This window comes from Magnolia sinica, chromosome 8 (genome assembly GCF_029962835.1).
Source record: "Magnolia sinica isolate HGM2019 chromosome 8, MsV1, whole genome shotgun sequence".
Classification (NCBI taxonomy): Eukaryota; Viridiplantae; Streptophyta; class Magnoliopsida; order Magnoliales; family Magnoliaceae; genus Magnolia; species Magnolia sinica.
The window spans coordinates 52,565,416-52,637,504 of record NC_080580.1 but is presented as its reverse complement, the minus strand read 5'-3'; the positions used below and the strand labels follow the sequence as shown (position 1 = coordinate 52,637,504).

General features: G+C 41.5%; 1 protein-coding gene across 2 annotated transcripts; it reads left to right on the top strand.

Annotated features, from left to right (window-relative positions):
- Positions 1–20,299: 20,299 nt before the first annotated feature.
- Positions 20,300–61,263, top strand: LOC131253315 (omega-3 fatty acid desaturase, chloroplastic-like). Of its 2 annotated transcripts, XM_058254275.1 has the most exons (9): positions 20,300–20,393; positions 57,850–58,215; positions 58,298–58,387; positions 59,315–59,381; positions 59,491–59,583; positions 59,703–59,888; positions 60,007–60,087; positions 60,337–60,474; positions 60,583–61,263. In XM_058254275.1, the coding sequence occupies exons 1-9, from the start codon at positions 20,377–20,379 to the stop codon at positions 60,772–60,774; spliced, it is 1,230 nt and encodes a 409-aa protein (XP_058110258.1). In that variant the 5' UTR covers positions 20,300–20,376; the 3' UTR covers positions 60,775–61,263. The 2 variants fall into 2 exon arrangements, with proteins under 2 accessions (XP_058110258.1, XP_058110257.1); XM_058254274.1 differs by lacking the exon at positions 20,300–20,393 and having other exon boundaries at positions 57,435–58,215.
- Positions 61,264–72,089: the final 10,826 nt, after the last annotated feature.

Here is a 72,089-nt window from a genome sequence, read left to right as displayed (position 1 = left end):
CAATTCCCTTCATTTCAAGGTCAATTCCATGCATTTCACGGTCAATCCCGGCGATTCCCCTTCACTTCACGGTCAATTCCATGCATATCAGGGTCAATTCCCTTTTCTTCATGGTCAATTCCGTGCATTTCACAGTCAATTCCCTTCATTTCATGATCAATTCTATGCATTTCACGGTCAATCCCTACCATTCCTCTTCATTTCACGGTCAATTCCATGCATTTCAAGGTCAATTCCCTTAACTTCACGGTCAATTTCATGCATTTCGCGGTCAATTCCACGCATTTCACGGTCAATTCCCTTTACTTCGCGATTAATTCAATGCATTTCACAGTTAATTCCATGCATTTTACGGTCAATTCAATGCATTTCACAGTCATTTCCCTTCATTTCATGGCCAATTCCATGCATTTCACGGTCAATTCCGAAATAGACCATGAAGTAAAGGGAATTGACCGTGAAATGCATTGAATTGATCGTGAAGTAAAGGGAATTGATCGTGAAGTGAAGGGGAATCGCCGGAATTGACCATGAAATAAAGGGAATTGACCGTGAAATGCATTGAATTGACCATGAAGTTAAGGGAATTGACTGCGAAATGCATGGAATTGACCGTGAAGTGAAGGCAAATTACTAGAATTGACCATGAAATGCATGGAATTGACTGTAAATTGAAGGGAATTGACCGTGAAATGCATGAAATGACCATGAAGTAATGGGAATTGACTGTGAAGTGCAAGGAAATTGCCAGAATTGACCATGAAACGGATGGAATTGACCGTGAAATGAAGGGAATTGACCATGAAATGCACGAAATTAACCATAAAGTAAAGGGAATTGACCGTGAAATACATGGAATTGACCGTGAAGTAAAGGAGAATCGCCGGAATTGACCGTGAAATGCATGGAATTGACCGTGAAATGAAGGGAATTGACTGTGAAATGCACGGAATTGACCACAAAATGCATGGAATTAACGGTGAAGGGAAGGGGAATCGCCAAGATTGACCGTGAAATGTATGGAATTGACCGTGAAATGGAGGGAATTGAACAAGAAATGCATTGAATTGATTGTGAAATAAAGGGAATTGACCGTGAAATGCATGGAATTGACCGTGAAGTGAAGGGGAATCACTGGGATTGACCATGAAATGCCTGGAATTAACCGTGAAATGAAGGGAATTGATCGTGAAATGCATTGAATTAACCGTGAAGTAAAGGGAATTGACCGAGAAATGCATGGAATTGACCATGAAGTGAAGGGGAATCACCGGCATTGAACGTGAAATGCATGGAATTCATCGTAAAATGAAGGGAATTGACCGTGAAATGAAGGGAATTGACCGTGAAGTGAAGGGAATTGAATGTGAAATGAATGGAATGACTGTGAAGTAAGGTAATTGACCGTGAAATGCATGGAATTAATCGTGAAGTGAAAGGGAATCGTCGGAGTTGAACGTCAAATGCATGGAATTGACCATGAAATGAAGTGAATTGACCGTGATATGCATGGAATTGACCGTGAAGTAAAGGGGAATCACCGGAATTGATAGTGAAATACATGGAATTGACCGTGAAATGAAGGGAATTGAGCGTGAAATGCACGAAATTGATCGGGAAGCAAAGGGAATTGACCGTGAAATGCATGGAATTGACCATGAAGTGAAGGGGAATCACCAGGATTGACCGTCAAATGAAGGGAATTGACCGTGAAATGCATTGAATTGATCGTGAAGTAAATGGAATTGACCGTGAAATGCATGGAATTGACTATGAAGTGAAGGGGAATCGCTGGGATTGACTGTGAAATGCATGGAATTGACCTTGAAATGAAGGGAATTGACCGTGAAATGCATTGAATTGACCGTGAAGTAAAGGCAATTAACCGTGAAATGCATGGAATTGACCGTGAAGTAAAGGGGAATCGTCGGGATTAACCGTGAAATGCATGGAATTGACGGTGAAATGCATTGAATTGACAGTGAAGTAAAGGGAATTGACCGCGAAATGCATGGAATTGACCGTGAAGTGAAGGGGAATCACTGGAATTGACTGTGAAATGCATGGAATTGACTGTGAAATGAAGGGAATTGACCATGAAGTGAAGGGAATTGACTGTGAAATGCATGGAATGACCGTGAAGTAAAGGTAATTGACCATGAAATGCATGGAATAGACGATGAAGTGGAGGGGAATCGCCGGAATTGACCATGAAATGAAGGGAATTGACCGTGAAATGCACGGAATTGACCGTGAAGTAAAGGGAATTGAATGTGAAATGCATGGAATTGACCGTGAAGTAAAGGTGAATCACTGGAATTGATCGGGAAATGCATGGAATTGACCATGAAATGAAGGGAATTGACCGTTAAATGCACGGAATTGACCGCGAAGTAAAGGGAATGGACCGTGAAATGCATGAAATTGACCGTGAAGTGAAGGGGAATCGCCAGGATTGACCGTGAAATGCCTAGAATTGACTGTGAAATTAAGGGAATTGACTGTGAAATGCATTGAATTGACCGTGAAATGCATGGAATTGACCGTGAAGTGAAGGGGAATCGTCGGGACTGACCGTGAAATGCATGGAATTGACCGTGAAATGAAGGGAATTGACCGTGAAATGCATTAAATTTACCGTGAAGTAAAGGGAATTGACCGTGAAATGCATGGAATTGACAGTGAAGTGAAAGGGAATCGTCGAGATTGATCATGAAATGCATGGAATTGACCATGAAATGAAGGGAATTAACCGTGAAATGCACGGAATTGACCGTGAAATGCATGGAATTGACCGTGAAGTAAAGGGGATTCGACCGAGAAATGCATGGACATGACCGTGAAGTAAAGGGATTTGACCGTGAAGTGCATGGAAATGACCGTGATTCTGAACGGAATCGCCAAAAATGACCGTGAAATGATGGAAATGACCGTGAAGTCAAGCGAATTGACCGTGACATGCGTGAAAATGGCTGTGAAGTGAAGGGAATTGACCGTGAAGTGCATGGAAATGACCGTGAAATGCATGGAAATGACCGTGAAGTCAAGCAAATTTACCGTGAAATGCGTGGAAATGACCGTGAAGTGAAGGGAATTGACCGTGAAGTGCATGGAAATGTCCGTGAATCTAAACGAAATCACCGAAAATGAATGTGAAATGACCCTAAAGTGAAGCGAATTGATCGTGAAATGCTTGGAAATGACCGTGAAGTGAAGGGAATTGACTGTGAAGTGCATGGAAATGACCGTGAATCTAAACGGAATCGCCGAAAATGACCGTGAAATGCATGGAAATGACCCTGAAGTGAAGCAAATTGACCGTGAAATGCATGGAAATGACCGTGAAGTGAATGGAATTGACCGTGAAGTGCATGGAAATGACTGTGAATCTAAACAAAATCACCGGAAATGACTGTGAAATGCATGGAAATGACCGTGCAGTGAAGCGAATTGACCGTGAAATGCATGAAAATGACCGTGAAGTGAAGGGAATTGTCCGTGAAATACATGGAAATGACTGTGAAGTGAAGTGAATTGACTGTGAAATGCATGAAAATGACCATGAAGTGAAGGGAATTGACCGTGAAGTGCATGGAAATGACCGTGAATCTAAACGGAATCATCAGAAATGACCGTGAAATGCATGGAAATGACCGTGAAGTCAAGTGAATTGACCATAAAATGCGAGGAAATGACCGTGAAGTGAAGGGAATTGACCATGAAGTGCATGGAAATGACCATGAATCTAAACGGAATCGCCGAAAATGACCATGAAATGCATGGAATTGACCCTGAAATGCATGGAATTGATCGCGAAGTAAATGAAATTGACCGCAAACTGATTGAAATTGTCCGCGAAGTGAATGAAATGGATTTTCGACCATCGACCTGATGGAATCTTGGAAAATAACAAGGTTAGTTGGCTAAAGTAGCTTCTCCTACCCCAAAATCATATACGGTATGTCAAGTAACTAATTTTGGTTTGGTTTAGAAGATATTCTTGTTAAATGAATAAAGAAAGAAATGAAAAAAAAGAGAGAATTTTTTTTTATATGCTTATATATACATATTTATATAAATATGTATTAGAGAAAATTGTAGGTGGAATAAAGTTCTCCATGTTTAAAAAATAAAAAAAATAAAATAAAATAAAAGTTGCATAGACTTTTACAGCCTACAGTTATGGCTACGTCTATAATCCGTAGCCATAGCTTCGATACATATCAATATAGATCGAATACACTTCGATATGTATCGAAAATTGCAGGATTTTTGAGGCAAACTCGCTGGATAGTTCTGGACCTTTTTCGATCATATCGAAAGACCTTCAATACATATCGAAGTACATATCAAAAGACCTTTGATACATAGCAAAGGACATATCAAAAAAGCATGGGTTGCGGTTATGGCTACGGTTATAATCCGTAGCCATAGGTTCCGGGCTTTTTTTTTTTTCATAATCCTCACCGCTTTTTGTGGGTCCTTTTATGAGGTATGTGTTATATCCAAACTGTCCATCTATTTGACGAACTCGTATTAAGTCTTGAGACAAAAAAATAAGACTGATTTAGCTATCCAATGGACCACACTTTAAAAGGCGGTGGAGGATTGAACGTCTACCATTGAAACCCTTTTATGGGTTGCAGAAGTTTTGGATCATTATGAAATTTATTTTTCCTTTTCATCCATATCTTCGTGACCTTATGAATAGATTGGATGAAAAATAAATGTTATGGTTGCCGTACAAAATTCTTAACAGTGAAAATCAATTTTGCCGCTGCTCTTTGTGGTGTGCTCCAGTTGATCTTTGGGTATGATTTTATTTATTTTTTGATAATGCTCCGAAATGATCTCGAAATATTGATGAACGTTGCGGATATAATAAATACATAACTGTGGGGCCCATGTAACTTTAATATCTTTTGAACCGTTCGTACAACTCCGAGTTTGAGTAGCGTCAGCGCTCGTCTTCGAGCACCAGCCGATCCTCTTGTGGAAGGAAAAGCAGGGTCATTTTTGACCTTTGCGAAGCCGTCCGTACGTATGGGGCTTGTTCTTGAGAGGTAAAAAGAGGTGGGCTTACAAATGTAAATGGGTAATAAATGGGTCGAACAGTTGTAAATTTTTCTAAGAAGATTCAAATCTCGAGTATACCATACCATTATAAATAGCGACGAATGACCATTAAAAAAAAATTTGAGTTAAAAGGGTTATGGATCAAACCATTCTTTTTGTTTTTTTCCCTTCATCCAAGTCTTCTTAACATTATCAACAAGTTGGATAGGAAATAAACATTACGAAAACCTTACCATGGCCCTTTGGAATTTTTAATGGTAAGACACTCAATCACCACTGTTTCCTGTGGCGTGGTCCACTTGAAATTGGGATCTGCTTAAATTTTTTGTACCACGGCCTAAAATGGGTTGCAAAACCGGATGGACGGCATGGATATATAAAAAATCATCGCGGTGGGCCCCACGGTAAGGGTAACGCCTATTCCACTCCGGATCAGCTGACCTGGATCTCTCTGCCCTCTTCTCCTTCATCAATTGCCATAACGGCCGGAAAACAATTTATTACCGCTTGACTGGGTAGGCAGGAGTTACTTTCACTGACACTGGAGAAACGACTTAAATGAAATCATAAATATCCATCACGTGCTCCACCCCTCGTCGAACCTTGATACAAAAAAATTAAGAAAATACCAAAAACAATGAGCCACACAAAAATAAGTAAACCTTTCATGGCTTATTTGAGTTTTAAAATACTATAATTTTTTTAAAATAATATTTTCATCCTGGTTTGGATGGCATATAAACAACAATGGGCCCTTTACAAAATTAATAGTGGGTGTCCCATCTCAACTAGACTGGGATTCACTAGTGATCTCTATAAATGAGTACTAGTCGGTACTGTGGGCCCCACGATGATGTATACCATTTATATATGTTGTCCTTCCATATTGCCTGTTCATTATCTAAAAAATGAAGCAGATCTAAATCTCAAGTGGACTTCACCACTTGGAAATAGTGGTTATTGAATGCTCACTGTTATGGGAAGATCCGAGCCACTTACAATTCCGAGGACCGACATCCCATTGATCTAATCAGACTCACGAGAGTCAATCCGATACGATACGAAGGGGAAGGAAGATTCGTGGCTAGGTTATAGTGGCGCTCCCACTTCGAGGCTGACAGTCGGCTCGAAGTGATCTAAGACTAGAATAGTCGGTGTGGAGCTCATACCAGATACTCCAGACCGTTCCTCTAGCGCCCGACCAGAAACGAATAATTCGACTACTTAGACAAATCCACCGACCCGCCTTGGAACTCGAAGGGAAGATCTCTAGAATGCATGCTCGACAGATAAAGCTAAGTTCGCATTCCGTCCAGATCGGTGCTTGGCTCAGACCGGCACTCGGTTCGGACTTACGACACAATCCACGTTTAACAGGACCTCTTCAGCCAGAAGTCCTGAGCCGAGGCCAGGAAGTAATGCGGATGCTCCATATACTAAAACTAGAAACTACCTTAAGCAGACATGACCAATTACCTCGCCCGCAGATACACACGATACGCTACACGATCCCTGGATTTTGGACAATATCCCCACGATCCGAAAATCCAACTGATTGAGCGAATCATGCCGAGAGTAGCGAACCCAGTCCGTCTGATGATCAAATATAAATACAATGAGGACCCCATCGCTACAGGTACGCAACATCTCACACCCTCTCTACAATCAACTTAGACCCAGATTCCCTTGACCTGACTTAGGCATAGGAGGGTCCCCCGGCTTAGCCAGGGTCTCCTTTGCTAACTCCTTTGTGCAGGACCAAGGTTTCTTGGAGATACGCCGTGCGGAGTGGAGGGTGGTCCAGATTTTGTCATCAATATTTTTGGCGCCATCTGTGGGAATCTGATACAAAAGGTTAGGTTTCTATTCTTAAGTATAAGACGAGAGGAAAAAAGAAAGTAGTAGCTATGGAACCAGAGCAAAATGAGCAGACTCGTTCATCTTCACTACTTCATGCTGAATTAGCCCTAGGGCCTTCCCAGCATTCTCGCAATTGGGCGAGTAGGTATCGAGCCATGCAAAGCGAGATACAGACCCTGCGGGACGAGGTCAACCAGATGAAGCAACGACAGGAGCCATAACTACGTCCTGCTCAGGAAAACCCCGTTCCTGAGCCGATTAGTTTGGTCGTAGAAGCTCACTCCGCACCGAGGAGTATGAGGCCCAAGAGAGCTCAACGCCTCCGGGTGCCAGTTTCTGTTCAGAATCCTCCCCCGACCCAAATCTGAGTCTCGGCTTGGAACACAACTACTCTAGCTTCGACAAATGCCTCGGTCACATTGGCCCTGACACCTACGGATCTCCACCACGAGCTGGATCGAAGGAGGGGAAGGAAGACTCCCGAAATAGAAAACACTCAGGAGATAGTTGCTGAGAACAAAGATCCTTGGGAAACACGGTTCGCGGAGCTCAACAGCAAGATTCTGACACTGGACAAGAAGTAGCAACCTTCGTCAGTTCCCGCCATTGTTCAGGCAATCATGGAAGAGACCGAGCCTCCTTTCACCTCGACAATCATAAACGAGAAAATGCCACAGAGGTTCCAGATACCTCCCGTCATCCAATACTCCGGGTCCGGTGACCTGTCCGAGCACGTGGAAGCTTATCGTTCGTGGATGCAGATCCAGACAACAACGGACGCGATGATGTGCAGGGGGTTATCAATTACACTCACAGGATCCGCTCGGAATTGGTACCGTCAACTCAAGCCTAATTCCATTAGTTCCTTCGCAAAGCTTAGTTGATTGTTCTTTACTCAGTTCATAAGTGGTAAGAAAAGTCGAAAGCCGAACACTCACTTCTTCACCATCAAACAAGAGCCTAAGGAGTCGTTAAAGGACTACATTGCCTGCTTCAATGAAGAAGCGTTGCAAGTAGAAGACTACGATGACAAGATGACACTCTCCACCATGTTCGATGGTCTGAAAGAGGGAAGGTTCACCTTCTTTATTGGGAAGAATCTGCCGAAAACGTTAACCGACCTCATCGCTAGAGCTCAAAAGTATACTAACGCCGAGAAATTTTTCAATGCCCATAAAAATGTTAAAGTGATAAATCCGACTAGCAAGGGGAAGAGGCTTAGGAACGAAGAATCCCAGCTGACCAGTAAGGGACCAGATGATCACGCCCCCCACGATCGTCGCCCGAGCAAAAAATCGGAGGAAAAATTTCGTTCCTAGACCCCCCTTAACATGACCACCGAGCAGATTTTACTGGACATCTGAGGAGAAAAGCTCCTGAACTGGCCTGTCTGTATGAAGGCTGATCTAGATCATTGAGACAAACGCAAGTATTGCCGTTTTCATCGGGATCACGGCCATAACACAATCGACTGCATGGACTTCAAGGATGAGATTGAGACCCTTATTTGTAAAGGACATCTGCGCCGATATGCCAAGGGAGAAAGAACCACTCTGAAAGTAAAGCAAGAGCGAGAATAGCCGAATAACGCCACGGAAGAGCCGGCCGAAATCCGCACCATCTTAGGGGGCTCATCCGGTGGAGGAGATTCAAACCGGGCCCGAAAAGCACACTTTAGGAAGTTCGATCCAAAGCATTACGTCCACTTGACCGAGCGGCCCAACAAGGAACTCCGGGTCAGCCCGTGCAGTTTGACCTTCATGGAAGAAGATGCACGCGGAATGCAGCATCCACACGATGATGCCCTGTAGTTACTATGACCATAACGAACCATAAGGTGTATCGCATTCTGGTCGACACCGGAAGCTCGACCGACGTAATCTATTCCGAAACCTTTGAAACAATGGGGATCCCAAGATCGCATCTCAGACCTGTGAAGACCCCCCTGCACGGATTTGCCGGAGAAAGAGTAGTATCCGAAGGAGCCATCTCCCTCCCCGTGACCGCGGGAGAAGGACAACATCAAGCCACCCTCATGGTGGACTTCCTTGTTGTCAATGTACCATCCGTACAAAACGTTATTCTGGGCAGACCTTCTCTCAATACAATGAGGGCGGTCGTTTCTACCTATCATTTGAAGATGAAGTTTCCCGCCGAGGGTGAAACAGGATACCTCTTAGGCGATCAACGCGGGCTTGGAGATGCTATGCTATAGCAGTCAAGAAAGGGTCGGTTAAGCAAGCACTCACCGTCAACATGCTAGAACCCAAAGGACTTGTGGAGGGTTCATCTGTGGAAGACCTGGAGAAAGTATTGCTCGACGAGGCAAACCCGAGTAGAACTGTTCAGCTCGGAACATCGTTGAACCCTGAACAGTGGTCCAAAGTGTTAGCCTTCCTGCGACAGCATAGAGATGTCTTCGCATGGTCGCATGAAGATATGCCCAGAATCTCTCTGAATGTCATGGTTCACAGGTTGAATGTAGACCCAGATCACAAACCTATGAAGCAAAAGAGGAGACCGTTCGACACCGAGCGGTATGAAGCCATAGCGGACGAAGTCTCTATTCTAATAGATGTCGGTTTCATAAAGGAGGTACACTACCCCAAGTGGATTGCGAATGTAGTCCTCGTCAAGAAAGCCAACGGGAAATGGTAGGTTTGCGTAGATTACTCAGATCTAAATAAGGTGTGTTCGAAGGATAGCTTCCCGTTGTCTCGAATTGATCAGCTGGTGGACAGTACAACAGGACACGAACTACTTTCTTTCCTGGATGCTTACTCCGGGTATGACCAGATCGTAATGCACCCCCAAGATAGGCAACAGACTACCTTCGTCACGGACAAGGGACTTTACTGTTACCGGGTCATGCCGTTTGGCCTGAAAAACGCTGGGGCCACGTACCAAAGGCTGGTGAATTAAATATTCGCCGAGAAGATCAGACATACGATGGAAGTGTACGTCGATGACATGCTAGTAAAGAGCGTCAAGGCGTCCGACCACCTGACAGATCTCGGAGAAACTTTCACCACCCTCCGAGAATATCAAATGAAGTTGAATCCCGTGAAGTGCGCCTTCGGAGTCAGCTTCGGTAAATTCGTCAGGTTTCAGGTTAGCCAGAGGGGCATTGAAGCAAATCTCGACAAGATCAAAGCACTCCTCGACATGATTTCACCTCGGACTGTCAAGGAAATATAGTGCCTCATAGGGCGAGTAGCCAGACTTGGGTGTTTCATATCCAGAGCCACAGATAAATGTCTCCCCTTCTTTCAACATTTGAAGGGTCATAAGAAGGTAGAATGGATGACGGAATGTGTACAAGCCTTCCAGCAATTGAAACAGTATTTAGGCTCACCACCCTTGTTGTCCAAGCCCGAAGAAGGTGAGCCCCTGTTCCCGTACTTGGCAGTCTCGACCTCTGTTCACTCCCCAAGTATAGGGTTGTGATGTAGTAATAAACTCGGTAAGACTGAGGTCGAATCCACAGGGACTGATACTTGTACGTTTCCTGAAACTAAATAGAAATAGAACTAGTCTAGGATGCGATCTAAACCAAATAGGATTTAAGAAATAATTGTGGAATAATTATCTAAAACTTAAGGAATTCAGAGAAGGGAAACTAGGGATTCAGAGGATCCACTTGTAGGGATCAGGGAGATCTTTTGCCTGCATCAGGAATCATGGAAATCAAACTGAACTTACTTGATCTGGTTTTCAAGAGATGAAAGGTATATGAATTAGAATGGATTCCATCATCTAACCATGCCCAGGAGACAAAGCAAATAACAGGATTAAACTAATTTTCAACCAATCAAAAGTACATGAAAGTTAGGAAGGGTATGATCATCCAACTATGCCCAGGAGACGATGGTGAACAACAGGACTTCCTGACGTCATAAACATCCAAAAACAAAGAAAAAGAGATATTCAAAGCCATTGCAGACCCATTGTAATTTTAGTCACAACAGACCATTAAAGACTAAAAAACATTCCATTAATACAAATCGACTTCAGTTTATGAATTTAAATGAAAAGCAGGAAATAGTATCTCCCATCTCGCCACAAGCTTCACCTCTTAGCCCTAGCTAAGAGGATTAGCCACACATGAATGGGCTGATCCTTAAAAAATAAAGGAAATATAAAGGAAAAGAAGAGAAAAAAAACCAGGCTCTTTCATCTTTTCTTCCTTTCTTTCCCGCTCCAATAGCTAAGCCGATTCTTCTTTTCTTCTCCTTTTCTTCTTCCCTCCACACGCTGCCAGCAGCCCAAGCCAAAGAAGATCCAACCACGTGCAGCCCAAGCCAAAGAAGATCCAGCCACGTCCAGTCCCCCCATCAAGCAGAAAAGCCCCCGGCTGCACTCTCTTCTCGGCTGCACTCTCCTCTTCCCGTTTCTTCCCTCCTTCCTTTCTTCCTTCAATCCTCCACACGTTCCAGCCGTGGATCCTTCTCTCTCTTTTTCTTTTTCCTCATATAGAGCCAGGAGGTCGGTGCGGAAGGCTGGAGGTCGGTGCGGAAGGACGAGTTAGCTGTGGAAGCGTTCTTTACGGCAGCCAATTCGGAGCCTTCCACTCTTCTTCTTCTTTGCTTTCCTTCCAAAAGGACAACGTCCTCTGGGAGTTTTCGGGCAAACCTTCATGATGAACGGTTCAGATCGTCCGTCCGATCGCCCCCATAAGTGCACAACCTGCCGCAAAAGCCGGATAGCGTCCGGCGTAAAAACAGGGCCTGCGTATCGTCACGCTGTGACGATGGTGGGGTCCACAATCAGCTTATCAAGGAAATCCACACCGTCCACTGGTTTCCCCTCGGAATTTTAGTCGGGAATCGCTGTTTTTGGGTCCAAATCGATGTGGTCCATGGATGCTTTCATTTAGCCATCCGTCGTCCGTTTTAACGCTCGAAAATCGATCGCCGATGTCTTTTGACATTCATCCACCTAGGCCTGAGTGATAGGGGGCATGTGCGTCTTATAGACGGTCCGGATCTGACCGTTGATGCGTGGTGGGGCCCACAAAGATTCGTCCGCAGGTCCGTGTGCGGACGCTGGAAGAAGAAATCGGTCAAAAGTCGGATTGACCGACTTTTCGTCTCTGTGCACGGCCAGTGCACTTATGCACTATGCACACGCATACTCCAGTGGGGTCCATTATGATGTTTTTGAGAAATCCGCTCTGTCTATCCGTTTTGTCAGCTCATTTAAACAGTTGAGACCAAAAATGGAGAATATCCAGATATCAGGTGGGCCTCAGATCAGTAATTTGTGGGCTGATCTGTCCGTTGGGCCACTTTCACAGTGATCCAGGAGCTGAAATTTTACGTGTACGGTTCATTTATGGTCTTCAGGCCACGTATAGAGTTTTGAACTGATCAGATGGTGGGAACCCTATGATCTTGCATTATGGACACTTTTCAGGTCACTTGAGCTTCAATTTCTCGATTTTCTTGGATCCTTGGCGTGCAAATCTGTCGATGTTGGTCTCCTAGGGTCCGTCTCATGCTTTGGTGTTTTCAGACCGTTAAATCCATGCTTTTAGTACCCTTTCCCAGTCCAAGCTCGTGAATACGCCCTGCATCACAAACATGATTAAATCAGGCTATTAAACCGTATTATGTTCATAAATCCAGGCAGTAACTGGGTCTGATATGCAATATTTGACCCTGAACAACCTCGGCCGTCAGCTCGGCCCTGGTTAGATAAGTAGGAAGCAAACAGCATCTTATATACTATGTGAGTAAGGCCATGGTACCTGCTGAGACAAGATATCCAGCTCTGGAGAAGCTAGCGCTCAGTCTCATTGTTTCAGCTCGGAGGTTACGTCCGTACTTCCAAGCTCATTCCATCGTCGTGTTAACAGATTCCCCCCTCAAACAAGTTCTACAGAGGCCCGAATTTTCAGGTCGGCTAACCAAGTGGGCCATCAAACTTGGTGAATTCGACATCTAGTTTCGTTCGAGGACAACAATTAAGGGTCAAGCCGTGGCCGACTTCATTGCAGAATTCACCACTCCGAGCGAAGAAGGGATCAGTACCGAAGTCGAAGAGGATCCCACGCCTGTTCCCCCAAGCAATCAAGAGGCAGAATTTGAACCAGGATGGATTCTCTATGTAGACGGGTCATCCAACGCCAAATGTGCTGGGGCAGGAATTGTCCTGATCACGCCCGACTCCACACCCATCCAGTATGCAATCTGACTCGGTTTCAAAGCCTCTAACAATGAGATAGAGTACAAGGCTCTGCTCGCTGGACTCAAACTGGCGGCAAGTTTGGGGGTCTAGTCCATTCAGGTCCGATGTGATTCCCAGCTAGTAGTGAATCACATCTCCACCGAGTATGAAGCCAAAGAAGCAAGAATGATTGCTTATCTAGATGAGGCGAGAAAATTGATTGAAAGATTTTGGAACTGCACTATCCATCAAATCCCTAGAGCAGAAAACACGTGGGCTGATGCCCTATTAAAGTTAGCCTCGGCTATGGAAGGAAAGATCCCGTGAATCATCCTCATGGAGTTCATAGAACATCCGAGCATCGACCAGATGGAGAAGAAAACTGTCAATCCAGTAAGTGATACTTCGATTTGGATGGACCCAATTTATAGTTACCTCAATCCAGTGAGGTTCCTTTAGATAGGTTGGAAGCGAGGCGCCTGAGAGTCAGAGCAGTGCGGTACGCAGTTCTGGATGGGATATTGTATAACAAAGGGCATTCGCAGCCCTACCTCAGGTGCCTCCAACCCGATAAGGCAAATTATGTGATTCGAGAGATTCATGAAGGAATCTGCAGAAACCACTCTGGTGGTCGAGCCCTGTCCCTGAAGATACTCCGATAAGGAAATTTATGGCCAACCATTAATGAGGATTCAAAGAACTATGTTCAAAGATGCGATAAGTGTCAACGATATGCGGCTGTGCCGAGGGAATCGGCAGAGGAATTGACTCCCATGAGCGGTCCGTGGTCGTTCGCTCAGTGGGGAATCGATATCATCAGTCTCCTGCCCACATGAAAGGGCTAAGTCAAGTTCACTATCGTCGTAGTCGATTACTTCACCAAATGGGCCGAAGGCGAACCCGTTGCAAAGATCACGGAGCAAAAGATGATCAACTTTGTCTGGAAAAACATCATCTGTCGGTTTGGGATTCCACGCACCATTGTGTCTAATAACGGTAAGCAGTTCGACAACGACAAGTTCCGAGGCATTTGTCGAGGGTTCGGCATCACCAACGCATATTCATCGCCTCAGCACCCGCAATCTAACAGACAGGTAGAAGCTGTCAATAAGGTTATCAAACATCATCTCAAGACAAAGTTGAAAAAAATGAAAGGCAATTGGGCTGAAGAGCTCTCATTCGTCCTGTGGGCCTACACGACCACAACTCAGTCGTCTACCGGGGAGACCCCATTTTCGCTATCCTACAGCTCAGAGGTAATGGTGCTGGTTGAAATCGGCCTCCCTACGGCTCGAGTAAAATATTATCAAAAGGATCAAAACGTCGAGCAGATGGCGGCCAACCTAAACCTATTAGAAGAGGCCAGAAAAGCCTCCAGACTCTGAGCCACCACTCGACATCAACAGGTGGCTCGATTTTACAATACTAAGGTCAAGACCAGGTGATTCCGTCCAGGGGACTTAGTCCTGCACCGAGTCTTTCAGAACACCACTGAGCCGGGGGCTGGGCACTCGAGCCTAACTAGGAAGGACCATACCGCGTGGTCCGATCAACCAAACCAAGCTCCTACAACTTAGAAGATCTTGAGGGACGCCAGCTCCCCCACCCCTGGAACACCAAGCACCTAAAAGTCTATTATCCTTGATGTAACGGCCTTTAGGCCCCCAATAAGTGTACACCTCCGAATGACTAGCCTTTAAGGCTCTCAATAAAGTTTCTCTTCCTACCTACACGAAAGGATTATCTACTAAGAAAAAGTCACCTCTCATAAGAAGGGGCGGACTTAACGGGCTAATCCCTTAAAGAAGGGATTAGAGCGTTATCCCATGAAAATTCTACAAGGCATCCTCACTTAGCCAGGGAAAGAGCCAATGGATGACCCGATTGCCCAGCAGAGGATTCGGATCGTCGCCCAGCTAACAGATAAATTAAGGGTTGCTCGCCAATCATGGGACGAGCCGATCCCCTAGGGATTCGGACTTAACAATGATAACACTACAAAGATTTAAAGTTCTACAAGACAACATTAAAATGAGTTGACCCGTCAAGGGGTCGGCTCAGCAATGCCCTGAAGCAAACCGACCTATTAACAAACTAGTTCGGCAATCGATTAACAAACAACATCTAGAAACCAACTATAGACTAACGCATAAAGAAATCATCAACCATACGCCCTCTTCAGAGGGTCAAAGATCCATCATCATCTATGTGCCCTCTCCAAAGGGCCAAAAAATAATATCCACAAATCATTCATCGAAAAGATAAGTTCAAAAAGCCATAAAAAGAGAAACATTCCAAGCTATGCAGTCAGAGGAGGAGGAGATTGGGAGCTAGGGGCCTGATCCAGGCGGGCGTCATCAGCGAACTTCTCTCCTGCGTCTTCAGGCAGCAAAGGCTCAAGGTTAAGGTCCAGGTACAAGTCTTGGACCGCTTCAATACAAGCGTCAAAGCCACGGTTATTGAACTGAATGGCTTCGACGGCCCTCTCTTTTGAAGCCTTAAAAGCCTCTACTGCGGCGGCTATGGCTAAGGCCACGGACGCTTCATCTTCAACCCGTTGGACGTTCCTCGCCTGGGAAATCCCCCTGAGCTGTTCTTCTGTTGCTGCGGCTCTGGTCCGTTCCAGCACTTCTCCCAGCCGAGTGTTCTCCTTGGCGAGCGAGTCCGCGTGGGCCCTGGCCTGGGTCAGCTCGGCCGCAGCAGCACCATAGCGTGCCTCAAGATAGCTCACGACCCCCTGAAGCTGGAGCTCTCGGGCCCTACCTTCATCCATCTGCCGGTGAAGTTCCGCCTACTCCATCCGGAGGAAGGTGGCCTCATCCTGTAGGATCTCGGCCTCGCCTCTCATGGCCTCCGCCTTAGCATCCCTCTTAACGGCTTCCTTCAACCTCTCCCAAGTCAGAAGGAGCCTCGGAATGGACTACACGAAAATGACAGAATGAAAGATTTGAACACCAAAAAAAAAGAATAAAGGCAAGAAAAGTTGATAAGATTACCCGGTAAAAGACGGATGCCAAGTCGTTGACAAAAGACTCGTCCGACTTCTCGAAGAGGTCGGCGATCTTCTCCTCCGGGGCATGTTTGCTGGCCCGGAGAACTAGGCAAGACATGTGGTAGTTCAATTCAAACCTTCCCCCTCTCATCCCCACTCGGGCTGACCCTATTGCTTCCGACCCTCGGCCCTAAGATCATTCCTGGCCTCGAGAGGGGAGATCATGGCGTCAGCCATCAGAACGGCCTCCTCCCGCTCGGATGAAGAAAAGACAGCAATGCAGGGCTCTAGGGCTGCGGGAAGGGCCTCGACGGTAAGAGGATCGATAGCGGGAGGAAGGGTTGGAGTTGGGACAATGATAGCGGCGGCCTCAACTGCTATAGGCGCTGCAGTCAGAGCTGTGGCAACAGAAATTGAAGCTATAGCCGGAGCTGCAGCAATAGAAATTGAAGCTACAATTGGAGCTGCAGCGATAGAAATTAGGGCCAATGGGCCTTCACCGTGAGGAGTCGCCTGCCTCCTCTGAACGGTCGTCTTCGTTCGGGGCTCGGCCCTCAGCATCTTATCGACAGTCGGGGCGGCCTTTCTCCTCCGGGACCCGGCTGCCTCAGCCATACCTACACAATCAATGAAGAATCAACAACCAAGTTAAAGAAATTTATACCTTCCAGAGGTAAAGGGTTCAAGATAAACTTACTGAAAGAAGTGGGGAGTGGTTCGGACTTACAGAGCCCAGACCAGTGAAGATTGGTGGAGGTGATCAGATCCAACCAAGAGCGCAGGTCTCCCGATCGCACTTGGGCCTTAGCGACCCGATTCTTCTGGTCCGAGGAGAGGAGGGACGAACCTCTCGGAAAGTCTACAGAGATAAGAGGAAGCTTTTAGTTCAACTACTACGGAAAGAAGAAAGACATGGAAAAGAACGTGCGTGCGGTCCAACCTGGTGAAGTAAATCGGGTAGGAACCCGAGTCATTAAGCTTCCGAGCTCCCCCGCCGATGCCTCCCATTCCCCTAAAGCCCAGAACCATTTATTCTTCCAGTCCTTATTGGAGGACGGAAGATTCAAGACCAGACCCGACCCCTTACTGCCTCGGGTGGCGAAGTAGTACCATGGCTCTTGGTTGTCGTACTTGACCAGGTACAAACTTATTAACTCTTCTAGTGTCAACTTGACGCCAGATGATGAAGGAAGAGATCAAAACCCTTCATGTGTTGGGGGTGAATTGGCCAGGAGCTAGCCCCAGATAGGTTGTCCAGGCCCGGACGAAGGGGTAGAGAGGAAGTCGAAGCTCGCATTGCAAGGCGCAGAGGAAAATAGTGACTTCCCCTTCAGCAGGTGCGCCGACAGTATCAAGGGGCTCTGGCGCCATTATTCGAACAGAGTTTGGGATCTCAAACTCCGAACAAATCCATCCCATCTGAGACTCCGTCAATACGAAGCCTCCTAGGATGACTTCCGATGCCCGCTCACTCGCCGGCATCTTAGCACCACCCGCTGTCAAGTCCCAGGGGGCTCAGGTGGCTTTCTTCTTACCGACCTGACAGGTCCGAGTCCCCGTCTCCTTGTTCCTTCGGGGCGGAGGATATAGAGGCACTACCTCTAAGGGGCCTTCAGACACCCTTCTTCGGTCATCCGAGCTTCCCGGCTCGGAGTCATCATAATCGTCTCGGACCATCTCCAGATCGGACGACATCTTGCGGTGAAGGAAGAAACACTAGAAGGAAAGAGGACTCACTAGACGGTCACCGGAAATTGCCTTCACCGAAAAACCCCTGATCGGTTAGAATCGCCTCGCCGAAAGCTTCAAATCGGTCGGAATTGCCTTCGCCGGAAATCGCCTCCTCAAGGAGTACAAACTCAAAATGCTGAAGTAAGAAGCATTTCAAAAACACTGGGAATTATATAGCCCGAGGAGAATCTCTGCATTAATGGCGAAGCATAATGGCCTCCGCCGAACCATCACGAGCTGACTTCAAAGGCATACGTGGCTGCAGATCATTGGTTCAACCTCTACAAGGCCGCGTGCCTCTGGCATTGGATTACGAGCACGGAGTAACGGAAGCGACGCCCGAGCAAGGGAAGCATCATTCAAATGGCTCTCGTAGTATACGTGGCAGTTGGCCATAGGCTCAGTGATGATGCGAGATCTTAACCGTCGCCACGCGTTCGCTGGAGGTTGGCCCATGGACAGACATGCCCTTTCAGAGTCTTTAAAAGTGAAGCTCATAATTGTTACCGCACGCGTGGAAGATATGGCAGGGAAAGCGGTTGATCTTCTGTATATGTTTACTCTTCGAGTTCTAGTCTGAACCTGAAGAGTAGGGGGCTTCTGTTATGGGAAGATCCGAGCCACTTACAATTCTGAGGACCGACATCCCATTGATCTAATTAGACTCACAAGAGTCAATCCGATATGATACGAAGGGGAAGGAAGATTCATGGCTAGGTTACAGTGGCGCTCCCACTCCGAGGCTTACAGTCAACTCGGAGTGATCTAAGACCAGAATAGTCGGTGTGGAGCTTGGAACAAATACTCTAGAACGTTCCTCTAGTGCTCGACCAGAAACGAATAATTCGACTACTTAGATAAATCCATCGACCCGCCTTGGAACTCGGAGGGAAGACCTTTAGAATGCTCGACAGATAAAGCCAAGTTCACATTCCGTCCACATCGGTGCTCGGCTCAGACCAGCGTTCGGTTCAGACTTACGACACAATCCACGTTTAACAGGACCTCTTCGGCCAGAAGTCCTGAGCCGAGGCCAGGGAGGAATGCGGATGCTCCATACGTTAAAACTAGAAACTACCTTAAGCAGACATGACCGATTACCTCGCCCGTAGGTACGGATGATACGCTACACAATCCTTGGATTTCGGACAATATCCCCATGATCCAAAAATCCAACTGATTGAGCGAATCATGCCGAGAGTAGCGGACCCAGTCCGTCTGATGATCAGATATAAATACAATGAGGACCCCATCGCTACAGGTACGCAACATCTCACACCCTCTTTACAATCAACTTAGACCCAGATTCCCTTGACCTGACTTAGGCATCAGAGGGTCCCCCCGGCTTAGCCATGGTCTCCTTTGCTAACCCCTTTGTGCAGGACCAAGGTTTCTTAGAGATACACCGTGCGGAGTGGAGGGTGGTCCAGATTTTGTCATCAAAACTCACCATTAAATACTTTTTAAGGGCCACAAAAAGTCTTGGGTAAAGTTGATATTTGCACTTTCCATTCATTAATATTTGTGTGACCTAATCAACAGGTTAGATGGCAAATAAACATTATAGACAGTCCTATAAACCTTTTAATGGTGGGTGCTCAATCACCACCTTTTCTAGTGCGGTGAGATTTGGATATACCTTTTTGCTACTAGCTCTATGCTATAAAATGAGCTACACACACACACATACATATATATAAACAACGTAACAAAACATGCATCATGTTGAATCTTAAAGAGTTTTTCAAGAGTGTTTGGTGCAGGGTATTAGATGGGATTAAGTGGGATACAATTGCATCTCGACCCGTACAATTCCATCCATCATTTGGAGAGGATGGGAAAGGTTGGGATTAGGTGGGATGGAATTTCATTTAGTCTCATGGAATTGCATTTGGTCTCATGTAGGATTTATGTGGATTTTAAAATCCACTACACATGTGGGCCCCACATTGATGCATGCATTTATCCATGCCATCCATCTATATACACCATTTACACGCGACATTCTGGTTATATATGTGTACAACTGAACAACATCCGTTTTGAATTTGGTCCATTGATTACAATTCCATGGTCCACCAAACATGATTTTGCTTATTCTGGTGTTTTCAGTGGCAAAAATTTTATTCCAAACATGAGATTGGATGGCTATAATAATGTGAAATTTCTGAACATGTAATCACTGTGCAATAATAATGTTAATCCCATTTAATACAATTCAATACCATTCAATTCTATAGACTAAACACGCCCAAACACCAACCAACACCAAGATCGAGGTATAGCTACTGTATCCGTATCCATCTCAACTGTTTGGTGTGGTCTAGTGGATGATAATGATTTTTAGGTTCAAATAGCAAAAATGAGACAGCTAACCCGAGGACTAGGTTGACACATGTGTGGGTTGAACGAGGCCTATTAATCATCCAACTAACTCTCCGTACATATGCATGCTTATATATGCACAGAAAATAACTCCATTATTTCATCAGAGCCTCACACGACCCACGCATCTCTGTCTCTCTCATTCACATAAAGAAGAGAAGAAGATGAAGAAGACAAAAGGGTATGCAATCCATCTATAATTTCATTTTATCATTTCTAAATAAAATTCATGAGTTTCAGCATTCTTTGTTAGTCTTTGAGATATCTTCACATGATTATTATGGTTTTAATTTCTTTGGACATTATTTTTTAGGGTCCCTTTTCTTTCTCCTAATGGACAGGAAAGGCAACCGTCCACATTCAATATGCAAATGTAGCCTTCTTGATTTTCACCCTCCCTCACTTTTTTCCATGGTTTCCGAATTTTCCAGTCACGTCACAAATTAGAATGTGAACTGAATGGCTTGATTTTCATGTCAACTCAGCTATACGAGGTGGACCTTTACTTTTATGGTTTAGATTTTCCACTAGTGTCACAAGTCTTCAGATATGAAGGGAACCTTTTTATAAAATGACTTGACTGGGGTGGGCCATTTTTCTCTCCGCTCATGTTCAAAATTGGGTGAGGAATATTCATTTGGGCATAGCAAAATCTACAGGGAGCAGCTAGAGTTGGGCAGGGGATGACTTGACTCGCCTAACTCAACTCGTTCGGACCCGACTGGACCCGAACCGAATGAGTGAGTTGGTTGAACTGAGTAGGCTTCGCCCTTCCAAACTCAAACCAAGTTAAGTTCGAGTTACCCAGTAACTCGACCCGACTCGACCCGAAACTCGATCCATTCAAACTCAACTCGATCCGAAACTGAATTGACTCAAATTCGAGTATATATATAATTAAATAAATAAATAAAAACCGACCCAATCCGAAACTCTTGCTTCCTCCCTCATCCTCCTCCTCTTTCAAATCCCAACAACCACCCACCTCCATCACTACCGTCCTCTCTCTCTCTCTCTCTCTCTCTCTCTCTCTCTCTCTCTCTCATCTCACAATTCGAATTGGATCGGAATCGGTGCCAACTCGAACCGACTCGGTAATTTTTACCGGGTTGGACTCAGTCCGAATTAGTCTAGGCCAGATCCGGATTTGGATCAGTTTGGGCATAATGGACTCGGTAGCAAGTCGAGTCGAGTTTGGTTCAAGCCTATTTCAAAACCGGATCGAGTCGGGTCAGCCCTAACTTGGTCCGACTCGACTTGATCCCCCGGAGCAGTGTTGCTTCGGCGCAAATGAAAATAAAACGGTTTTGTCATTTGCAGAATTTTTAAGTAGGCCCTTGTTTCAGTGACCTAGGCCGCTGAACTGTTATGTCTCTCTCTCCGAGCTTTGTTGGTACCCAAGCCGGTCCCTCTGACATGATTCTAAGAGTTTCATGAGATTCATGTAACTCGTCGAGTCGGTTGAACCTGATCTAGTTTGACAACGTAAGGAACCCCCCATCCACCCCAACTCATATCTGACTTGGCAAACGACGACTTGAATCTGCTACAAATAAATCTGGTGAGTCACCGGCTCTTTTAACCAGGTCTACAGGACCATGCGTGGTTGTACCATCGTGTGTACAGCAGTCTCCAAGCACACGGTGAAAGTAGGAAACCTCAAGAATTCTCCAATACAACCAACCATTATGTGATCTATCACCTGGATATGAAGGGACGCGGATTGCGTACTAGCCCCGCCCGTCCCTAGCTCCCAACGGGAAGTTCTGTGGGCGGGCCCACCGTGATGTATCTGTACATCCAAATCGTCTAACCCTTTTCTCAGATTATTTTAAGGCATAAATTAAAAATGAGGTAGATCCAACGATCAAATGGACCAAATCACATATGACTCTTGCATTTAATGCTTTGTGCATTTTAATGCAACCAAGGTTATTATTTGATGCACTTGAGCACTGGATATGCCTCATTTTTGTTTTTATGCCTGAAAATAATCTGAGAAAAGGGATAGACGGTTTGGATGTACAGATACATACATCACAGTGGGCCCACCCACAGAACTGCCCGTTCGGAGATATGGACGGGTGGTGGGTAGTACGTAATCTGCGTCCGATATGAAGTTTTTGAATCATTATTTAATGATTGGCTAGGCCACTTAATGGAATCGGATTGGGTGGTCACACCACCAACCTCGCTGGTGTGGAGACGTCACTAAGTTCTGTGGGTCTCATCTTGAGGTATGATATATTTCCAAACCGGCCATCCGCTTAGCGAGCTTGTCTTAAGGCTTGAGCTGAAAACTAAGACAAATCCAAAGACCAAGTGGACCACATTGCTATCAATGAAACCCTTTCAGGGGTAATAGAAATTTTGGATCAATATGATATCTGTTTTTACTCTTCATTCAGGTGCGTGTGACCTTATGAATAAATTGGATGGATATTACAATGGGTCTTACAAATGTTTTAACAGTGAGAATCATTTTTTCTACTGCTACTTGTAGTGCGGTCCACTTGAGATTTTGATATGACTCATTTTAAATATCAATATCTAAAATGGTATGTGAATATAATAAATACATCCTTGTGGGGCATGTAACTTTAATCTCCTTTCAACCATTCCTACAAATTAGAGCTTAAGGTGATCGTCTCTGCATGACACGTAACCACGACAGTCAGGTTGCTGGTGTTTGGTACACCAGCCAATCCGTTTCCCCGCTTGATGAGCCAGCCAGTTGGATGCCACGGGTACAGAAGAAGAAGAAGAGTAGAAATAAATTAATTCATGGTGGGTGAATAAACGCAATAGTCCATATGCTAAGCATAGGAATAGAAAGGTAACAAACTGATGGCAGGCGAATTAAAGGTAGCACGTGGACGCAGATTTCCTGCCAAAAGCGTTTCCCAATAAGTCTCCGTGTAAATTGCTGGGTAAGGCCTACCACCATGTTTCCGAGAAATATACTTCGTTCATCCGTTTGACTAACTTATTTTAAGAAAATCAACCAAAAACAAGGTGGATGTAAGACTTAAGTGGGGCACATGAGAGGAAACAGTAGAGATTCAATGAGAACCGTCGAAACATTCTTATCGCCATGAAAGCTTTGTTTCATATTACATTTTTTGTATTTTTATTTCACCCGTGTTAATGACCTCATAAACTGTTTGAATGGCATATCAACATCAAGGTGGAGTGCAAGAAGGTTTCAATAGTAGGTTTTTCTTTCCCCAATTTTTCCGGTTGTGTGGCCCACTTTAGTTTGGGATCCATCTCGTTTTTTGTCAATTTTCTTAAAATGAGCTTGCCAAATGGATGAACAGAGTATATTTCTCAAAAACATGATGGTGGGCCCCACCCAGCATCTTTGCACAAAAACTTCATGCGAAAGGCGTCCGTAGCCCGTACAGTGAAGCAGAAGCGGATTGGCTGCTGCACCATACAGCTGGTGTAAGTATGTGTCGTGCGAAGATGAGCATATACGCTCCTCAAGCTCCGAGTTGTATGAACAGTTCAAAGTAGATCAAAGTTAAGCGGCCCTAAAATAATGTATTTATTATTCACTTAGTTATCTATTTTTAGAGATCATTTTAAAACATGAGCCAAAAAATGGTTCATATCCAAAGCACGACCGGATGGGGTGTTAATTTTCACTGTTATGACATTCGTAGGGCCCATAATAACATTTATTTTCCATCCAATCTATTCATAAGGTCACAAATATCTTAATGAATAAGAAAATAAAATATCATATTAATCCAAAACTCCGGCAACCCCCAAAAGGATTTCAATGGTAGATGTTCAATCTCCCATGAATTTTTGTAGTGTGTTCCACTTGATCATTGGATCTTTCTTATTCTTGCGTCAAGCTTTACAATGATATTGCCTAGTGGATGGACAGTTTGGAAATAATACATACCTCATGATGGGACCCACAGAACTTGCTGACGTTGATGCATTAGCTATATAACCAGCCAATCCCTTTAGAGGAGCTGAATTTGGTGGTCCCCAGGGATGACTGGGCTCCGTGCTCCTGCGACCATGGGGCCTACTGTGATATATGTGTTTTATATAAAGGTTGTACATTTGTTTTTCCAGCTTATTTTAATGCATCAATCCAAAAATAAAGCTGATACAAATCTCAGGTGGACTACAACACAGTAAAGATTAGTGATTAAATTGCCATCGTTAAAAACTTTCCAAAGCTACAAAAGTTTTGGATTAAGCATAATTCTGTTTTTTTTTTCTTCCTTCATCGGGGGTCTGTGTGACCTTATTAACAGGTTGGATGAAAAATAAACATTACAGTTAGCCCTAAAGAAGGTTTCAACAATAGATTTATTATCCCTACTGTTTCCTCTGGTGTAGCCCACCAGAGATTTGGATCTTCTTTATTTTATGGCTCAGGCAATAAAATGAGATGGAAAAACGGATGAATGGTGTGGATATAAAATATGTAGATCAAGGTGGGCCCTGCAGTCCCAGTTACACTGAACCTGGTGTTCCATGACCCCCAAAACCACGTACCCGGCAAAGGAACCGGTAAGCGGATTGCCTGTGACCCGGGCACAAAGATATTAATGTGCCCACTTAAGTTTTGGATCTCTATGATTTTTAGAATTCTATCCTATTGTGGTCTTTCAAAAAAGATCGGCAAAGTGAATTGTTAACAGACATTTCTGTAAGGCCTACACAGCCACAGCACTGGCATATATTTGTGCCCGGATAGGAATCTAAAAACCAGGCAAATCAAAACTCATGTGGGCCGTACCACACGAAACAGTAGGCATTGAACCCTTGGGTGACAGTAGTTTTGTAACCGTATGATATTTCTGTTTGTAGTTTATTTTGAGTGATAACAACCCTATCCATGAGCAGGTTGGATTTCATATAAACAATATAATCTACTCTGTAAAAGGTTTCAATGGTAAAACATATCTGTTCCCACTTTTCTGTTGGGGTGGCCTATAGAGTTTTGGATATGCTTTCAAGAAACTGAGGAAGCAAGTTGCCTGTGACCCCGAGCATAGAAACATTTCTGTGCCCACAGATGGTGTGGGACACATAGAGATAGATAGATGTTCATCCGTCTTGCGATGCCAAGATGGGATAGAAATCTAAATTCAGGCAAATCAAAACTCATGTGGGCCATACCACACAAAACAGTGGGGATTAGACATTTGGGTGACAGTAGTTTTGTATCAATATGATATTTTTACCTGTAATTTATCTGAGCAATAACAACCCCATGAGCATGTTGGATGTCATATAGATAACAGATTCTAATCTATAAAGGTTTCATTGGTAAACATTTTCGTTCCCACTGTTTTGTTAGTATGGCTTACTGAGTTTTAGATCTGTTTGATTTTTATATTTTTGTTTTATTATCATCTTTCAAAATAAATAGATAGAGTGAATTTGTCACGGACATATATATCTAGCTACAGAATACAGCCCCAGACACAACTATATCTCTGTGCCCAGCTGGGGTCAGAGGCAATAAACCGAACTCGCACTGTATGAACGGTATCTAGTTACCAAACGGACGGGGATGGCCTGAGCCCCCGGGGGCAGGGCAAGTTCCTATAGTCCAAAGCTTTGTGGGGCCCACAGATATGCCTGTGAGAAATCCAATCAGCACATCAGTTTTGCAAGATCAAAATAAAATGGGAATTTAAAAATCAGGTATATCGAAAACTAATTTAGGCCACACCACATGAAAGGAACAGAAATTTCCACTATTGAAACCTTCCTAAAGTAAACCATGATGTTTATATACTATCCAAACTGTTCATATGGTTATTTTACAATGGTGGGCATTCAATCCCAGCTGTTTTGTGTGGTATAGCCACCTCAGTTTTGTATCCGTCTGATTTTTAAATTCCTATCCTATTGTTCTCTTGCAAAACTGATGGACGCAGTGGATTTGTCAGTGGGCCCCACACAGGTTCAGACTACCAAAGACGGTATTATCTTCCACGTGGTTGTGTTTGCGTTTCGCTAGGATGTTTCGGCTAGCTTGAAAATTGAAATTTTAACTTAGATAGATGTACTGACTAGGATGTTTCCACCATTAATTAAACAGACTCGTGATCTGCATGCGCATACTGTATTAATCATGGACCCCTACGTAGACCGACCAACAGGTACTGTCCAGGAATTTATATGCATGTAGTTAGAGGAAGTTTGCAATAAAATTCATTTACACCGAGCATGCTCCAGCATGGCAAATGGGTATAGGATCCAAATCATCCATCAGGTTGATGGATGTTTTAAGCTCATACGTGTTTTTATTCGAAATGAATCTTGCCCACTTAGCAAAGTGGCCCCAATATTTTATATAGATGAATGGATGGATTAGAAAACCTTAGACGAGTTTTTAAGAACAGTACATTTGTTTTTCTAATTGATGCCTACTTGATAAGTAGATCAACCTGCTTATTGGTTTAGTGCATCAGTATATGGGTGTTGTTTTGATGAACGGACTGGATCTTGAACCTATCATTCTATGCCGGCACATGTGTGTGGTATAGATGAGCTTGAATGCACACACACGAGAACCATTCAAAATTTTTCTATATAAGCAGCACCTGCTTTTTTTGAGAAATCTTTTAGTTTATTGTTTTATGTCAAATCAAAGTTAGCTCAGTTAGCCTTTTGTTTGAAAATGACGTAAATACCCCTAACAAATGGTGATGTATTTGCATATATTGATAAAGGGACCCGCCCAAGCTGTTGTCCACTATCTTAAAATGGTCTAAGATTGACATCCACCATCTTTCAATGATCCAAATCGTTGTCTCCCTAGTTTTGAACAATCTAAATTAATTACCACTTCTTGTCTGTCTAGATCATTCTTCAAAGTATTGGAATTAGTTCAGAATATTGTCGTCCATGGACTTTTAAATGTTCTAAATTATTGACCATAATCATCACTTATTAAAGCTATTTTTGTCATTTTAAAAATTACTTGGATTTGACAAAAAGTGGTTAAAAAAAAAAAAAAAACCATAAGTGATAAAGAATTTTTTTTGGTGTATTCTATCTTATCAGGCAACAAAAATTGGGTGTATTTGATAACAATACCTGTTATTAAATATTAGGTGGTAGGTTGTAAATTTACTCATGTGTTTTGGATTTTGCACAAGTGGGTGAAAGTGCGATTCTAAGATGACTGATTCAAACATTCCCTATCATGGCCGATGCAGCGAAACTTCATTAAAATGATAAACCTTCAATCGGTTCTAGAAAGGAGATGGGTAATGGGAACTTTTCTTACCATTCATATTAAACTATGGTAGGCCATCTAATGTAAGGCCCATTGTGTCAACATTTTGGATTATTCAATAACGAGTCCTACTTATATAAACTAGGAACGTCAATTCCATACATGCACCTAAATATGTGAAATTAGAAAACCTTTGATATTTCTGATCGAGAGGTAATGCTTAAGGGCACGTTCGTTTGCAAGCCATTTACATATCATCATCTATGCCTTCATCTAAGCCTTATCACAATTAACTGTGGTTGGATACATGAATCATGTTATGCAATTTTACCCTATTACGGGCCATAACTTTGGTTAGAGCATGGGTCACCAATTACATTCTTTTGGGTCTTCCCCACGTCCTTTTAGAGCCTTCAATTCGTACTAACTCAATCTTATATGGCGGGGTTCCTAGTCTTTGTTTCACATGACTAAACCATTTTAGTTTGCTTTTCCTCGTATTGGTGCCTACTCCTAGGTTCCCTAAAATGATTTGTTCTAAGTCCATTCTCATTAGTTTTGTTACTCTTCCATTTTAATATACTCGTTTCAACTATACTCATCCTATGAATATGTTGTTCCTTAACTACCCACTATTCTATCCCATAAAGGATGGTTGGTCATATCCTTATCCTATAAATTTTTAGTTCAATTTGAGTGGTACACAATGATCACGTATAATTTAAGAGGCACATCTCCATCCGTTCCACTCATCTTGAATTCTATAGGAAACATCTTCTCAATCTTTCCACTCACATGAATCATCAACCCAGGCATTAGAAGTCGTCATTTTGGAAAACCTCTTGGTCAACAATCTTAACTAATTCTTCTTTCCACTCTTATTGTTATGGAGATTGCACTCCATATGCTTTGTTTTAATTTGATTAATTTTTAAAGCATCTTATTGTTATGGAGATTTTAAAGCATCTTTTCTATTTACTCCCTCCATTATTTTATCAATCAAAACTATGCATATGTAAATAACACACATAATGAAATCTCTTCTTGCAAATGCCTCATTAACTTGTTTATAACCAATGTGAAAAGATATGGGTACAATGAACCCCTAGTGCAAGCCTATAATAATTGAGAACTTATCTCTCCACCAGTGGTCCTCATATATGTTACTATTCCCTCATACATATCCTTAGGGTATATTTGGATTTATTAAAAAGAAAGGAAAGAAATCACCATTTCTCATAAAACTATCTTCCATTATCTGTGAAGCCTTTCTTTTTAGAATTTTTTGGAAAATACAACTTTTCACTTACTTTTTTAATTGGAAAATAAATAAATTTATTTTTCTAGCTCTACCCCTAAGAAACTTATTTTTCCATAATGAAAGAAAAATGAATTTTTCAAAAGATATACTCATATGTGTCATCATCCATCTTTAATCACCTCACATGTCATCATCCATCTTTGATTATGCTCTATTGGGAGAGAAAATAGAAAAAAGAGACAAACCACAAGACAGAGATTTATGTGGTTTCCTTTCGCTACGTGTAGGGATTCGTGCCAATCTATTATACGCAAAAGAAAAAAAATGAAGAAGCAGCTCTCAATGCAATGACAACTCTCTCTCTCTCTCTCTCTCTGGACAGGATGTATATTACCCAAACAAACTAACGTTTACATAAAACTCCATGTGAGTATATAAAATTACCTTCTAGACTAGGGGCACACCCTTAGACCCCCAAGCAATGGAGCGCTGAACCCCTATGACCCACTGGGAGCTTAGTGTGGAACTCAACCCGCAAAATTGCAAGCTGAATGAACAAGACACATTTGATTATCATGTTCCATATATCTTAAAAATCTCTCATTTGGAGACTGATCATAGGTATTAGAAATAATATGATGTATTGATTTTGATTTGTGAATTGGAACATATGTAATCTAATGAACGGTAAAGAAAATCTCGAAGAAAGAATGCTTAATGTTAAATATTTCATTTATCCGATTTCTTATTACATTTCTTACATTGCCCTTGATTCTAAAATAAGATGCAATTAACAATATCGATTAATAAGTGGAAAGAATAATTTTGGGAGCATTCCAGTCCCTATTGGATGTCCATCAAAATGATAGAAGAATTGTGTGGGTTCGTAGCCCTTTCTGCATGCTTCAGAATGAAATCATCCTGAGCTTATAAAATGCTAAAGTCGATTTATCTGCAGAGCAGTTGCATGAAGTAATAAGTGAAAAGAATAATTTTGGTAGCATTCTGGTCCTGTTGGATGTCCATCAAAATGATAGAAGAATTGTGTGGGTTCGTAGCCCTTTCTGCATGCTTCAGAATGGAATCATCATGAGTTTGTAAAATGCTAAAGTCGATTTATCTGCAGAATAGTTACACGGTTGCGTAAGACTACTGTGTGATATTTTTTTTCTTAAATACCCACTTACATCCTGTTAGTTTAGAACCTGGAGGTAGATCCACCAGTTCTCATGTTTGGTTTAATATAATTGAATCTATTTCATCATTAATGACCTCTTTCCAAAAAGCATTGTCTCTTCAAGTCATAGCTTCACTAAAGATTTTAGGTTCATCTTCTAGTTAAAACCATAGGTATTTTTCTAATGACATTCTCTCTATCACCCTCTACTATCACCCTCTACTAGATAAAAAGAGAGACACTGAAGTCTATTTGATAAGGATCAAGACTTTTTTTCTACTCTTACTCTTTAACTCCTATGAGGTTCACTTGGTGTTGCAACTTCTTATTGTGTTTCTTCTATAGTTTCATTAGGAGATTGAATCTCAGTATTATTATTCTTCGTGAATAAAGAGTTCTCAAAGAACTCTACATTCTAAACTTTATGATTACATTGAGGTCTAAGTCTAAAAGTCTATAGGCATTATATTTTGTGTATATCCTACAAAGACGCACCTAATAACTCTTGGTTCTAACTTAGTTCCTTTAGGTTCTAGAGTTCTGTAATATGCGAGACCCCCTACACTCTAAGATACCCTCTATTTGGTTTTGTTCATTTCCATATTTTGTATAGAGATATCTTAGTTTTCTTAAATGAGATTCTATTTAGAACATGGCACGCAACTAACAATACTTCTTCTCATAAGTTTAATGACAACTTTACTTGTATTAGCATTGAGTTGATCATTTCAACTAAGTCCTATTTTTTCTCTTCGCTACACCATTTTGTTGTGGTGTATATGGTGATATGCATTGGTGTACTATGCCGTGTTCCTCACAATAGGTATAAAATTCATTTAAAAAATATTCTCCTCCTCTGTTACTACGAAAGATTTTAATCTTTTTAACTAATTGATTTTCTACTTCAGATTTATATATCTTGAATGTATTAAATGCTTCATCTTTTGATTTTAACAGATATACATACACATATCTTGAACAATCATCTATAAATGTTATGAAGTACCTCTTCCCTCCTCGGGTAAGAACGACATTTAGTTCACATATGTTAGTATGCACTAGGTCAAATATTTAAGATGATCTCTCAACACTTGGGAATTGTTTCTTAGTTATTTTAGACAATATGTATACTTCACATTTATTGTTGTCATTATCATTGTATGATATTAGGCCATTCTTAGCTATGAATTTTATGGTACTATAACCAATATGTGCTAGTCTACCATGTAACAGCGTTACAGACTCAATCTTGTAAGAGAGAATTTTTTTCATTTAAAGAAAATTTGATCATCGCATTACAAGCATAACCCTTACCCACAAACTTTTCATTTTTAGACAAGATTAGCTTGCTAGATTCAAACACAACCCTTATCCCAAGTTTGCTCAATAGATTCCCTGAGACTAAGTTCCTCCTTATATTTGGGACATTCAGTACGTTGGTCAGGATTACTTTCTTTACAGAGGTAAAGAGTAATTTGACGGTTCCTTTTTCTATGACTTTTGATCGACCTTCATTTCTTATTTGAACCTCTTAACCATTGGTCACGTCTTCATAGGTTTTGAAGGCAGATCTATCGTTACATATATGGACTGTGACACTTGTATCATACTACCAACCGAGGACTTTCTCTTGAACTAAGTTCACTTCAGTGACCATTGCTACGATATCATCGTCTACTGCATTAACCTCTTTCTTAGGTTTTTTGCGGTCCGTACAGACTCGGGCGAAATGTCCTGTCTTGCCGCAAACATAGCAAGGACCCTTAAGTTTGTCGTTTTTCTTCTTTCGGGTTTTCTTGAACTTCCTTTGATCTTTGTTAGGTTTTAGGGAATCATTTTTTTCATAGTTATTATTCTGGAATGCTCCTTCTACTACATTCACCTTGGAAGAGGATACACCATTTGTGTCATCCTTCTTGTCTCAGTTACGAGATTCTTTTTTAATATGAAGATGCTTTTGGATTTGTTCCAGAGTGAATTCTTCGGATTTATGCAGTATCTTCTTCTTATAGTCTTTCCAGCTCGGAGGTAATTTGGCGATAATAACTTCGACTTGAAAGGATTTAGGCAAGTATATTTTTAAAGCTTTTATCTTGTTTACAAATAATTGTAATTCATGGATTTGGGCCAGTAGTGGCTTATTGTCTATCATCATGAAGTCGAAATACCTGACAATTAGGAATTTCTGTGTACCTTCTTCTTTAGCCTTGTACTTGTATTCCAGCTCGCTTTAGATTTCTTTTGCTAATGTGGTCCCCATGTACAGATCGTACAACAAATCAGAGAGAGCGTTGAAAATATGGTCACGACACAACAGTTCGTCTTCTTATTGCTCGATTCTTGTAGCGACTTGTTCTAGAGTGTCAGCATTCGTCGCTTCAGGCAAAGGCTAGAGATTCGAGTCTAGGATGTACAAAATCTTCAGAGCAGTTAGCAGGAATTTCAGCTTGTCCTGCCACTTAGCGAAATTTGTACCGTCGAATCGGTCCAATCTGATCAAATCCTTGTTCATCATTTTAACTGATGCAACACTTTCAATATCCATAATCACGCTTTAAGATTGTTGGAAAAATTAAGTTGGATATACTGAAAAATGAAAAATAAAATGAAATAAAGTTCGATTATTTCGTTTCACTAGGCTGAATCACGTAAAAATATACGATGTCTTTAAAGTGTGATTCGCCTCCTTACCAATTGTTGATGGGTTAGAGGCAAATTGCTTCCAGGATAAGACAAGCTTGTCTGGATCCGAATGCAACAATCACGATGGGTCCACTTAGGAACAATTCAACGCAACAGATCTTTTGGCAGAATCAAATAGTGAATGTGTTTACAATATTCTATGAAGGAGATGTTATATGGAGGATCTGATGGAAGGGGAGAGATTTATGTTCGAGTTGATTAAAGTGCGCCAACTAGCGCCACTACAACCACACTGCTCGCGCCCTCGCCTTCTCCCTCGCCCGACGCGAGTGTGCGTTGTCACGCCCCAAACTCGGAAAACGGGCTCACAAAATTCCCGATCGCCGAATCCGGTGCCGACAGCCTCCGTAGTGCCCCATTTTCGGATTCCGGCATTCTCATGCCAGGTTCCGATCTTGGGATCCTACAAGGAGGGTTTTCAGTATAAATTTTTTTTTGTAATAGAGCATAACCACAAGCATAACCAAGTCACAAAACAACATCACCACATATCCACTAAATCAAAAACTTTTAAGTACAATGCAGAAAGGGAAAATACAGGGTGATCAAAAGCTTCAAAATAAACTGATGTGCACTCCTGCCTCAGCGCTGCTGCTGTCCAACACTACCTGCACGCAACGGTCGTGCATAAGCTTACAAAAGCTTAGAGGGTGGTGTAAGTGTGTGTGCAAGGCAAGCGCCAAGTGTACAATATCAGAGTAATGCGGAAATATGCGGTAAGTCCATGAATGCTATCAGCTGTACCAAAGCTATATGATGCAAGACATGAATGCTATCGGCCATACCAAGGCCATGCGATGCGAGGCCTATGTAGCCAAATGTCATATGCGAGATGCAAAGCAAGCATGTCAGTCCTCATCAAGTACACATATCAGTACAGTTCCTCTCTGGATATCACCGGGGTCTAATACACCTCACACTGACTGCCTCCTCCCTAGCTGCACAGTCAAGCAAGTGGAAGAGACCACACTATCCGCCTGACCAGTAGTCTGCCAATACCTACCTGGCTCGTCGATAGCGGACTCATTTGCGAGTTGGTCAAACTTAGCCTAGCTTATAGCCCCCTCACTCGGGCGGATAAGGCCACACCCCCTTCCAACCGACCACGACACAGTGGGAGACGCGGCCTACTGGTATTCGGCACTCGGGCGCTCGTGTATCCACTCGGTCTAGACGTTGGAGCATCTCCTGGTACCAAAAAGGTTCTGGAATTTTCACCCAAGGACATCCTAAGTGCCCACAATGCTAGAGCCAATATTTTCGGTATCCGATACGACCATCCACGATGTGCCTGTGGAGGCCACGGCCCTGATGTCGCTAAGGCGTCCAGTGATTACGACACACAATGCGAAATGCATGAGTCATGCCATCAGTCATGCAGCAATCCTGTGCATATCGCGCGATCATGTGGGGTACTCCGTCTCATAAGGAGTCCCAGAAACATCTCAGCCCAACGGCTTATGCTGTGATCAAGCATTCCTCATATCAAGCATACATATGATGCATATGGGCATGTATCATGGAGCTATACTAAGCATGTTATAAAGTAAGGAACTATCAACAAGTATGGGCCTATCAATGGGCCTTAAGGAGAGTTACAATGCGGACATTTAACCAACATTGTATTTATAATGTGGACGTCAAACCAACATCGCTCCCAAGGCATGGCTCGCCATAAAATACCATTACACAAACCATATGGAATCACACATTGCAATGGACCCTAAGGACATCCCATTGGGCCTCGACCCATGGGCCTTAGACACATCAAATGGGCCGTATCACAAGGGCCTTACATTCATCAAATGGGCCGCATTAATGGGCCCCCACCAACGGGCCTTATGTACGTTGCAATGGGCCATACCCCATGGGCCTTTATGCATGCCAAATGGGTCTAATCATATGGGGCCTTATGCATACCAAATGGGCCTAATCATATGGGCCCTTATGCATACCAAATGGGCCTAATCATATGGGCCTTATGCATACCAAATGGGCCTAATCATATGGGCCCTAGATATATAACAAGGTGAGCCTTAATGGACGGCCATAAGTAAATCAAGATGGGCCCCAAACATATGCCAGGGTGGGGTCCATTTGAACTGCAGGTCTATCTTATTTTTAGTCTCAAGCCTTAAAATAGGCTTCTAAAGTGATTGGGCAGCTTGGATGCAGCACATGCATCAAGATGGACCCCACTGTCATGGGACAGTGAGAATAAAACACATGGAGAGGTCCCACCGTCCGCCTACACCACCTGTGTGCTCCAACCGTCCACTGCCTGGCAGTGGACGGTATGAATAAAATATATGCATCATTGTGGGTCCCACGTGGGGCCCACCGTAATGTTTGTTCCCCATCCAATCTGTCCATGTAGTCACATGGACCTGGACGAAGAGGAAAAACAAATTTCAGATTGATCCAAAACTTTTGTGGCCCGGATAAAGTCTTCAAAGGGCAGACGTTCAATCGCATTGTTTCCCATGATGTGGGCCACTTGAGTCTTGGAAGAAGCTGAAATTTGGAGGGGGGCTCCCCGCCCTAATGGCCCACCATATGGACGGCTTAGATGACATATAAACATCAAGGTGGGGCCCACGGCTGGAGCCGTGGGACCCTGCTGTCCGCTCGCCCGCGCCAGGCGGTGTCAGCGTCTGACACCAGTGGCAGCAGCAACGCTGCTGTTTGATTTTTTTTATTTTTTTTTTTTGAAAACCCTACATGTTGTGGTTTTTCAGAGGTAGGGCCCACATCTGCTGAATCCGGGTCCTCCGATGGATTCTACCATGTATAACAAATCCATCAAGTCCAATATTGGGCATTTTTGGGCATGTAGAAAAATTAAAGTGAGTTTCAACGGTAGGAATTACTATTTTCAAGGGTGTGGCCCGCTAGAAAGTTAGATCAGTCCCATTTTTCGGCTCAACGCCTAAAATAATCTGAAGAATGAGATGGACGGCTTGGATTTGAAGCATACATCAAGATGAGGCCTATATGAGTTGGCCACCAAGAAGCTTGGGAACCAAGCTTATATTTGTGTTTTCCATGGACGTCCCTGACGCTGGACGGTGGGCCTCTCACATGCAAAAGGTGGGCCCTATTTAAGTGGGCCACCAATTGATGAGTGTTGTGGATATAATACATATAAGGTGGGTCCCACCTATAGATGGTTTAGCATAAAATACAAGCCTCATGGTGGGGTTTATTCGGGCGGGCCACACAATCACACCAACATCACAAGAAAAGAAGAATAAAGGAAAGGGAGGGAGAGAGAGAGAGAGATATACACGTGTGATGGAGGGACCCCGGTACTATGGGCCCTCCGTTCAAGCATCCAATCATACATCAAGTGGGTCCCATTGCATATGGGCCCACCAAATTGAAAATCAACGGTGGAGATCCTTTCTCTACCAAACTAGAAGGTCTAGATGACCATATTCATGTAAGAAAATAAACATCATGATGGGGTCCATGGAGAATGGCCCCATCATGGAATGATCTTAAGCATCAAGGTGGGCCATTAGCCACATCAAGGGTCCAAAGTGAGATCCACACCATTAATCGGTAGGCCTCACTTGGCCCATCATAAGAACATAAAAATCTAGCCTATAGAAGCACCCACCGGTCGATCTTCTCGGTCCGATGGAAAGTCGATCTCCTTAAGCTTCACTTTAACAGTGGAAGATGGGGAATGAAAGGCTAAGATGGAGGGTTTGGGATGGGAAAGTGGGCCACACACAAGCACTCTCTCACATGGAGAAGCTTGGACGTGAGAGCTCTCTTAGGTTGCTTGGAATTGAGTTGAGAAATGAGAAAGAGAGAGGGAGAGATGGGATGTAAAGAGAGAGAGTGATGGATGTGAGTGATGGGTGGGGTGATGTGTACTTGACTAGCATGGGTGTGTAAGAGAGAGGGTGAGAAAAGGTTGACTTTGGAGAGAGAAAGCATGGGTTGCTTGTACTTGACATGAGGTGATGGATGGGATTGATTGATGGGATTGATTTGACATATTGTAAAGATTCTCTTGGAATTGCAAACGCGCGGCGTTTTCTTCGAAATAAACGCCGGCTCACATCTTCCTGCCAGGGTATCGGATTGGTGCGAGAGATGCGGCGTTAGAACCGCGACGACGGTGCGGTCGCAAAGGTACAAGTCTTGATTTAAGCCGACTCAAATGTACAGCATACGACTTAGGGTCGATCGCAACGTCAATAATACGTCACAGGTTGCCGAAATTCGACAGGAAGGATCGCGGGATTCGACGGAACAGAACGGACTAGGATACGGGTCTTACACGCGTGCTCGCGTGTATTCCAGTGCTATGCACTAGAACACGCAATCTAAGTGTTTCATTCTCCAAAGCTCCAAGTAAGAATACTGCATGCACATTCACATATAAACCCCAAAACTTCTCCTATCATTTCTAATGTGGAACAAAAGCACACACCGCACTTTTCCATTTAAAACTAAAATCATTTTTGGTGGCAAAATCGTGAAATTTTGAAATATTTAAAATATTTTTTTCAAAAAACCACAAATCTCAACACCTTATAAACAGGTTTGATGACAAATAAGGTAATGGTGGGTCCAAGGAATATTTCAATGGCAGCATCATTATCACCCTTGCTTTCTATGGTGGGAAACGGATTGGCTGGTGCACCACACACCACCAATATGGCTAGTGTGGGTACGTGTCATGTGAAGATGAGTGCTTACACTCCTGGAGAGTTGTACGAACGGTTCAAATGAGATTAAAGTTACATGGACCACACACCATTCATCCATTTGGCCAGATCATTTTAGATCATGAGCCCAAAAATAAGTCATATACAAAGCTCAAGTGGACCGTATCACAAATAGCAGTTGGGATAATGATTCTCATCGTTAAAATGTTTGTAGGGCCCACCATAATGTTTATTTTCCATCCAATTTGTTCATAAGGTCACATATACCTAGATGAAAAGGGACCTAGATGAAAAGGGAAAAAATTTATTATTGATTCCAAACTTCTGTGACCCCAACATGGTTTCAATGGTAGACATTCAATCCCCCACTACATTTTGCAGTGTGGTCCACTTGATATTTGGATCTATCTTATTTTTGGCTCAAACCTCACAACTAGGTCACCAAATGTACCGAAGGTTTGGATATAACACATAACTCATGATGGGACCCACACAACTTGGTGGCGTCAACACATGAGCCATATTGGTGGTGTGTAGTACACCAGCCAATCCGCTTCCTCTGTGGTGTAGCTCAATTGGGCTTATGATCTGTTTCATTTTTAGGCTTATGCCTTAATATGATCCAGGATGCACCAACGTGCCGTGGTGGTGTTTGATTAGTTTGGTGGTGTTTGATTAGTTCATGTGAGATAGCTTGTGTACGACCTAACAACTTTCAAGCATGACTTCATGAGTCTATATGTGCTAGATGCCTACGGGCCAACCAAATGCTTGCGTCTGTGTTGAGGTTGGCAAGGTGGCCCCCATAGTCAAGGGTGATGGCGGGTCCACCTAATGTACGCATGGTGTATCCACGCCCCACGCGGATTACATGTGCCCCGTCACATGAAGTTCCTGCAGTTAGAAGCTGTGAGTCCCACAGAAATGCCTGTAATAAATCTATTCCGTCCATTAGTTTTACAAGATCACAATAAGACAGGAATACAGAAATTAGCTAAATCCAAAACTCATGTGAGCCGCACCAAATGAAATAGTGGGAATGGAAATATTCACCGTTGATCTGAACATAATATTGATATGCCATTCAAACCGTTCATAAGGTTATTACCCCTCAGATAAACTGCTGAAACAAATATCATCATCATACAAGATTTCTGTGGCCCCCACGAAGTTTCCAATCATAGGCATTCAATCTCGGCTGTTTCATGTGAATTTTGGGTCTAGCGAATTCTTAGATTTCTGTCCTTTTGCGGTCTTTCGAAACCTGATGGACGGAGTGGATTTGTAATAATCACCTCTATGGGCCCACAAGTCTTCCGACTACAGGAACTACGCGTGTAAACCGCGTCCATCCACGACGCCCATCTGTAAGTTTCAACAGGTGACGTAGTATATGTTGGCCCCGAATTAGGGCGAGCGTTTGCTACAGTCTGCTCTTTCAACGTACCATTTGTCTGTAGCTCGACGTAAGTGATATACATGTGTCAACGTCGTCTCAGACACGTGAGAAACCCCGTGTATGTGAAATACATGCGCATTTCTGCCGCGATGAAGGTACGTAAAACGTGACTAATTTATATACGCGACTGAGATTGAAAATTTATCTTGCCAGTCGCCACACGCATGCAAAATGAAAAATAAATATAAAATGAGGCTTTCACACTGCTCACACATTGACCTTTAGGTATTGAATCATTCGATAGTTTTCCAGTATTCCAATTTTTCTTATAGGTGTGTGAGAGACAAAAGTCAGTCGTCAATTTCCAGGACTCTGTCATTCAATTCATCAGTTATCGGTCCGTCCAAGTTAGGAATTAACTTTCATATTTTGGCCAGAAAAGAGCCTAAATATGATAGGTATGCACTTGAAATTACTACTTAGAAATAGCGTATACAGCCATGCAATTGTTCCAAATCAAACTGTCAAAATTACACGTTACAGTTTAACTGTATCATGAACCAAAATTTTGATTATTTGATTACTTGATGGACATTTATAGAAGGGTTAGAAATGAAAATCCTCTTATTTCAACAAATAAGTGTCCATAGATGTTTGGAGTTGTAACTTAGGGATGCCATATCTTATTGATGGATATTCGTTGACTGGATGGATTTGCAAATTATCCTATAGTCCTCTTTTCAACAAACAAGTGTCTATGGGTATCTGGGACTTTGACTTAGGGACGCGGTATCTTATTGATGAACATTCAATCAACTATTAGAAATGCAAATTATATGATGTTCTTGTTTCAATAAATAAGTGTACATGGTTGGTTGGGATTGTGACTTAGGGATAATATATTTTATTGATAGGCATTTGTGTTCAACGATTAGAAATGAAAATTATCTGATGGCCCTAATTTTTTTTTAAAAAAACAAGCATCCATGGGTGCTTGGGATTGTGACTTAGTGACGGTATATCATTGGTGGACATTTATTCAAAACTTGTTGTATCCTTTTCTTTTTTTTTTTTCCCATTCCTAGAAGAGCCAGTTAAGAAGGGACACGTGTTATTGCATGAGAAGGATATAGCATGCATAAGATCTTTGAAGATATTTTGAGCGCATGTTGTGGAGGTAACAGCTGGCACTGGTAGGGTAACACACGTCATACAGAGATGGAGCATGAATGAGCAGTGAAATACAGAATGCCGTCAAGAAAATGGAGGAGAAATTTCATGCATAGTTCTTCCATAAGAGTAGAAAAATTTCTATGGTCGATTTTGCTCGTTTCTAGTAATTGTCTAGAAATCAGTCGAAAACTATATTGCCCAATTCAAGAGATAAAAAAGCCAATGCAAATTAGTCACAAATAAGGCCGGGTTTGTATAAATCACCCAAGATGGTTTAGAATAAAAACTCCGTAAGAAGTTTATTGGTGTAGAGTTTACAGATTTATTTGATTTGATAAGAAAAGTATCCCAATATGAAGGCCTTCTTTAGGAAGGAGTAGTGCAAAATAATTTATTAACTGAGACATACTATTATGATCCTAACTACGAGGTGGTTATAGCTGAGGTAATGCCCAAAAAGCCATTAGTGTGTTCAACATTAGTTAGAGCAAAATTGATTGTGCTTACCATATAGAAAACTCATAAGATGTATATGTTTGACATAACTTAGGCTAACAAGATCTTTGATATAATGTTGGCCAATAATTTTGTTAAAGTTCACATTAATCACAAAATACCCACAGTTGAAGAATTAAAAAAGATTTAATGTTGTGAGTGGCATGAAATTCGTTCCCACTCCACTAACAATTGTGTAGTTTTCAGGAATATTATTTAGGACAACATCAATCGGATATTACTAAAATTCCCTGAAAAAGAAAAGGAGGCAATGTTGATTGACACAAATCTATTTCCTCCTAATATGGAGATTAGCATGGTCACAGTCAATCTTCAGAAGCTAGCTCGAACATGATAAAAGGTTGACCTTGGCCCTAGTAATCACCAGGTTATGGCATGACAACCCAACAAGAGACGATGTACGTCTTAGCAGGCGGCCACAAGTGCAGAAGCATGGCCAAGAATTGCACCACACATTGATCGTAAGCCTCACTTATGCAATTGATGCATAAGGATGATTCGAACGACTAAGTTTTTCCCTAGTTCGGCTAGCCATATCAAACCTTGGTTTTTGAAGAGGTTCGAAAGACTGGGATTTCATCACCAATATAGAGGATACCAGCCTCTATTGACAAGTCTCGATTAGCTCCACCGAGAGGAGGTTTGGAGAAGAGTGAATCACCCTAAATTCCTAGCCAAATGACTTACAGCCAGAAGTGGCATTGATACAGACAACAAGATGTTAAGCAAAGAGAAATGGCCTACATAAAGAATGAGCTTAAGCCAGTGGCCATATAACCACGTCAAACACTGAGGATTCCCCAGCTAGGGGATGAGCAGTTGGATGTGAACATGATCGATATAATCATGAAACCTGTCCTGGATGGTCTAGTTGTAAAAGTGAACAAATTAGTCAGAAAAATGGCAAAGATATTAAAAATCTTGAGGAGTTGACCAAATTCCTCAGCGATGAGTGTTTCTCGGATGATGACCTTTTGATGGAAGAACTTCTTGTTACAGTAAAGTTGTTAGAAGAAACCCCACCCAGTCCTGAAAAGGTAGGGGTGGCCTCAATGGTGAATTGCCCAAGTACTATTATACATGCAGTCAAGGGTGCCGAGGAGCAACAAAACTTGGAAATGCTTGGGAGTAATGTTTAAATTCTGAAATAGTACTGTTTGGATCATTACCACTAGTCGTGGTGGACTGTAACATGATGATTATACTTCCATCATCTTTTCATGCCAAGCCATCTTAGCTTAACAAGATGGTGGGAGATGTGTAGGAACTTGGTCCTTTGACAATAATACAATACAATTCCTTCTACTCATAGGAGAGGACTAGAAACGTATCGACCGTCACTGTTGAAGCAAGTACATCTTCCGAGAAAGTGGTCTTAAAGAAACTTGTCATTATTATGACACAACATCTGAAGTTGTTGTCCAATTACCAGAATCTTAGTTGACAATGGAGCAGTTGTGAACATCCTCCCTACTAGAATGATGGCAAAGTTGGGAAAGAGCAAGCCCAACCTAATTTCAACTAAAGTTTCGATTGGTAATTTTATTAGGAGAATAACAAAAACATGTGGCATCCTACCTGTTGAGTTAATGGTAGGAATCAAGAAAGTGTTGGCCGCTTTCTCTGTGGACAATATCTCATCTAATTACAATGCCTTGTTAGGAAGGGATTGGATACACTCTTTCTCATGCATCCCATCATCCTTGCACCAATTCATAATTTTCTAGAACCAAGACAAGATGGAAATGGTGTTGGCCAACAACAAGTCATTCTTGGCTACATCTAATGTGGTCAAAGCTTATTTCTATGAAGATAAAGTTGGGCCGATACGTTTTACTGGAAGGAATAAGCATGATCGCCTAACTGGAAATCTACGATACTTAATCCGGACAGCATAGTGTAAGATATTGCTACCATAATACATCTGGATGAAGAGCTATTGAAGGCTATAATACATTGTCACGCAGTTTTTGTATTGTACTATAGAAGAGATCTCATGACAAGTTCACCATCAATCAATGGGAGGATGGCCGAGTTCATGGCCAGAATAAAGAGGTTCGAAGAGAGCTTGTGGGAGTATTGCGATGGTTGCTTTGTCAAGCGGGCTGAAGCTGTAGTAATAGCCGATGTGGTAGCCAAATATAGTATAAATATGAAAGATATAAAGAAAGCTCTATAAAAGCTAGAGGATTCTCAAGCCCAAGTCCAAGATCCTTTTATCAAAGTAAATTCGGGGACAAAGCAAGATCATAAGAAAACTTTCATCAGTGGTTTATTAGAACCACAAGTCCAGGCCAAGCTCATTGATTTACTTAAAGAGTTTGCCGACTATTTCGCGTGGGATTGCCGTAAGATGTTTGGTTTAGACCAAAACCTGGTCGAGCACAGGTTGCCAATAAAGAAAGGGTATCGACCACATAAATATCTGCTTAGGCGGATGACAACAGAGGTCACCCAGAAAATAAAAGAAAAGATTGAACTACTATTGAAGACATGATTCATTAAACATATCAAATACACTAAATGGATCTCCAATTTGATTCCAGTCATAAAAAAATGGTAAGCTTCGAGTATGTATCGACTTTAGAAATTTAAATTAAGCCACGCCTAAAGATGAGTATCCAATGCCAACGATCAATCTCGAGCAATTGGACATCAGATAGTTTCCTTTATAGACAGTAATTCGGGATACAGCCAAATAAGTATAGCACCAGATGATGTATCGAAAATGACATTTAGATGTCCTAAACCTTTGGGGACTTTTTGATGGTTGGTTATGCTGTTTAGGCTAAAAAGTGCAGAGAGTACTTATCAAAGGGCAATGAATATTATCTTTCATAATATGATTGGCCACTTCATAGAAGTATATATTGATGATGTGGTGGTTAAGTCGACCGATATTGAAGAGCATTTTACTCATTTTCATAAATCATTTGAGCAAATGAGGGCCCTTTCAATGAAAATGAACCCTCTTAAGTATGCTTTTGGAGTTTCAGATGATGATTTCTTAGGTTCCTTGTGCATCGACGAGGGATCTAGATAGATTAAAACAAGCCACGAGCAATTCTAGATGCTTAGCCTCCGAGAAATAAAATAGAGTTTGCAACGTCTTGTTGGCCAAGTTAATTTTATGCGCAGGTTTATTTCCAATTTGTAAGAAAAAGCTAATGTGTTTTCTTCACTGGTGACGTTGAAGCAAAGAGATGAATTCAGAAGGAAGTAGAACGTTAATTAGCTTTTGATAGAATTAAGGAATACTTAATAAAGCCACTAATGTTAATGCCACTAGTCAAAGGTCGATCGCTCAAGCTGTATTTTATGGCTTCTACAGAGTCAATTGGAGTCCTACTGGCGCAAAATGATGATGACCGAAAAATGATATTCAGCAATAATGAAATTATGCTTATCATTGTATTTTGCGGCTACTAAGTTAAGGCATTATTTAGTGGCTGAATTAGTCAATGTAATTGTAGTTACTGATTTTATAAAAATATATGTTAAATCGGCCAATTTTGAATGGTTAAATTGGCAAATGGGCATTAGCCTTATCCGAATTTGATCTTAGGTATGTGCCCAAAGAACAGTAAAAGGACAGGCCATAACAAATTTTCTGATTGACCATCCAATCGACATAGAAAGTCAACTTCTTCAAAAAGTGTTAAACTTGTATCAGGTACATTTGACACCCTCGAAATTGATTTTTGATGGTTTAAAGACTGACAAATCATCAGGAGCAGGGATTATTTTAATTTCTCCGGATGAGAAGAGGTAGGAGTTTGCATTTCAATTAGAATTCGAGTGCACTAATAATCAAAATGAATATGAAGCCTTGGTGATCGCCTTGGAAATGTTGATGGAATTAGGAGCACGAAATATATCAGTAACTGGCGATTCTTAGTTAGTAATAAACCAAGTGGCTGGTTTGTTTAAGTATACTAGTGTTACACTATTGCCATATTATGCCTTGACAATTCAGTTGATGGATAATTTTGATGAGGTCGAATTGAGGCATGTGACTCGAGAACATAATGTTGATGCCAATGAGATAGCATAATTAGCAATTAGACTCCAAATCACTCAAGGATCTAGTGAGAGATTACTTGCTTTGTAGAAGAGATTTATGCCATTAGTGTTTAAGAGAAAATCAATTTAAGAAATCTATTAGGCTGAGATAGGCAAAAGTAATTGGAGAGCTCCAATCATGAGTTATCTTTAATGTTCTTGGGCCAAAACTAGCAGAAATATTAGAAGAACGGCTCATAATTATATCACGAGCGACGGTGAATTGTATAAAAAAGGGAGTTGATGGTGTGTTGCTATGATGTTTAGATGGAAAGGAGGCCATGTTGGCCATGGTTAAAGTACATGAGGGATTGTGTAGAGCACTATGTTGGAAGAAAGATGACACTTATGCTTAATAGTTATGTGTATTTTTGGCTGAAAATGATAACTGACTGTGTCCAATATACTAAGGGGTGTGAAGCATATCAAAAGCATGCGTCGATACAATACATGCTTATGACCAAGCTTCATTCTATTTTTAAGCATTGGCCTTTTCAATGGTGGGCTATTGATTTAATAGGCCAAATCCACCTGTTTCATCAAAATTAGACAGTTTCATCATATTGGCCACCAATTATTTCACTAAATGGGTAAAGGCAAAACCCGTAAATGAAGTCGATCATAAAGAAATCATCGAGTTTATTGAGACTCATATTATCCATATGTTTGGAATTCTTGAGTTTATTACCATGGATCGAGATGTAGCTTTCTCGTCCAACGAAGTTAAAGCCATGATCGAACAGTATCAAATTAAGATGCTACATTTAACGCCTTACCATACACATGTTAATGGCCAAGCTGACGCTAGTAATAAAATTATGAAAAATATTTTGAGAAAGATGGTTGAGGATAATCCTCACAAATGACATACTAAGTTATTTGAAGCCCTGTGTGCTTATCGGAATTCGCCTCGAACTAATAAAAGGGTATAGTGCTTTTGCAGTTACTTCTAAGCATGATGCAGTACTATCACTAGAAGTTATTGTGCCATCCCTAAGGGTTACATATCAGGCTGGTTTAACCCGACTGAGTTTACAGAAGCCATGTTGATTGAATTGAAGGAAGTAGATGAAATGTGATTAAGAGCTATGGATTCCATTATATCCAACAAGGCTAAGGTTGGTTGAGTGTAACGCCTCGATTTTCATAACCCGAGTTTAGTACTCATTTTTCAAAACCTGAGTGTTAACCTTTAAAGATATACCAAACTTCACGTATGTATTTTCTTTTTCTTTTTCTTTTCAAAGTAAGTAATTTAGCGAAAACAAATTAAGCATAAAAAAAATTTTCATACACATTCAGAATATACGAACGACTACCCATAGGGCTTATACAAACCAATGTCTCGATGCTAAAAAATACAAGAAGGAAGTAATTTTACACATGAAACAGATAAAATTGTAGCTAGACTTGAGCTGTAAAAGCACGCGGCTTCTCTTGGGCAGATACAGCCATACGTCCCTGATAATTACACCCTGCTCCCCATCAATCTGAATATGAGTATCATTTAAATCACCTGTACTACTTGTATGGTTATATATTCAAATAATGAGTGGCTAGCTTAGTGTGAATTTCTCTCAAGATTATACACTGTCGCATTAGTTTGGTATATTTTAAACAAGCAAAAATAGCAGTTAACATCGTATGAAATATTGGAGAAGTCTTATTTAAATGTATGAATGCATACATATGCTCACAAACCTAAGGATGCACATCCAACTGGTAAAAAGTCACCCAAAGATGACTACCCACCCAGAAAAGATCATGCAACGAAGACACTCAAGGCGAACTAGTATCTTGGAAAAGTATTCTAGGATACGCCCAAGGAGAACTAGACACCCGAAAGAGTCCATGCAAAAAGGATAACCCATAGTAGTTCGAATGCATAGGGTGATAACTTATGATCACCCGGACTCTATGGTATAACCCATAGTGACCCCAGAACCCCGTGTCTTATATCGGCCACTCGATAAAGTCCGCATGTTATAAATGCATAATTAGCTCAGCCGTTTTTATTCTAATTGTAAACAACCAATTTAAGAAAGCTCAAAGGTCATTATGGGAGGGTCATCACCTAATATAGGCCAACAGCTTGGGAATAGTCTCCCATACTACCATCCCCAGCTCATGAGACTCAAACACTAGGATGTTTAATGGTAACCTCCTCAACTAGTGGCCAATCATAATTTATTAAGTGCAACTTACCAACTCGGGATTATATGAAAATAATCCATCAAAGCCACATAGGGCTAATATTCAGTCGTAGCCACGAGGAAAAATAGTTCATCAAAGGATGCGATAAAAAAGGAGTTATCTTCAAAAGCCACATAGGCACAAACGATTCATAAGATGGTAAGTCCATGATAAAATTTCATTTAATCCATCGCATAAAATGACTACTAGTTTGAGGGTCCATTGTAATCACAATCAATCAAGTTACATCCTAAATTTTGGATATACATATATAAGTATAGTTTTCCACAAATTGATGTAATAATTCAAGTTTCATAGACAATCCACAAGTATAAGAAGATATCCAAGTGAAATATGTAAGTTTTTATACAAGATAAATGTTGAGCATATAATTTGAAGATCTATCCCAATAACAACACAAGTAATCATGAAATAAGGATATCAATTATTAGTTAAGATTTTAAAATAAAAACTTACTTAAGCCAACATGAAAGCGGAAAGCCCGAGGGGAAAAGTCATCACCTTACTAGTCGAATCGCCTACTAATGTTGCTAGGGAACGCATGCACCCTTAGAGTCAAATCCTAACACGAATTATGAAATTGTACTGTTAGATCAAAGTTCTACAAACTATCTACGGTTAGGATTAACATTAGGGTCTTAATTATGTAATCTAGTGAACTTTGACCTACAATCTATCCTAAGATTAGGGTTTTGAGAAATACAAGTTCCATAGTTATACATCTAATTAAATAATCAGATATAAACCTCAACACAAGAGGGTAGGGAGGTAGTTGATCTCAAGTTGACTTAGCTCCCAACTCGACTTAATCTGAGGTCTAAGTGTGGTGAATCTAGACCTAAGGGTTAAGAATTTGTCAATCTCCCCCATTATAATCATTTCAAACACTAAAAATTAATAAGAGTAACAATCCCAAACAGAGTAATATACTTCGATCAGTTGAGTTATTCCAACGCGGGACTTAACCCGATCTCGACTTGGCTGAAATCAGTTGAACCCGCCTAAACTCACCTAAACTCAGCTGAACTTGGCTATCTACTCAAACCACACTTAGTGAATCACCTAGTTAAGGTTCCTTGGCGTTGTCGGAATTAAACTGAACTAAACTAAACCAAATTAAACTAGACCAGATTCAAACCAACACCACTGTCTTAATGCTAGTCAAGCTGAGTCGACTTGGCAGCCGCTCTGTGCGGCACCAAATCATACACACTCAGTCTCTCTCATTCCTTCTTGCATCCGCATCTGTTGAAGGTCCAACAACAACACCTAGGCCATCAACTTGACCCAACTTAGTCTTTAGCTCGGCTATGATCTGGTAAGAGAACACGAACCAAAGCATAATCGATCTAAACCCGACTGAGTCAGCTATTGATGTTGAAACCACTAACCGAAATCGATCCACAAACGATAAAAGACTCAATGAGTCAACTTGGTAGGATAAATTCCACCCAACTTGATTCGAATCCGAGCCCGACAGGCCTAATTGCTGCTTCTACCAAAGCTCTATACCAAGCTCGATCCAGGCCTGAGTTGCTGGACCAAAAACATCCCTGAAGTGACCTAACTTGGCAGCTCACTAAGTCAACTTGCCTGAGTTAACCCAGCGAGTCGAACACCCATTGGCTTCCTCTTCCTTCTTCTTGCTTTCTTCTTCATTTTCTTTCCTTCTTTATCGCACTTTCTCCCCCTCTTCTGGAAGTCTAATAATGGATGCTAGGCCCGACCTAACTCAACTGAGCTAGACTCGACTTACAACACTCCCCTCCTTAACTCTCCATCCTTCTGTTCTTTCCTCTCTTTCAGACTTTGTGGACGAACAAGAGGCTCCACTAGCCACATACCAGATCTGAGCCCAACAGAAACTTGGCTTTTTGGATTATTGAGTTAACCTAGTGAGCCAAGATGCAACCTGCTTAAACTCGGATTCCAACCCGAGGTCGGCCTAGCCATCGAACCCACCTTTTATTGGATGAAGAACACTAATATTTGATTCACGTAACGTCTCTAGATAGACCAGCAAAGAGTCTGGTTCTAATCAGACTAACCAGACATATCAAAATGATCTCGAAACTTAACATCAGACCTCAACTCGACTTCAGTTTCTCTACCATCATCTAGATGCAGCAGTAAAGCAGTGAGATGACCGAGCTTTCCTCTCCTCTAGGGTGATTCTCCTTTCCTTAGCTTCTTTGGACTCTTCACAGAGTCAGGACTCAGCCCAAATACATCCCAGTTCGGACAAAATTGCCCAGAAGACTTGGTGAGCTGACCCGTGCGGTGCAGCCCAAGTCAACTCTCTCTCTCTCTCTCTCTCTCTCTCTCTCTCTCTCTCTTTTACATTTTATTTTTGAAATAGGGTGCCCTAAAATATAGCCTATTATAGGGCTTTATTAACTTATTTCTAGACACTTCTATCTCAACTAATCGCTGGATTAGTTACGAGTTCATGGCTCTTAATCATGAGAGCTTGAGATGGTAACCTGGGCTTTTGATTGCATGGCTACAATCTACCAAAATAGATGTGTTTTTGGTGCTGAGGACCACACACTGGACATCTCATATTAGGAGATGGTTATCTTCAGTTTAATGGGAAAGATGATGCCCCTGCAAATGGTGATTTACAATTGGAGCATTAATCTTTCATTCTAATGTTACTGGACGAACTGAATGGGCCGTAATGACCTTGTGGGACCTACCATTTGGACAAAGATCAACAAAATACCAATGGTTTGTGAGATTTTCTCTCTCGACTTGGTTTTCTTGAAGCCACGAGATTTCATATGAGATCTCATAGTCAGAGCGAAGGAAATTTCTGAAGCCATATATTTGACATCCAAGATACATAATGAGGCTTATAAAGGCCAGAGAATGGTGGAGATTTTGCTACGATACCGAAATGAAAAGATTCTTTCTACGCTATCCTTTGGCATATGAAAACCCTAAAACGGCTGGGTTGTGCAGCTAGGATTTGTCAAGGTGGATAGCTGAGATGTAAGGGAAAATTCTCTGAAGATGTCAGCACAATAACTGTAGAAAAGTTTCCATTTTCGAAAAACTCCACATGTATAACTTGATACGTGCGTGCACGTGTATTCTGATGTGCAGAGAAAATTGAGTTTTGGTCATATTTGCTGCCACAACACTCCTTACAAACCTTTTTGACCTCTTCACAATGTTTCTTTAATAATACCAATTGCTCCTCTAGTGTTGCAATCGAGAGAACAACCTCTTTCACTTTTTACTCTTTTAGCTTGGCATATATGGTAGAGAGCTTATCTCTGGCAGCATTGACCTCTGTAACCTCAAGGTTCGTGGCCGAGTGCTCAGCTTGGATTCTCTCAACTGTAACATTGATCTCTTAATACTCTTGCATAATATCCATAAATTCATGGAGTACCGGTACTTTGGTCGAGATGGTCCCATCCGATTGAGAAAGTATTTGGTAGTGTTGGATAAGAAACGCAAGTCTCTCAATCGTCCCCATAGAAATAACTTATATGACCCATAAATGAATGAGAGCTTATATTTCATCCTTGATTTGTTAAAACTCTAGGGAAGGCAGAAGAGACTCGGTCATCGTGATATCTCCACTGAGAGCTCGATTGAGAGAAGATAACACAACTTCCACAAGGAATATTTTCTTAAGAGCTAAGGGATTGTTGTTTCTGCCTCAATCGGCGATGGTATGGGAGCAGGAGCTAGTTCTAAAGAAGTGCAACTCTATATATGGTGAAAGAGTTTGAGTCCACCATAGTAGCATCACTGGTCATTTCTCGGCCAGGGGAAGTTGTTTCCGTAGATTAGCTGACCAATTTGGTTCTTCTTGTTAATCTAAGATTAATGTGTTTGGAAGAAAGTTGCTCAACAAGACTCAATGATGATATAAGATATTTGGCTGATCCAAGAGTAGAATAAAGGGGTGTACCTTATAGAATATCCCATGGTGTGAACACAAGTGGTTCATCACTGTCTTGGTCAAGCATGGTCGATGGATTTTTAGAATGGGGAGAAGTATGAAAAGGCTCCAATGACCAGATGATTTCCGTGTCTCCAGGGATGTTTTCCTCATGCTGAGATGCATCGCTTATAGTCACTTTAGAATCCGAGCTACTGAGTTCTGCTCCAAGATTTATAGAATCATCTATAGTAGCATGGATGGTAGTTCCTTCAATCTGTTGAAAAGGAGGGAATGCTTCAGGAATGAATTGTCTTTCAGCAACCATTAATCCTCTGGGAGATGTTAGATAAACCAGAAAAGATAATAACACGAAATGAAAGAAAGGAAAATATCTGTCCAAGTCAGATCGAGCAATCAAAGTAGAGTATTGGTTGGTCATCGATTGAATTTTGGTAGGATTATGGATAGCCACAATGAAAGGACGAGCACAAAGAGGAAAAGGTGGATGATTGGGATGACATAGTTTGAGATAATCAAGAAGAAAGTTGGGATTATTCAACCCTTCCTTTTCTTTCATCCATTTATTTAAAGCTCGATTGAAGCTAGCACCTTCATGCCTTTTATATGCTTGTTTCATTTTTCAAGAATATTTGAAAGGTGATATTCCTGGCCAGAATTTTATTTTATATTATGTTTCAAAGGCATGAACAACCTTGATTGCATGAGAAATATCTGAAATTTTTCTCGTAGTTCGGTACGTCTTACTTGTTGTGGAGGAACTTATTGGCACAACTAGCATGATAGGAACTATAGGAGTAGCAGGAATGGGACCTGAACGAGGTTTAAGGTTTGAAATTCTCTTTCACAACCTAAGGAGTTGTAAGAAATGGAGCAGGTTGAATTAGTTGTGCTGGTTAAGAAGGGCTAGCAGTAGCAACTCTTTGACGTTTGCATTGGGGTGATGCCGGATTGACCATTCTTATTGTCGTTGATGGAGAGGTGGTCATCATTGATGCTATTCTTTGAGCTCGTCTTATTTTTTTAACTTGGAGATGCAGCTAGTTTCGATGCGATCTTTTTAGTAGCTTCTTTGATCGATGACCTTTTTTTCTCCACCATAAGTTGAGCTCTCCCCATCTCTAAAGAGTAAAGCCGAGTAATGATGAGTTCATTAGGCTCAGTCACCAATTTATTCTATTAGTTTTACCACAAATCATGGAAAGTGATCATCTGGTGTGGTCGAATTTGAATGACTGACAACATAAGAGTAGCGCTTATTGATTGAAAGTTACTATGGGAAGTCTAATAAATGCTAACCATTTCCACAATTGGGCACTCATGAGGGGGTTGGTTAGAAGTTTTATGAGTGAAGGGATAAAGAATGCATTGAGTTAAACTGAATTGACGAGCAAGAAGGTTGAGATAGTATTGTTCAACCCTTGCATTTACTTTGACACAAGTTTCCACGGTGCCACCATAGGGGAGGTCTTTACAAATCAATCAACTCTCCCAAGTTGTCTCATTGCTTGATTTTGTCAAAATAAGTTAGTTCAGAGTCCTCGGTGAACCAGGATGGGCTGAGTTCTTTATTTTGGAATGGATAGAAAGAATTATTGGACATACCAGAGCGAAGTGAAAAGAAGAAGTTATACATTCTGCAAATGTACGAATGATTCGGTGGTAAAAGATATTGCACTGACTGAAAGAGGTATAAAGAGTAGAAGTAACAGGGTTGCAGGTGAAGGAGTGAAAATATTCATAAAACCATATTTAGAGTAGCCATAGAGGTCTACCATTGTGGTAAAAACATTTTGGTTGTTGCTTCAGACATGTAGCAATACAAATGGCTAGGCATGAACCGAGCAAGAGCTACTTGTCGTCCTTGAGCTAGCGCCTTGACCAAATGAATGGACTCCTTTGTAATTTGTATGGCATTCACACAGAGTACATAACGACAAATCTACATTAATAGGAATGTTGTATGTTCTTGATCACTGACTTTTATGCTTTTATTGCATTGATTAAACATGAAGTTGAAATATGCTCTTCCAATTTTGTCTGAAAAGACAAAGTAGTGATCATCATCTTGGACAAAACTTAGAAAAACCACTTTGCCAAAAGGAAGAAGATGAGTGAAAGCACATACATCCATGACTATTGGACTCATGGGGCCAAATCCAAAATGAAAAGTGTAGGTTGAGGAACTCCAAAATGTCGAAGCAGAAGTACGAAAATGAGTATATGTTGTATATTAAAAAGGGAAAGCCTGATGCATTTATAGATACCGACTTGTTTCCATGTATCACCATGCTATTAAAGTACTTGATTGTACCAGTCTGCCCATCCTTTCATTTGTTTCGGCCAAGCTCATGAAATTTTGAAGGTAGTCACAGGATCTGAGAACTCATATTGAAGTACTAATTTCTCGCCTGGAGAGCTGGGGAAAAAATTAATCCACCGATGAGATTTCTTGATAGGTAACTTCTTAGTGGAAGGTCGGTCCAAGTGAAAGAAATGTTTTATTTTGGTCAACGGAGTCATCGAAGTGGATATCGTTTATGATCGTGGAGGAAAAAGTGTCTAGTTCTCGGATGAGATTTTCTTTATGGAAGATTGTAGGACCAGAAGATGAAAAAGCAACCATGGTAACAGTAGTAGCAAGTTTGTGTCTTAAAGAGTTTGGGAAGAAGAAGAAGAAGAAGCATATAGAGCAAGAGTTATAGAAAAATCAAAATTGATTCGAAATTGCATATATATCGGTCAACAGCATGTGCATTAATGAGAGGATGATCATGATTCCTCATATAATTCGATCATTTGCTACATGTCACGATGACAACCATAGAAAAGAGCAAAACTATCATTCAGTTTTTGCCTAGGCCGAGCAAAGTCAATAGGAGAGTTGACGCATGAAAGGAAAGATGACAACATTTATTGCATTGAACAACGGACCACCGTCTTTGTAACCTTTTTCGCCAAAGCTGAAGCGACGTGGAGGGCAATATTGTATCCTATTTTTGACCGTTCCTGGAAGAGGCACTTAAGAAGGGACACGTGTCATTGCACGAGAAGGATATAACATACATAAGATCTTCGAAGATATTTCGAGTGCATGTTGCAGAGGTAACAGTTGGCACTGGTTAGGTAATATACGTCATCCAGAGACAGAGTGTGGCTGAGTAGTGAAAGACAAAACGTGGTTGAAAGAAAAGTGGTTCTAAGGTGATTACCGGGACAAGTGTCCAAGAAGAGTTTGGAATGCCGGAGTGGTGCTAAAGCAATTGTTGTAATCGATTGAACTATCGAACATGAGAAGAAACGTCTAGATGATTATCTCAAGAAGGTCTATAAATAGTAGAAGAGTTCAACAAAGTAAAATGTCTCATACCAACCCAATCAACTTGAGCAATTATCCTTTATGTTCTTTTGCATAATCTGTATTTCATGTTCCTTAGCGTAACCAATAGCCTAATCTTACATTAGGACTAGCAGTAATCTAGTAGTTGTAATTCAAGTCTACACTTATACATTGGACAATTTCTACTGTAATATGAGCAGTTCTTCTCACATAAGAGTGCTTTGAAGTTATTCTTTGCGGTTGACTATAAGTGTGTTCTTTTCGTTTTGCTTTTATCTATGAAAGTCCTTTAATATAGAAAGCAAGGTGTAACCCATTTCCAGAGGACAAACCACCCATTCTCAGAGGATGAACCTTACCCTCCGATAATTGTCTGATCATTTTAAACATATCTTACTAGTGGTTGAATAGGCGATCATTCTTCTCATAACTCAGCCATGTACGGTAAGTTCAAACGTATTTGTCTATTCTAGCACTTGAGGTCAAAGTTGTTCAATTGGAATCGAGCTGAATAGCCGGTTCAGCATGGCCGCACGCATCACACGTAACCAGATTTTGTGTTCAAAAGGACAACAACAATTAGAAATGAAAATTATCTAATGGTCCTGTTTCAATAAATAAGTGTATATGGTTGGTAGGGATTGGGACTTAGGGCTATGGTATATTATTGATGGAATTCATTGAACGTATACAAATGAAAAATATCTGATAGTCCTATTTCAACAAACAAGTGTTAATGGTAATTTGGGATGGTGACATAGGGATGCGGATTAGGTGGCATTGCTAGGACCACCCCAGCAGTGGTGTGTTGAAGTGTTGAATGTGGTAGGGGCAACGTGATGTATGTATTTTATATCCACATCACCCTCTTACTCTTTTTTTTTTTTTTTTTTTCAGCTCATTTTAGGACATGAACTCAAAAATGAATTGATCCAAAAGCTTAAGTGGACCACTTGATAAGACACAGGGATAATGACACCCATCGTTAAAACCTTTTCAAAGCTCATAGGTAATGTTTATTTGTCATCCAACCTGCTCATAAGGTCACTTGGACTTAGATAAAGGGAAAACTCAAATATGAGCTCAGTCCAAAATTTTTGTGGCCCTTAAGAAGTTTTTAATGGTAAATGTTCAATCACCACTGTTTCCTTTGGTGTGGTCCACTTGAGCTTCAGACCTGCTTCATTTTTTGGGTTCATTCCCTAGAATGAGGGTGAAAAATGGATCAACAGAATAGATATTAAACACATACGCACATTAGGCACCACAGGGCCCAACACATGCCAGCGGTGGTGCCTGATCGGCGTTCAGGACTTGAAAGTGATTCAATCCACAGTTTATTAGCTCAATTTTAGTTAATGTGTATTGCGTGTGCAATTCCTGAGTGGTTGCAATAAAGCATCGTATTGCATTCTGCCAGAGTATGAAAGAAAACTAAAAAAGTTTTAGTGCTTCCAAGCGTGTGATGGCTGAAATGCAAGCATTAAAAAAAATGTTATACACGTGCAAGTAATGAAAGATCAAAGTAGGAAAAAAAAAAAAAAGTCTTTGATTTTATTTAGATGGTCCAAACCCAAAAGGGACGTTGATTTGATTTTCTAACAGAACCATTGACGGAGATTCAATTGGTGGGCGGACAAGAAATAATAAATGGTCCTGAATTCAGCAGACGAAAAAATTTCTTTCACCAAAGTTCATATAATTCTTCGGTGTTGTCGTATCCATGGGTGTTGGTTTTAGACCGTAGATTCCTCTTACCTATTCCTGAACGCTTGCATACCAACTATCATAGTCTGCCCAAAGATAAAATAACTCACTCACTCTCCCTCTCTCTCTCTCTCTAACCGGATGTCTTGCCTCCCCCTCGGTAGTTGAGCATAGAAGTGTACATGAGTTGAACAGAGCTTACCCAGCTTGAATTCGGCTCGGCTCAATCCTCGAGCTTGACTGGCCAGCTCGGCTCGGTTCGGTCAATAGCTCGGGCTAGTTCAAGCCAAGATCGAGCCGAATTTGCCTATGCATCATTTTCACAAACACATTGACTGCGCCTTTAAATTCTCACCATATGTAAAATAGTAGTAGGTATTTCATCAAGCACTTTGTAGGCAACATCAAAATCAAGAAAAAAAGTATTAGTTTCGTATACATACCTTCCTTCCCACCATCCGACACTTCGTTGAGTCATTTCATCAAACACTTCGTGAACAACATTGGGATTAAAGTAACCGAGTCACCGAACTGGTTCGATCCAAGTTCGATTCGAATTGGGTTTGATCCGAGTTCGATATGAGTTAGGTTCAATCCAAGTCTTGTCAAGCTTGGGCAAGCTCGAACTCGATTCGAAATTTTTTCGAACTCAATTTCAAACCGAGTTGATTCGAGCTTTTTTGAGTCGAGTTGAGCGAGCTAACCAAGCTAACTCGGTAAGTGTACAACCCTAGTTGAACAGGTTAAGAGGGACACAGTTTATTGATCCTATGGGCTTATTCACATTGTCCATCTATTTTTCCATATCAATTTAGGGTACAATAACAAGGCAGATCCAAGGCTCATGGGAACCACGCAGGAGGGGATTAATCTCTCACCGTTAAAAATTATTCTTGTTTTGCCTTCATCTAGGTGACCTTAATAACAAGTTGGTTGGCAAATAAAAATCATAATGGACCGTAAGAAGGTTTCAGCCATAGATGTCATTATCACCGCTGCTTATTATGGTGGAGTCCATTTGAACATTGGATCTGCCTCATTTTTTGGGCAAATATTAAAATACAATATGGAAAAAAATGGATGGACGGCATTGATAAACCCTTACATATCGGTGGGTCACTCAAAGCCCCAGCCTGTTTCGAATTCGGGACAGGTGAGGTACTGCCCAGTCCGCGTCCAGTTGAAACAGACAGGTAATTTTTGCGAGTGATCCATGGCTATAGGAGACATCCTTGTTACATCCATTCCGTCCATCGGTTTGGCCTGATCATCTTAGAGCATGTTTCCAAAATTAGCATAGATTCAATGCCTACCACTGAAACATTCAAGTGACCACAGAATTTTGGATCAAGTTAATATTTTTGTATTTTTTATTCATTCTCCTGTAAGTAACATTATGAACAATTTGGATGGTATATAAACATTATAAACAACTCAACAAGATTCAACGGTCGGCATTTCACTGCCTACTTTATCGGCTACCTGAGTTTTGAATCTGCCTTCTTTTTGAGTAGTTTGAACTGGCAAAACGGATATACAGGACGGTATGTCGCAAGCATAATAGTGGGCCCCACCAAGCTTCCAACTATCGGAAGTGGTCGGTGGTCGGTGGCAAAACGTTTTCCCTGCCTGCATTTGCCGGAGGTACAAGAAATTGGAGTACGAGACACTCCCACTGAACTCAAGCGCGCGATTCCCTATAGAAGCGATAGAGTCGGTCAAAAGTCAAAACCGAGGGCCTGCTTCTCTATTAACCTCTCCACACGTGCCGACCTAAAACCTGTGAAACAGACCCGGCGGCCTTTGCGTCAAAACACGAAAACTGAGAACACCCAAACGCCTTCCTATAAAACCACACGCCCATCTCTTCTCTCTCATCTGCAATTCTTCCCTCCACATGCCCAATCACTGAGAGAGAGAAGGAAACGAAAGCAAAACAAACACCACATACACAACGAGAGGTTCTCACATTTAGAAGTAGAAAAAAGAAAAGCCTCTCTCTCTCTCTCTCTCTCTCTCTCTCTCTCTCCGTCTATATTTATATAAATACATATATTTCCTTCATTTTGTAGCCTCAGATTCTAAGTTTTTATCATCAATGGCGAGTTTAGTTTTATCGGATTCGTGTCTGAGACCGCTCCCTCCCAAGCCTAATATCAATACGAGTCCTGTTTCCGCTTCTAAATTCAGATCGAGTTTCTACAAATCTGATAAATACAGGAAACAGTCTCATCTCATTCCATCTTTGATGCAAAGGAACGGCAATGCCCATCTTCAGAAGAGAGATTGGGGGTTGAATGTCAGCGCTCCCCTGCGTGAAGCGCCTGTCAATGAACAGCTGGAAGAATTGGGCGCTTTCGCCAGCGATGGCGTTGAATCATCCAATGAATTCAATCCAAGCTCACCTCCTCCTTTCAGCCTAGGCGAGATCAGGGCCGCCATCCCAAAGCACTGCTGGATCAAGAACCCCTGGCGGTCTATGAGCTATGTGGTCCGTGATGTGGCTGTGGTTTTGGGACTTGCGGCTACTGCGGCTTACTTCAACAATTGGGTCGTTTGGCCCATCTACTGGGCTGCGCAGGGGACCATGTTTTGGGCTCTCTTTGTTCTTGGCCATGATTGGTAAGATCTCACTTTTTTTGAGTTTTCTGCATCCTTTGATTCTTCTCTTCTTAAAAATAACGTTTGTATTTCAATTTGGCAGTGGCCATGGGAGTTTCTCCAATAACCCAAAGCTTAATAGTGTTGTTGGGCATCTCCTGCATTCATCCATTCTTGTACCTTATCATGGCTGGTATCCTTTCTCCCACCTTTTCCCTATCTATTTATTAATCTGAGTAGAGATTTATGGAGAATTTCATTGTTCGTAGTCTTCGATAATTGCTTATTTGCACCGGAGCTCTGGCATTGATCTGTTCTCTATGATCAAAGCCACTTGATGGGAAGTATTCCTTTCCCTAGATTTTATAGAAACCATAGGACCCAAATTCCCACTTATCTCTTTTGCTTTTGTGGCTTTGGTTGAGGATGCTAGAGTTCATTTACTTGTATCAATGTAGTTTTGAGTGTTTTCTTTCATTGTAATCTCTGTAAGTGATCTGCTGAAATGTTGCTCTACTGCTATTTTGGCATTCTTCTCCCAATAATTTGCATTTGGGGGTGGTTTGGGTCGTACTTGGATTTGTTTGAGGCGGATATATGTCTGTTGGTGAAAATAAAAAAACCCAATTGAAGCTCAACCTCCTATTGCAATGTGAATATGTTAAATGGATTTTACAGCACAGCATTTCCATGAAATGCATCAAAGTTCTCCAGTTTCCACACCCATGATTTTCATAACTGTTTGTCATTCCACCCACAAAGTAGATGATTCATTACAAAATCTTCGCACTTGAAATTCAGAAAAGGAAAGGTCAGAGGCATCCCTCCTCCAAGATGGCCAAGAGGCCCGTGGACATTTTCCTCAGTTTGCAAAAATGATACTAAAAAAATTCATCTATAAGGTATTATCATCATTTAGAAGGCTATGCGACTTAATTATGTGACCAATGTTTTAGAGTGGAATACTAGAAAATCAGCAAGAGCTGGCTAAGCTGTGGCACAATACAAACATGTTAGGGGTTCTACTGCAATTTACTTGAGTATATAGTTCTACAACATGGTTATTTGATTTTGGTCTTTTCAAGTTCTAAATGTTATATGTTCTTGTGATGAATTTTAGGAGAATCAGTCACAGGACTCACCATCAGAACCATGGGCACGTAGAAAATGATGAATCGTGGCATCCGGTTCGCATCTCTCCCTGTGTTTCTCTTGCCTGCCCTTTCTCTAAATATAATCACCTTTTCTTTCTTCTTTTTTTCAACCAAAATATTGAGTGTGTTTTCTTTCTTGCAGTTGTCTGAGAAAATCTACCGGAGTTTAGATGATTCCACCCGCATACTACGGTTTACAGTGCCTTTTCCCATGCTTGCATACCCTTTCTACCTGGTAAGTTTTTAGTTCATTGGGCAAACAAATCGATCAAAATAGTTCAATTCTTTTTGTATTGGCTAGTGATCTCATCATATATTGAACTTCGTTTACCTTCTGTTGTGGTTGTATTTCAGTGGGCAAGAAGTCCAGGAAAGAAAGGCTCTCATTTTGACCCGAACAGTGACTTGTTCCTCCCCAATGAGAGGAAGGATGTGATGACCTCTACCTTATGCTGGACGGCTATGGTGGCCTTGCTTGTGGGACTCTCATGTGTGGTGGGTCCCATCCAAATTCTTAAGCTCTATGTTGTGCCATATTGGGTAGGTCTCTCTCTCTCTCTCTCTCTCTCTCTCTCTCAATGAGTTTCTTATGTACTTGCAAGGCATCTTGTGGGTTTCATTGATTGTTAACCACCTTTTGAACTCACTTAAAATGCAGATTTTCGTTATGTGGTTGGATCTTGTGACTTACTTGCATCATCATGGCCATGAAGATAAGCTTCCTTGGTACCGTGGGAAGGTATGAATTTCATCCGTTATTACAGAAATGTTATGTAACTACACCCTTATGTGGCTCAAATCACTAATCCCTGTTGAAAGCCTTCCATGCTCAACAAAAATAACCAATAACGGCCATTCACCCAAATCTGTCTTCAATACTGCTGCCTTCTTCTTCTTTTTTCCCTTTATTTATTTATTTTGTATAAATGTTTGGAAGGTATGTGTTGTTAAGATATTCATATCCCTTTTTCATATGCATCTCTCACAGGAATGGAGTTATCTGAGAGGAGGGCTGACAACAGTCGACCGTGACTATGGATTGATTAACAACGTACACCATGATATTGGGACTCATGTGATACATCACCTCTTCCCCCAAATACCTCACTACAACTTAGTAGAAGCAGTGAGTGCTCAATTCCATTCTTTTCACCTGTACAAACCCCATAAGCAATTGCAATCCTGTTAATAGCTTCTCTGGTCATAATCTTTGCTTTGCGAAATTTTATTTTAGACGGAGGCAGCTAAGCCCGTGCTTGGGAAGTACTACCGGGAGCCGAAGAAATCAGGCCCGCTGCCTTTTCACCTGATTGGGAATCTACTGAGAAGCATGAAAAGCGACCACTATGTTAGCGACACCGGAGACATTGTGTACTATCAGACCGACCCTCATTTTAATGGAGCCTTGCGGAAAAAATCAGAGTAAAGCTGCTGATACTAGATGAACCGACACCCTTAAGAGTCTGTTTGGGTGTGCCCTGAATCACGAGTGTTCTAATATTTTGGCAGAACTGATGGATGTCTGTTCCACCGTGCACTTGGGTTGGTGGGGCAGAATAAAAAAGACCAGTGGTTGGAATACACTTCTCCCGACTTTCCCATGCCGAATCAATATCAGTGGTGGGAAAGTCGAAAGCAGCATCCTACCTTATGTGGTTTACAATTTCTATGCCCTAACCTTGCATTGGAATGAATCGCTTTCTGTCCTGCCAAATATCTGAATGTCTCTGCTGTTTAGGGTGCATCTTGTGAGTTGTTGAATTCATTTCTCCTATTAACCTTGAGATTAGAGATGGCCTCCTTATTTGTGGGACCAAAAGCACCATCTTGTCATTCTTAGGTCAAATGAAATTATTTGTAAGCAATTGAAAAAAAAAAAAAAAAAACAGTTAAGTTATTCCTGATTCTATTTTCAGCTGTGTTTTCCTTCCTTTTTTTTTTTAAAAAAAAAAAATAAAAATAAAAATTTATTATTATTATTTTTTTAATTTTTCCGATGATGGCACACCAACTCCTCAATCCCTTGACTTAGAGATTAAAAATCCATTAAATGGACCAGCCGAGCGAAATAGAGGAATGGTTGTGATTCTCTTCCCATTTTTTCATTACAATCAAATCATGATAGTCTGCTGTCATGTGGATTATAGAAGCATGGGATTCTGTCCATGGTTCAGTTGTCCAAACCAGTGATTTGATGAGCCTTGCCATGGATGCAGTCTTCCAGATTGAAAGGTCCCAACCATTCCATATGGTGTCCAACTAATAGACAGTTGAGAGAAAACAATGGCCAACGTTCAACAGAAGTGGTCAAATATTGAAGGGTTAGTATCCTCTACTCAGGATTGATGAGCTGGAGTGCTAGACCCTGTAATTCCTCCAATGATGGTTGACCTTCATGTGCTCTAAAATGAGAGGAAAGACCAGTCCTCATTTTCTCCTCTCGTGAGAGCTGAAACAAATTCACTGCCGCTGGGCCGACTTAGGGATGAAGAAAATGAGAACCTGAATTTGCTTGAACTTTTCAAATTCATGGACTTGAATTAGATTTGGATTTGGTAAACTTCAAAATTCTTTATTTGAGAACCAAATTGCAAATCCATGGACTTGAAAAGTATTTATTGAAATGTCATAGTATTTATTGCAAGGAAATACCATAATGGGAAGGTCTCACATGCAAGTTGTAGATGAAAAAACACAAAGCAGATGCATGTTGGGCCTATAGTGATGTATGTATGACATCCAATCCATCCAATAAAGTTGCTCCATCATGAAAATAAGATGGCCTAAAAATCATGTTGACCCAATCATCACGTGGGCCACATGGATAACCAAGTTTCAGACAGGCGCCCACTTGATGGTTGGATTGGCATGATTTTAGGGGAAATCCTCCCTTTACTCCTTCACCTTCTTCGGCTTCTTATTATTTTATTTTAAAAGTCTAATTTTGAGGATTTGTTGAGTCTTTGGCTTTTGGGGGGAATTTGTACTTGTCTGAAATCCATAGATTTATTCTATGTCATGTGAACTGCATGGGAGGTTATTCAACCAGTTTTTTGGAGCCAGAATTTGATTAAATTTGTGAGCAAATGTCCTTGTGACTTGGCTAGTAATCTTAACCAGTCAAGTTGATTCAATCGTTGTTTAAATCCACCTTGCGAAACCTATAATATTAGCTTGTAGTATAAGAAATTCCAGGTGTCAATGATATATCACTAAGGGGCCTTTTGGTACCACATAAGTTACCTTTTCTTCTTACAGCAGTAAATAAGTAACTTATTTGAGATAAGTAAGTTTGGTTTAAGATTAATTATAAGTAACTTTTTTACTTAAAGTTAATCATTTCAGCTTAATAAATAGAAACCAAGAGATGCTACTTGAGGTATTAGTGGCTTATCTTAAGTAACTTACAATCGAAATGCCTTCTACCTATTGCCAATGTATCATCAATATTTTTGATTGCGTAGATTATAGTTGTTGCTTGTATTGTCAGTATATTAATATCGCCAATGTATTGCCACTATTTTCAACCATGTAAATTCTAAGTATTGCTTGTATGTTAATGCATCAGTGATAGTTCGATCATATCACCAATTTATCGATATCGCCAAAAAATTATTTATTAAAAAAAATTCTATTTTAAATTTTTATATGAGTACGATGAAATGCATGTGTGGATAGATGGAGAATGAATCATGCATATGTGTTTGTATGTATATATGTGCATGCATAGGTGAATGGATCCAACATTTTCTTGATATTAACCTGAGCCAATGATACATGCTTCTAGGTTCCATTAAATGAAAATTTATTATTTGATTTCTTAATATGTAAATATGTATCTTTTTTGTTATTATTTGATTATTAAATATGCAAATATGTATATTTTAGCGTCTTTTAATGTATTATTAAAAAAAATTGTACCATTTTTTCATGTTTTTCTAATATTTTTCCGAGTCAACATTACATACTTTAGAATCTTATTAAAGAAAAACTTATTACGCATGTGTCTTTTTTGCAATTATTTGATTTCAAAAAATGTATATATGTATATTTTAACATCTCTTAAAATAATTTCATTGAAAAATTTCCCAATTTATTCATGTTTCCCTTAGTCAACAATCTATTTCTTGGTAACAACAATAATATTGGTGATATCGGTACATGTTTTCATATACCCAACCAATTATACATATACACAGAATTCAGCCGAGCTTGAGTCGAGCCACTCTGTTTTAGAATAATTAAATGTTTTTTTGTTTTTTTTTTTCCTCAAAGAATTTCTAGTAAAATCTAAATCTGGGCAGGTGCTAACCTCATTAGTTCTTTTCGGCCAGAAGTCACATTCCTAGCACAAACTGTAGTTCAAAAACTCGACTTAATTCAAATCGGCCTAATATTTAATAATAAATTTAGGAAGTATTTATATTTGTAATAGATGTTTGAAATAGTACAAGGATAGAAATCAGCTTAATTTGTCACTCATACAGCCCATGGTAAGATGGTAATTACATGCACACTTCACTCGTCATGTTGGAATTTCATCTCCTGCTATGTTTGTGTGTGTTTTAATTAAAAAGCTATCCATTCAACGAGTAACTTGTTTCCAACCATTTCAAGTCTTTTTTTTTTTTTTTTTTTAAATTTATTTTTACACGCACACACACACCACCACTAGGGGTGTACATCGAGTCGAACCGAGTCGAGCTGGCCTCAACTTGACTCGGCTCAGCCACTAGCTAACCTCAGCTCGAACTCGACTACGAATCGTTTAAACGAACGGTCCTACAATAAATCCTACGTGGACTACTCAGGATACTATTCTGGTTGGACAAGACGTTACACACCTGGACTTCACCTTCAAAATCTCACTGTATTTGAGATAGCAACAATGGTTTTACAGGTATTTTATCAAACACCTAAGCAACATAAAAAATCAAGAAAAAAAGGGTGTTGGTTTCATATACATACCTTCCTTGCCACTAGCCACACTTCTTTGAGTCATTTCATCAAACACTTGGTGAGCAACATCAATATCAAAGTAACCGAGTCACCGAACTGGTTCGATCCTAGTTCGACTCGAGCCGGGTTTGATCCGAGTTGAGTCAAGCTGGAGCCAGCTCGAACTCTACTCAAACTCATTTTCTAGCTCAAAAAATCAGCTCGACTCGGCTTGAACTCAGCTTCGAACCAAGTCGAATCGAGTTTTTTCGAGTTGAGTTGAGTGAGCTAACTGAGCTAGCTCGGTTCGTGTACACCTCTAACCACCACACACTCACGCCGTAGTTGGATTTGACCACCTATGGGTACTCGAACCCTAAACCAAGTGTTGAAACTCCCGAGAGTCTACCACCGAAGTAAGAGCAAGGACCCATTTCAAGTCTTGTTGACTCACAACCGAGTCTCACTCATTTGCAAGTTTCTTGTAGTGACTCAGCTTGAAATATAGTCAGAGTTCCGAGTTTTGGAATCTAAGGCATCACCACATGTTAAATAAAATAATAATAATAATAAAGCCTAAAATCGATGGGCTGTCCTTAGTCATTGATGACCCTGGGATCTATGGCCATGTGTTGATGGTTAAATATTGCATATTAAACCTCAGTTATTACTTAGTTTTACGAACATGATAATGCTTAGCGTCCTATTTTAATCATGTTTTTTTGTTGCAAGGAGAATTTAAAAGCTTGGATTGAAAAGGGTATTAAAAGCATGGATTTAACTCTTAAGAATCACTAAAGCAAAGGATGGATCTTAGGGGATCGAGATTGAAGAATTCACACACCAAAGATTCGAGAAAATTAAGTGATTGAAGATGAAGAGGCCTGAAAATCGTCCTGAATGCAAAATCACAGGGTTCCCACCATCCGTTTGGCATGAAACTTTATATTCAGCCTGAGGATCATAAAGTAACCGTACACGTAAAATTTCAGCCGTTGGATCTTTGTGGAAGTGGCCCAATGGAAAGATCAGCCACAAAATCACCGATTTGGGGCCCACCTGATATCTGGATATGCTTCAATTTTGGTCTCAACCCCTTAAATTGGATGGAGAAGAGGATGAATGGAGTAGATTTATCAAAAACATCACCATGGGACCTACACGTGTGATGCGTGTGCACAGACGACGCACACCGGCGCTGCATCGGACCAATGTCCCGGTCAAAGGGTCCTCAACTCGACCGATTTCACCCACGACACATAGCGTCCGCACATCCAGACACTGTGACGTGTAGTGGGCCACCACCGTCCATCATTTGTACGATCGGGACCATCCATTAGATCCAAGGGGTGACCACGACCGTACCCATGGAGTCTTTTTGGTCCCATGCACGTGTACACACGCAGATCACCGTCAAACGCAGGATGAACGGTGGGAAGATTCGATCCTTTAGGCCGCACCAAACTCGACCAAAACATGTAGTGGGCTACCACCGTCCATCATTTGTACGTCGAGACCATCCATTAGATCCAAGGGGTGGCCACGACCGTACCCATGGAGTCTTTTTGGTCCCATGCACGTGTACACACGCAGATCACCATCAAATGCAGGATGAACGGTGGGAAGATTCGATCCTTTGGGCCGCACCAAACTCGACGAAAACCACCCCTTTCTAACTGATATGTTGCCAGGAATCCAATGAACGTAGTGGATTTCTTCGAAAATATCACTGTGGGGCCCACTGAGCATCTCAGCTCAAGAATTTTCGGATGTAACGCACGTCCAGGAAAACCGGACGTTGCGGGGCATTTTGCGATCCTGATCATGGTAGGATCTCCGATCTGAACCATCTAGAAGTTTGGAAAGGGGGTCTTTACCCCAACCATGGAGGAAAATTAGATCGTGGGATGGTCTTCTGGCCGAAAACTCCACCTAAACGCAAGATGAGTTGCGTCTTCGCTGCGCACGTTACTGCGAAAGCCTCCACCGACTCCAGCCTCCTGTGCACGTTCCAGCACCGACTTCCACCGCCCCTTATGGCTATAAAAGGAGAACGTGGAGAGGAATATGAGACCATCTTGGGACGTGGAAGGAGGAAAAAGAGAAGAGAGAGAGAGAGAGAGAGAGAGAGAGAGAGAGAGAGAGAGAGAACGTGGTCGGCCAAGCTCCATCCAACGTTTTTCCTTCCTCTCCTGTTATTTACTTTAATGTTTTTTGAGATTTTAGCGTCATCATGTCGATAGTAGGCTAAACCTCTTAGCTACAGCTAAGTGGTGAAGCTTGTAGTGTGATGGGATTGTTTCTATGTCTTTGATTCATGTTTAATGAACTCTCTTTGATTATAGTTTGATTATAAGAAATGTTTGTAGTTTTTAATAGTTTTTTGTAACTTAAATTATAATGGATCTACGATACCTCTGAGCATGTCCTTTTCATTATTATTATTGTGAAGTTAAGAAGCTTTGTTGTTCATCATCGTCTCATGGGGCATGGTGGGATGATGGAATCCTTTCTAACGTTCATAACTCTCTCAGATTGGACGTGGATTGGTTAAATTTTGTGGTTTGCTTTGTCTCATGGGCATGGTTTTGTGATGGAATCAATTCCAGTTCTCATCCCTCTCTTCCATTGAATACTAGATCAAAAGAAGTTCATATTTGAGTTTTAATGAAATATCTTCCAACTGGATGGAGATAGGACTCTAAATCCAGTTGAGTTTGTGAATCAAGCATAGATCTCCCTGATCTCTACAAGTGGATCCTTTAAAACCCTAGTTTCCCACCTTTGAATTTTACAAGTTTTAGTTAAAGTTATTTATCATTATTCTCTTAAAATTTCATGATTGAGATTACATCTTCTTCTAGTTCTAATTCTGATTACTTTCATATTACGTACAAGGTTCAGTCCCTGTGGATTCGACCTCAGTCTTACTGAGATTATTACGACATCGTAACCCTATACTTGGGGTGGTGAACAAGTTTTTGGCACCGTCGCCGGGGAGATTAAGTTACCTAATCAGTATTTTCTTAGTCTTGAGCAAAAATTGGGAAAATTTTTAAATTTATTCTGGAATTCTTGTAAATTCTAGTGATTTTGAAGGATAGTCTTGATTTAAGAAGTATAAGGTACTTAATGGTGGTGATTTACGACTCTTGGGTTTAGTTACTCGTTAGGTTTCATAGTTAAGCTCAAATTATTAATCCATGATTAGAAGTTTTAAACATTGATTGAGTCATGATTTCACATTCACATTTAGCTTACACGTTAATGTTTCAGTTCGATATTGAAGGGTTAACTTGGTAATCACTAAGCATGGAAGGAAACAGCCTGGGGAATTTGTCCATCATGTTCTTTGAAAAAAAAATGAATATCCAGCTAAAAAACAGTTGTCATCGAAAATGGCTACCTGTTAAAGATCTTTAAGAAGGTTGACACAGCGAGAAGTCATCGATGGAAAGATCAAGAGCTAGAAGAATAAAAAGGCTGAACTATAACGCAAGTTTCGCAAGTTTCGGTTTAGGTTTGGTTATCCGGAATGCTCTTGTTGGTTACCAATGATATCATGAAAATTGAGAGTTGGACCTTTAATTGTGATAAGTCAGGGTTGCACTATACACCCATGGAACTCAATGTTTAGAATTGTTCAAATTGATGGATAACTACCTTGAATTAGACCATGAAGTTTACTGTGTGCTTGAGTTTAGGAGAAGCAAATGCCCAACATTGTTGTATCTTTGAATTCTAGTATCTAGAGTGTTTTTCAAAAATCACTCGAGTTTATAGAAATTGTCATATAATTCTCAAATTACTTTTCGCATACTTTGCTCGGGACTAGCAAAATGCTGGTTGGGGATTGTGTTGAGGGTTAAATATTGCATATTAGACCCTAGTTATTACTTGGTTTTATGAAGATGATTATGCTTAACGTCCTATTTTAATCTCATTTTTGTTGCCAGGTGAATTTAAGGCTTGGACTGAAAAGGGTATTAAAAGCATGGATTTCATGCTCAAGAATCACCAAAGCAAGGGACGGATCTTAGGGGACCGAGATTGAAGAATTCACACACCAAATATCTGAGAAAATCAAGTGATTGAAGATGAAGAGGCCTGAAAATCGTCCTGAATGCAAGATCACAGGGTTCCCACCATCCGTTTCGCATGAAACTTTATATTCGACTTGAGGATCATAAAGTAACTATACACATAAAATTTCAGCCGTTGAATCTTTGTGGAAGTGGCCCAACAGAAAGATCAGCCACAAAATCACTGATTTAGGGCCCATCTGTTATCTGGATATGCTTCAATTTTGGTGTCAACCCCTTAAATTGGATGGAGGAGAGGATGAACGAAGTAGATTTATCAAAAACATCACCGTGGGACCTACACGTGTGATGCGTGTGCACAGACGACGCACACCGGCGCCGTATCGGACCAACGTCCCAGTCAAAGGGTCCTTGACCCGACCGATATCATCCTCGACGCATAGCTTCCGGAAGTCCGGATGTTGTGATGTGTAGTGGGCCATCGCCGTCCATCATTTGTATGATCGTGACCGTCCATTAGATCCAGGGATGGCCACGACCGTACCCATGGAGTCTTTTTGGCCCATGCACGTGTACACACGTCGATCGCCGTCAAATGCTAGATGAACGGTGGGAAGATTCAATCCTTTGGGCTGTACCAAACTCGATTAAAACCACCCCTTTCCGACCGTAATCTCGCTAGGAATCCAATGAATGGGGTGAATTTCTTTTAAAACATCACTAATGGGCCCATCGTGCATCTATGTGCAAGAATTTTCACATGTAACGCATGTAAGACCCGTATTCTAACTTGTACTATTCCGTAGGCCTTTACAGTCCTCCCGGTCGAATTTCGGCAACTCACGATTTGTAATTGGCAGTTGCGTGCAACCCTGAGTCTTATCCTATATTTCAGAGTCGGCTCAACCCAAGACTTATACTTTAGCGACCGCGCCGTTGCTGCAGTTCCGATGCCGCGTCTCGCGCACTGAGGTGATACCCGAGCCAGGAGATGTGGGCCCACGTTCAGTTCAAGGAAAAATGCCATGTGTTACAAAACCTAAGAGAAACATGTCAAATCAATCACCTCACATGTTAAGTACATGTCCCATCCCCAAGCAACCCAAAGTCAACTCTCTCTCTCTCTCTCCACCCATCCCATTTCAAGTACACCCATCACTCACTAATCCTTCTCTCTTATCTCTCTCTCATTCTCCCAAGCAACCCCAAGCACCCAATGTCCATGGTTTTATAAGGAGATGAGAAACTAGTGTGGCCCACTCCCTACCACCCAAAACCACCATCCAAAGATTATCTCAATCATTTAAATCTTTTCCTTGGAGCTTAGAGGCTTTAGGCGGAATAAGGAAGATGAGATCAAAGGTGGGTAATTTTATTTGTTGTTTTTGATGATTTGAGGGCCCACATATGATGGGACCCATCTGGATGTATGCATTGTTTAAAGAGGGACCCATAGTGGTGGGGTCCCTCCACTACTCACGTCTCTCTCTCTCTCTCTCTCTCTCTCTCTCTCTCTCTCTTTCCCCTTTTGTGGCCCACCTTGATGCTTGATCCACGCTGTACGTGCCGTGAGACCCACCTGCGTGTGGATTTCATCCACACCTTCCGTCCATCTCATGAGACCCACATGAGATATGTTTTATCCAAACCGTCCATATGTGGGTGTTGACCATGAGGTATGTGTTATATCAATACCACCGTCCATCAGTGGGCCACGTGTGCTTGGGGCCACCTCAACATATGTGGCTGATGAGCCACGTGTACGTGACCCTACCTGGATGAATATATTACATCCAACTATGTGTTATATCAACACCACCGTCCATTAGTGGGCCATGTGTGCTTGGGGCCACCTCAACATATGTGGTTGATGAGCCACGTGTACGTGACCCTACCTGGATGAATGTATTACATCCAACTATCCTGCCTTGGGACATCCAGTAGCCTCTGTTGCTGGATTGTATAAAGGGAAAAAACAAATATCAGCTTTAATTCAAAAGCGGGCGGGTCACACTCAAATGGACCCTATCTTAATGTATGTATTCGATCAACATTGTCCACCCTTTTTCCTAGCTCATTTTAGGTGTTGAGCCAAAAAATGAAGCCAATCTGAATATCTGGCGGGCCGCATCATAGAAAACAGTGATATTAACTGTTAAAATATGTTAGGGCCCACTTTGATGTTTCTACACACCAAAACATGTTGAATATTGGGCTTGTTTGGTTTGTCATGAGCTATAGAATCCAATGGATGGAGTGGATCCTCCTAATGTGGGCCCCACCTAGGAAAAACTACAACAAAACAAAAATAAATAAATAAATAAAAATTTATGCAGCAGGCGCTGCTGCTGTTGTCGTCCAGAGGACGCTGTAGTAGCGTCTTGTTGCGCTGTGGATGAAAGGGGCAAGGACCGTGGGTCCCAGCCGCAGGCCCCACCATGATGTGTGCTGGACATCAATACCGTGCATTTGATGGGGCCCCTTTAAATAGTGGGCACCCCTAAAATCAGCCATACACGGAAGCTCAGGTGGTCCACATGGCAGGAAGCAGTGGTGGATTGAACGTTTACCATTGAAACACTTTTTAGGTCATAAAAGTTTTGGACCAATATGAAATTTTTTTTCCTTCTTTCAGGTCTTTGTGACCTTATGAACAGATTGAATGGAAAATAAACCTTATGGTGGGCCCCACGTGGGATCCACCTCCATGAAGTGGATTGGCTGGTGTACAACAACTATATAGTTGCTGTATTGACGTCAGCAAGTTCTGTGAGTCTGTAACCCACCTTATTGTATGATCCACATGGTCCAGTAGGTGGAACCCACGTGATTTATGTATTGCATCCTCACCGTTCAATCCAACAAAGGATGGTGGGACACCATCTGATATATGTGTTTTATTCCAGCCATCCATCATCTAGATGGTGGGACACCACGTGATGTACGGTGGGGCTCACCTTGGTATATGTGTTTTATCTCAACTATTCGTTACGTGGACTTCATGATGTATGTGTTGTATCCTCCGTCCATCTATATGGACCACACGTGATGTGTGAGTTTTATTTGTACCGTCCATTTTGCTAGGGACCCACATCTATATTTGTTACTGTTTTGATATCAGCAAGTTCTGTGGTCTGACATGAGGTATGTATTATATCCCAACCGTCCGTGTGGGATCCACTCCACACGTGCTGCACGTGTGGAGGTGGGGCCCGCTAGATGTATGCATTGTATATTTACACTGTTCATTTTGGACGATACCATGTGGGGCCTACCATTGATGTATTATTGTATATCTTCATTGTCCATCCACCTGGCTGGTGCGACCCACCGTGACGTATGTGTTTCATGCAGACTGTTCATCTGCAGGGCCCACCTGCAGTGTGTAGGGCCCGCCTGTAACATCCAGGGCCCACTTGCTGCATGTGCAAGGCCCACCTGTGATGTATATTTGAGGCCCACCTGCGATGTATAATTGACACCCAAGTGATGCGTGTAAGGCCCATGTCATGTGGCCTAGGCGATGTATTTGAGGCCCATGTGATGGGGCCCACTTGTTGAGTAATTCGGCCCATGAGTTGTGGCCCATCATGATGTATTTGAGGCCCATTTATGAGGCCCATAGTGATGTATATGCGGCACAGGTATGAGGCCCATTGTGATTGTTTCCAGCCCATTTGACGAGGCCCATTATGGTGTATCTATGGCCCATTTGGTGAGGCCCGATGTGATACATGTGTGGCCCATGTAATGCGGCCCA

Excerpts from the sequence above, each read along its gene's own strand:
- LOC131253315 (XM_058254274.1), top strand. The coding sequence starts at position 57,692 with ATGGCGAGTTTAGTTTTATCGGATTCGTGTCTGAGACCGCTCCCTCCC. Across the intron at positions 59,382-59,490 it reads ATGATGAATCGTGGCATCCG|TTGTCTGAGAAAATCTACCG; the intron begins GTTCGCATCTCT and ends TCTTTCTTGCAG. Across the intron at positions 60,475-60,582 it reads ACTACAACTTAGTAGAAGCA|ACGGAGGCAGCTAAGCCCGT; the intron begins GTGAGTGCTCAA and ends ATTTTATTTTAG.